The sequence below is a fragment of the Coregonus lavaretus genome, assembly GCF_964263955.1.
Source record: "Coregonus lavaretus genome assembly, chromosome: 3".
NCBI classification, from domain to species: Eukaryota; Metazoa; Chordata; class Actinopteri; order Salmoniformes; family Salmonidae; genus Coregonus; species Coregonus lavaretus.
In genome coordinates, this window is record NC_139990.1 from 33,108,646 (window position 1) to 33,180,734 (window position 72,089).

General features: G+C 42.1%; 3 protein-coding genes and 1 pseudogene across 5 annotated transcripts in view; 2 read left to right on the forward strand and 2 right to left on the reverse strand.

Annotated features, from left to right (window-relative positions):
- Nucleotides 1-9,274: 9,274 nt before the first annotated feature.
- On the reverse strand, nucleotides 9,275-11,594 carry LOC311115640 (ictacalcin-like). Of its 2 annotated transcripts, none has more exons than XM_084157325.1 (3): nucleotides 11,490-11,594; nucleotides 10,114-10,256; nucleotides 9,275-9,652 (listed from the first exon to the last, which is right to left on the reverse strand). In XM_084157325.1, the coding sequence occupies exons 2-3, from the start codon at nucleotides 10,249-10,251 to the stop codon at nucleotides 9,512-9,514; spliced, it is 279 nt and encodes a 92-aa protein (XP_084013451.1). In that variant the 5' UTR covers nucleotides 10,252-10,256; nucleotides 11,490-11,594; the 3' UTR covers nucleotides 9,275-9,511. The 2 variants fall into 2 exon arrangements, with proteins under 2 accessions (XP_084013451.1, XP_084013450.1); XM_084157324.1 differs by lacking the exon at nucleotides 11,490-11,594 and adding an exon at nucleotides 10,828-11,014.
- Nucleotides 11,595-26,529: 14,935 nt separating this feature from the next.
- LOC311110025 (protein S100-A1-like) lies at nucleotides 26,530-29,008 on the reverse strand. Its single transcript, XM_084152962.1, has 3 exons — nucleotides 28,451-29,008; nucleotides 27,260-27,425; nucleotides 26,530-26,787 (listed from the first exon to the last, which is right to left on the reverse strand). The coding sequence occupies exons 1-3, from the start codon at nucleotides 28,516-28,518 to the stop codon at nucleotides 26,629-26,631; spliced, it is 393 nt and encodes a 130-aa protein (XP_084009088.1). The 5' UTR covers nucleotides 28,519-29,008; the 3' UTR covers nucleotides 26,530-26,628.
- Nucleotides 29,009-60,334: 31,326 nt separating this feature from the next.
- LOC311125431 (protein S100-A1-like) lies at nucleotides 60,335-61,914 on the forward strand (the record flags this gene model as incomplete). The annotated part of the gene is made up of 2 exons (XM_084158403.1): nucleotides 60,335-60,478; nucleotides 61,822-61,914. The coding sequence occupies 2 exons, from the start codon at nucleotides 60,335-60,337 to the stop codon at nucleotides 61,912-61,914; spliced, it is 237 nt and encodes a 78-aa protein (XP_084014529.1).
- A 2,344-nt stretch (nucleotides 61,915-64,258) lies between these two features.
- Nucleotides 64,259-72,089, forward strand: part of LOC311125411 (tripartite motif-containing protein 46-like) — a 23,915-nt pseudogene continuing 16,084 nt past the window's right edge. Inside the window, exons 1-3 of the transcript in view lie at nucleotides 64,259-64,390; nucleotides 71,182-71,446; nucleotides 71,675-71,828. The product of the transcript in view is annotated as a tripartite motif-containing protein 46-like (transcript). The remainder of the gene's footprint in view (nucleotides 64,391-71,181; nucleotides 71,447-71,674; nucleotides 71,829-72,089) is intronic.

A 72,089-nucleotide genomic window follows, 5' to 3' on the forward strand; every position in this document is an offset into this window, starting at 1 on the left:
TGAATTAAATTGTTTTCTTTCCTTATCAATCTACGCACAATACCCATAATGACAAAGCAAAAACAGGTTTTTAGACATTTTTGCACATTTATTAAAAATAAAAAAAAGGAAATATCACATTTACAGAAGTATTCAGACCCTTTACTCAGTACTTTGTTGAAGCACCTTTGGCAGCGATTACAGCCTCGAGTCTTCTTGGGTGTGAAGCTACAAGCTTGGCACACCTGTATTTGGGGAGTTTCTCCCATTCTTCTCTGCAGATCCTCTCAAGCTCTGTCAGGTTGGATGGGGAGCATCGCTGCACAGAGATGTTCGATCAGGTTCAAGTCCGGGCTCTGGCTGGGTCACTCATAGACATTCAGAGACTTGTCCCGAAGCCACTCCTGCGTTGTCTTGGCTTTGTGCTTAGGGTCGTTGTCCTGTTGGAAGGTGAACCTTCGCCCCAGTCTGAGGTCCTGAGCGCTCTGGAGCAGGTTTTCATCAAGGATCTCTCTGTACTTTGCTCTGTTCATCTTTCCCTAGATCCTGACTAGTCTCCCAGTCCCTGCCGCTGAAAAACAATACATTTACATTTTAGTCATTTAGCAGACGCTCTTATCCAGAGCGACTTACAGTTAGTGCATACATTTTTTTATTTTTTTTTCATACATGGGAATCGAACCCACAACCCTGGCGTTGCAAACGCCATGCTCTACCAACTGAGCTACATCCCTGCCGGCCATTCCCTCCCATACCCTGGACGATGCTGGGCCAATTGTGCGCCGCCCCATGGGTCTCCCGGTCGCGGCCGGCTACGACAGAGCCTGGATTCGAACCAGGATCTCTAGTGGCACAGCTAGCACTGCGATGCAGTGCCTTAGACCACTGCACCACTCGGGAGACCAAAACATCCCCACAGCATGATGCTGCCACCACCATGCTTCACCGTAGGGATGGTGCAAGGTTTCCTCCAGACGTGACGCTTGGCATTCAAATCAAATCAAATCAAATCAAATCAAAATGTATTGGTCACATGCGCCGAATACAACAGGTGCAGACATTACAGTGAAATGCTTACTTACAGCCCTTAACCAACAGTGCATTTATTTTTAACAAAAAAAAGTAAAAATAAAACAACAACAAAAAAAGTGTTGAGAAAAAAAGAGCAGAAGTAAAATAAAATAACAGTAGGGAGGCTATATATACAGGGGGGTACCGGTGCAGAGTCAATGTGCGGGGGCCGGCTAGTTGAGATAGTTGAGGTAAAATTCAGGCCAAAGAGTTCAATCTTGTTTTCATCAGACCAGAGAATCTTTTTTCTCATGGTCTGAGAGTCCTTTATGTGCCTTTTGGCAAACTCCAAGTGAGCTGTCATGTGTCTTTTACTGAGGAGTGGCTTCCATCTGGCCACTCTACCATAAAGGCCTGATTGGTGGAGTGCTGCAGAGATGGTTGTCCTTCTGGAAGGTTCTCTCATCTCCACAGAGGAACTCTAGAGCTCTGTCAGAGTGACCATCGGGTTCCTGGTCACCTCCCTGACCAAGGCCCTTCTCCCCCGATTGCTCAGTTTGGCCGGGCGGGCAGCTCTAGGAAGAGTCTTGGTGGTTCCAAACTTCTTCCATTTAAGAATGATGGAGGCTACTGTGTTCTTGGGGACCTTCAATGTTGCAGAAATGTTTTGGTAGCCTTCCCCAGATCTGTGCCTCGACACAAGGCTGTCTCGGAGCTCTACGGACAATTCCTTCGACCTCATGGCTTGGTTTTTGCTCTGACATGCACTGTCAACTGTGGAACTTTATATAGACACGTGTGTGCCTTTCCAAATCATGTCCAATCAATTGAATTTACCACAGGTGGACTCCAATCAAGTTGTAAAAACATCTCAAGGATGATCAATGGAAACAGGATGTACCTGAGCTCAATTTCGAGTCTCATAGCAAAGGGTCTGAATAATTATGTAAATAAGGTTTTTATTTTTAATTTTTTTAATAAATGTGCAAACATTTCTACAAACCTGTTTTTGCTTTGTCATTATGGGGTATTGTATGTAGATTGATGAGGAAAAACATTAATGTAATCCATTTTAGAATAAGTCTGAAACATAACAAAATGTGGAAAAAGTCAAGGGGTCTGAATACTTTCCGAAAGCGCTGTATATGTTAATTCCCAGGGTGTGAGGTCACCTCTCTAGGTTGAAATATAATGTTGCAATTTCATTCAAAGTTACTCTAATCAAGTGATTAGTCTAAAAAATGTGTTGTTTTGACAGAGAATTCTGAACTAAATCATTCAAAGTAAAGGTAGGCTATCCAGTCGTGAGTGAAGATACCATTGGGCAGATAAAGCGCAGGACCGTTAAAGTGAATCTGTCACACTGATATCAAAGCAAACTTTAATTTAGAATTTACACTCTTGAATGCCCTTTAAGCCAATCCGAATCGAGTATTCAACAATACGGTGGATTCAATAAAACATCACAATCATATTAGGCCACTTTGCGTCATAGATTACAGTTTATCAGTAATTAACCTGCATTTTAATGTTAAATGTCTTTAGGCTACTATTATATACAGTGGGGGAAAAAAGTATTTAGTCAGCCACCAATTGTGCAAGTTCTCCCACTTAAAAAGATGAGAGAGGCCTGTAATTTTCATCATAGGTACACGTCAACTATGACAGACAAATTGAGAATTTTTTTTCCAGAAAATCACATTGTTGGATTTTTTATGAATTTATTTGCAAATTATGGTGGAAAATAAGTATTTGGTCACCTACAAACAAGCAAGATTTCTGGCTCTCACAGACCTGTAACTTCTTCTTTAAGAGGCTCCTCTGTCCTCCACTCGTTACCTGTATTAATGGCACCTGTTTGAACTTGTTATCAGTATAAAAGACACCTGTCCACAACCTCAAACAGTCACACTCCAAACTCCACTATGGCCAAAACCAAAGAGCTGTCAAAGGACACCAGAAACAAAAGTGTAGACCTGCACCAGGCTGGGAAGACTGAATCTGCAATAGGTAAGCAGCTTGGTTTGAAGAAATCAACTGTGGGAGCAATTATTAGGAAATGGAAGACATACAAGACCACTGATAATCTCCCTCGATCTGGGGCTCCACGCAAGACCTCACCCCGTGGGGTCAAAATGATTACAAGAACGGTGAGCAAAAATCCCAGAACCACACGGGGGGACCTAGTGAATGACCTGCAGAGAGCTTGGACCAAAGTAACAAAGCCTACCATCAGTAACACACTACGCCGCCAGGGACTCAAATCCTGCAGTGCCAGACGTGTCCCCTTGCTTAAGCCAGTACATGTCCAGGCCCGTCTGAAGATTGCTAGAGTGCATTTGGATGATCCAGAAGAGGATTGGGAGAATGTCATATGGTCAGATGAAACCAAAATATAACTTTTTGGTAAAAACTAAACTCGTCGTGTTTGGAGGACAAAGAATGCTGAGTTGCATCCAAAGAACACCATACCTGAAGCATGGGGGTGGAAACATCATGCTTTGGGGCTGTTTTTCTGCAAAGGGACCAGGACGACTGATCCGTGTAAAGGAAAGAATGAATGGGGCCATGTATTGTGAGATTTTGAGTGAAAACCTCCTTCCATCAGCAAGGGCATTGAAGATGAAACGTGGCTGGGTCTTTCAGCATGACAATGATCCCAAACACCCCGTCCGGGCAACAAAGGAGTGGCTTCGTAAGAAGCATTTCAAGGTCCTGGAGTGGCCTAGCCAGTCTCCAGATCTCAACCCCATAGAAAATCTTTGGAGGGAGTTGAAAGTCTGTGTTGCCCAGCGACAGCCCCAAAACATCACTGCTCTAGAGGAGATCTGCATGGAGGAATGGGCCAAAATACCAGCAACAGTGTGTGAAAACCTTGTGAAGACTTACAGAAAACGTTTGACCTGTGTCATTGCCAACAAAGGGTATATAACAAAGTATTGAGTAACTTTTGTTATTGACCAAATACTTATTTTCCACCATAATTTGCAAATAAATTCATTAAAAATCCTACAATGTGATTTTCTGGAGAAAAAAAATCTCATTTTGTCTGTCATAGTTGACGTGTACCTATGATGGAAATTACAGGCCTCTCTCATATTTTTAAGTGGGAGAACTTGCACAATTGGTGGCTGACTAAATATTTTTATTCCCCACTGTATATATATATATATATATATAAGGTTTATTTTGAATTGTACACATTTGCAGCTAAAAGCAGAATTGCAGCATACATAGGCAAAGTAAGGCATAGGGCTGTTGTAGCATCTGTCATTCCGAGGAGGGGAAGGTTCAGTTTGTTGCTGGATCGGGTAGATCTGTCACTGACTGCCTCTCTTCTGAGGCAGCCATTTGCTGTAATCCTGGGATTTTGCAAGCTTCTGGGCAATGAATCTGCAGAGGTGGTTGCAGCAAGACTCCAAGCCCAGGTCAATGCATGCAGAGTTGTAGGAGGTGTAGGTGGGGCCCATGATGATTTTGGTTGCACGTCGTTGGATCTTCTCAAGTTGGTTGTGTTGGTGGGCTGTGAGACCTGGGTGTCATACTGGAGTGGTGTACTCGAGCAATGGATGAACAAAGCAGGTGTAGACTGTCAGAAGGTCTTCAGGGGAGGTTGAAGTGGCGAAGATGGTTCATCATGAAGAGCCTTTGATTCCCTTTGGTGTTAATGTCGGAGATGTGTGTGTCCCATTTTAGGTTGGCTTGGAATGTCACACCAAGCGCTTTAGCGCTGAACACCACACCAAGTGTGTGGTCGGAGATGGATAATGGTGGAGGTGGGTCAGCATTGTGGCTGAAACAGATATACAGTTGAAGTCGGAAGTTTACATACACTTAGGTTGGAGTCATTAAAACTTGTTTCTAAACCACTCCACAAATGTATTGTTGGCAAGTCGGTTAGGACGTCTACTTTGTGCATGACACAAGTAACTTTTCCAACAATTATTTACACACAGATTATTTCACTTATAATTCACTGTATCACAATTACAGTGGGTCAGAAGTTTACATACAATAAGTTGACTGTGCCTTTAAACAGCTTGTAAAATTCCAGAAAATGATGTCATGGCTTTAGAACAGGGGTGTCATTGTAAAGTATAAAAATGCGCTGCAATTTTTCAATAAAATAAACTGCTGTTCCAATTGCGTCCACTGGATGGCGCAATAGCAATTGTGTTAAGCAAGCAAACTGTTTATACCGGGGCAGAGCAAGTAGGTCAAGCACGTGCAGCCAATGAGCTACTTTGTTTTGCCCGCGATATTTATTACGGCTTCTACTTTTAACATTATGTGCTTTGGCACCCTCATTGCCCCAATATGTCTCTGTCAAAAAAGAGAAAAGTGGACACAGAGTGCAGAGTGTTCCAAGAAAAATGGTCATCCTATTTATTCACGGAATTGAATGGGAAAGCTGTATGTTTGGTGTGTTCAGAGCATGTTGCAGTGCTGAAAGAATATAACCTTCGTCGCCACTATGTGAGTCTTCATGCCGACAAATATGACAACTTTCAAGGACAGCGGAGATGAGAGAAGGTGAATGAACTGTTGGCAGGTCTGAAGAAACAGCAGTCTGTGTTTACTCACAGCCGAGACATCAGTGACGCTGCAGTGAAAGCTAGCTACCTCATTGCTAATGAAATCGCAGTGGCTTCAAAACCATTTAGTGAGGGTGAATTTGTAAAAACATGCATGATGAAGGCAGCGGAGATTGTGTGCCCTGAAAAGCGGCAGGCTTTTGCAAATATCAGCCTGACAAGAAACACAGTTGCAGACAGGATTTCCGATCTTTCAGTGGATTTGGACAGCCAGTTGAAGCAAAAAGTAAAGTCATTTATTGCGTTTTCGGTTGCAATTGATGAAAGCACGGACATTACAGATGTTGCACAACTGGCCATTTTCATCCGCGGAGTTGATGACACATTGACCGTCACTGAGGAGTTCGTGGAGTTGGTGCCGATGACAGATACAACGACAGCAGCTGATATTTTTACCGCACTCGTCGGCGCGCTGGACAGGGTCGGAGTGGACTGGTCCTGCGCTGTCAGCCTGGCTACAGATGGTGCGCCCTCAATGATCGGGAAAAAAGCAGGCGTTGTGACAAAGTTCAGAGAGAAAGTGCAATCTGCAAATGGAGGACGTGATTTTTTGACTTTTCACTGTATTTTGCACCAGGAGGCTTTGTGTTGCAAGTCATTAAAGATGGATAACGTCATGAAGGTGGTCATCCAAACTGTTAATTTCATCCGATCCAGAAGCCTGAATCACCGTCAGTTTGACAGCCTTCTCAGAGAGAAAGACCACATCTATGGCCTGCCATACCACACTGAGGTAAGATGGTTAAGCCGAGGTGCTGTGCTGAGGCGTTTCTTTGATTTACGAGAAGAAATTGAACAGTTCATGGAAGAAAAGGGCAAACCAGTGTTAGAATTTCATTCCGCAGAATGGATGCAGGACCTTGCATTTATGGTGGATGTTACAGAGCACCTGAATAACTTGAACAAACAGCTGCAAGGGCGCAACAAAGTTGTCACGCAGTATTATGACAGCATACGTTCTTTCAAGTTGAAGCTGTCATTGTGGGAGACGCAACTTGCCGGTGGTGATGCAGCTCACTTCCCCTGTCTGAAAAATGTGTGCGCGACCCAACATGTGGCAGACATGAAGCGGTTCAAAGATAAAATAACGTGGCTGTTACGGGAGTTTGAGCAACGCTTTCAGATTTATGTTTATATGTTTTTATGTTGATGTGCTATTGTTTTTAATTGATTTTATTTTATTTGTATATTTAACCTATTCTTGACTCTGTGGTTCTTGCACTTGTTTGGGGAACAGGATTTCATTATTTTTATCTACAGTTCTGCCTGAGAAATGACACCCTGATATAGTTCTGTGATCTGTGAAACAGTTCTGTTAATCACTGAGGCATTGTGTGTTTGTGTGTTCTTTGTCCTCAGAACTTTCAAATAACTTGAGGTGTTTTATGATTAATAGTGATGTTGTGCTTTTGGACACTGTCCTCAGGCTCCAGCTTTATGTTTATATGTTTTTATGTTGATGTGCTATTGTTTTTAATTGATTTTATTTTATTTGTATATTTAACCTATTCTTGACTCTGTGGTTCTTGCACTTGTTTGGGGAACAGGATTTCATTATTTTTATCTACATTTCTGCCTGAGAAATGACACCCTGATATAGTTATGTGATCTGTGAAACAGTTCTGTTAATCACTGAGGCATTGTGTGTTTGTGTGTTCTTTTTCTTTAGAATTTTCAAATAAACTTGACGTGTTTTATGATTAATAGTGATGTTGTGCTTGTACTATTTTGGACACACTGTCCTCAGGCTCCAGCTTTATGTTGTATGTTGATCGTATTAAAACAAAGAAAACAATCTGAAGTTGTTGTTTTTAAGTTATATATACCATGATTTTTCCGGTCCGGCCCACTTGGGAATAGATTTTCCTCCATGTGGCCCCTGAGCTAAAATGAGTTTGACAACCCTGCTTTAGAAGCTTCTGATAGGCTAATTGACATAATTTGAGTCAATTGGAGGTGTACCTGTGGATGTATTTCATGGCCTACCTTCAAACTACTCAGTGCCTCTTTGCTTGACATCATGGGAAAATCAAAATAAATCAGAAATCAGGTCTTCCTTGTTGAATCAGTCTATTTTCAAGCTCCTTACTCAGCTTAGTCTTGATCTGCTGGAGACTTTGTATGTATCCTCTTGAATACTGGATGCAGGTTGTCATTGTTGAGCGAATTCGTATATACTGTACACTCTAGTACCGGGTCAGACCCCCCTTTGCCTCCAGAACAGACGGAATTTTCAGGGGCATGGAAACATTGCTCAATTGGTATCAAGGGACCTAACATGTGCAAGGAAAACATTCCCCACACCATTACAGCACCGCCACCAACCTGTACCGTTGACACTAGCCAGGATGGGGCAATGGACTCATGCTGCTTACGCCAAATCCTGACTCTGCCATCAGCATGACGCAACAGGAACAGGGATTCGTCGGACCAGGCGATGTTTTTGTTGGTGATCGCGTGCCCACTGGAGCAGCTTCTTCTTGTTTTTAGCTGATAGGAGTGGAACCCGGTGTGGTTGTCTGCTGCAAAAGCCAATCAGTAAAAAGGACAGACGAGTTCCGAGATGCCGTTCTGCCCTCCACTGTGGTACTGCGCCATTGTTTGCCTGTTTGCCATTCTCCTTCGACCTCTCATCAACAAGTTTTCGTCCACAGGACTGCCGCTGACTGGATATTTTTTGTTTGTAGCACTATTCTCGGTAAACCATAGAACCTGTCGTGCATGAAAAGCCCAGGAGGCCGGTCGTTTCTGAGATACTGGAACCGGCGTGCCTGGTACCGACGATCATACCACGCTCAAAGTCGCTTAGGTCACTCGTTTTGCCCATTCTAACATTAAATCGAACAGTAACTGAATGCCTCAATGCCTGTCTGCCTGCTTTATATAGCAAGCCACGGCCACGTGAATCACTTACTGTAAGAGCGAACCATTTTCGTGAACGGGTGGTGTACCTAATAAACTGGCTTGCTACTAAACTGGCTTGCTTCTAAACGAGGCCCATAAAAAAATAACATATTCGAATTTGACAGACTATTTTATTGCTTTGAAAGTCATGCCACTGCAGTAGGCCTATTGTCTTTTTTTTGCAGTTAATTCTATATGTTTGGAGAGATGTTGATGAGAGTCCAAGTATACTGAACCCGTCCTCCATTGAGGTGATTGTCTTTTTGCATCGGTCTGAACAGAGCCATTTACCAGTGATATTCATGAAATAATAGTACGGCCTCTTGTGCCTTATTGCTTATTACAATATCCATTCTCCAATATGTGTTGAATTAAGTTGCCAATTAGAACCATGCCGACCTACACCCCACTCTTCTCAGTGAAGACAGAGAAAGAGAGGTTTCAGGACACATACCCTGATTCTGGAGGGTTCTAACAAGTTATACATGTGCTATACCAAACCCTTTGGTGGTGATTAAACAGATCCACTGATCTCTTGTTTAGCTTAATAGTTATACCACTCACCAGAGGCAGATGTCTCATTTCATATGTACCCAATTGCATGTAGGCCTAAGCCACTGCATATGCATAGAATGAACCCAACTATTTCCCGTTGTGTGAAATGGATGCACATTTTCATACAAGAAAGGCTTTAAACATAGCCTTAGTAAGAAAAACCTCCGTAAGAAACGTGTGATATAAAGAAGTGACAGCAGCACAAAAAAATGACAGCACATCAGACCAGGCAGAACATACTCATCTAATGTCTTTATCGATGGACATTGCATTAGAAGGACAACTTCCCAGATTCAACCTGACTATTATCTATTACTGTAATATAACTATTCTAAACTGCTTCACTGTGTTTGCATGTCATTGTCCTCCAAATGTATCTCCCCCATGTTTAATCTCTGTTTAGTTGAGAGAAAATTGAAGTCTCCTCCTGCAGTTTTATATGATGGCCGCTAGGTGGCGTACATGCTCTACTTCTTTATGAAAAACTCATTGCACATCACTGTGAGGCAGGACACGAGGGTGACATACTCCTTGAAGTCAACAGTGTTGTCTTTGTTAGAGTCCAGGTCCTTGAAGATTCTGTCAACTGCTGACTTGTCACTGGCTTTCTGAAAACAGACAGAATGCAGAAGAAAGAAGGGGGAGCTTAACAAGAAAACTGTCTTGATTGCTCTATCTGTTTATTTTGATCATGGAGACACATTGCTGTATTGCTGGCCAAAGGTGATATAAATCTTAGTGAATTTCAATATTACGGGATGCCATTGCTGGAGTTAGCAAGCATTGTTTATTTGAGCTGTATTCAGAAACGGACCCCATCTTTCCGGCTTTCCTATTTTGCCCGACCCAACGGATCATGGAAGAGAGAGCACTGACCCAGTCTCTAGTGCATGGGTGTCAAACTCACTACCTGGAGGGCCCTCACCTGGATGTCTCAGTCTTAATTTAAGGAAATAACAAAAATCAGCAGACACACGGCCCTCCAGGAATTCAGTTTGACACCCCTGCTGTAGTGCAACAAGAAATCTGATCCTATATCATTAGGAATTGAATGCTCAGTCTCACTCACCCCCAGCATCTCCCCTAGTTCAGCCTGGAGCAGCTCTTTCAGCTCGGCCTTGCTGAGGGTCAACTTGTCCCCCTCCTTCCCAGAGTACTTGTGGAAGGAAGCGATGAGGAGAGACATGGCCTGCTGGATCCCAGACATGGTGACTATAGTTGAAGGGGAAAACAGAGAGGGACACAGAACCTAGTGAAGCATTAAATTAAAAATGTTTCTGGACATTATTGTTCTTGCTCACTGTAGGTAAGGATATTATTTGTGCATTCTTTCACTCTCAAAGTATGAAAACTCAATTCGGTGGGGCATTAAACCATTTCAATGATTTCACTGAAAGCATATGGTTGTTGCTTTGCATCATACTGTAGCTTCGTCATCATAGCTTTTGTCTCTTGTGTGTTTCTCTGTATTTTCCATGGAAAGGGATCAAAATAAACCCTGGTTTCCTCAGAGTCCATGGTAGCACCCTATTCCCTACATAGTTCACTACTTTTAACCAGAGCCCTACATAGTGAATAGGGTGCCATTTGGGAGGCAACCATTGTCTCTACCACAGGTTCTATTGTGAAAAACACAGGCACTGTTATGGAAACGCCCTGCTCTCCTGGTAATTCACATGGCTCCAGATAAGGAAACAGGTAAAGATCTGGGCAAATCCCATCTGTGGATTGCTCTTCTACTTAATAACACCCCATCATATTTTTTCATGTGCTGCGTGTTTACCCCAAGAGTCACTTCTTCAATCTTCTTGTCTTCCTCTGAGTGTGTGTGTGTGTGTGTGTGTGTGTGTGTGTGTGTGTGTGTGTGTGTGTGTGTGTGTGTGTGTGTGTGTGTGTGTGTGTGTGCGCGTGTGTGTGCGTGCGCGTGCGCGTGTGCGCGTGCGCGTGTGTGTCTGCTATTTAGGATGTGGCTGAGGGAGAAAAGGGTAGAGCCAAGGGAATGTTAGCCAGATGAGACAGCGAGAGAATGAAATAATTAAAGAAGGGAGAGTAAGGAAAAGGAATGAGAATAGGAGAACCACAAACTGTTGTGACATCACAACTACTGAGTAGTGCACACAGTGATAAGTTAAACCTAACCTGTCCTTTGCAATGCAAAACACATTGGTACAGAATGACTGGTTTGCAAGCCTCAGTTACAGAATAAATTAATCGTAATAAAAACAACCACATTAGGAACCAAAGAAGGACATTTTGTTTTAAAGTGCAAAACTCTGAAACAGAAGTCAAGTGAGTGAAGGGTTAAATAAAAAATCTCGAGAAAAATATAAGTGCACAAATCAAAATATACTAAACAGGGATTACATTTAAAACCACTTCAGTAACATTGAAGTTTAAACATTATGGAGCACAGTTAAGAAAACCAAGATTAAAGTTCCTACTCACCGAGATGTTGGAAGAATTGTAGGGAATGAGAAAGCAAAGGAAAAAGTGAGTGTATGGAGAGAGTGAGAGCGTGAGAGAGAGTGAGAGCGTGAGAGAGAGTGAGAGCGTGAGAGAGAGTGAGAGAGTGGTGGAGGTAGGGATGTAAGGGATGTTTTATACAGCGCCACACCCTCCATCCCTCCCTCCCTCTTGTTCCTTACATTCTATTCCCCCTCTCTCTTTCTCTCTCTCTGGTACATTAACTATTTTACTCTTCAACTATTCTCTTCAATCATTTATCATTAAATGTTACCTGATGGTGTTAATAGTCTGAATATTTACACCACATTGCATGATAGTGGTTGTTTAGCTTGGTGCACCTGACAGGGTCTAAATCCTTGCATTATATCCAACCATACATTCCCCTGACTTTAGATGCAATGCAATACATTTAGAATTCACTGCCCTTCTCACAATATATAAAACAAAGCATTTAGATCAAGTTTACCTTGAGCTTATGACCAGTATTCTTTAGTTGTATTGTACGTTTACAGAGAATGGATTTGCTTAAGAAATAATTTGATTGCAAAGTATTAAAGCCCATAATGTATTATTGGCTTCCAAATAGGCCTACTGTTTTAACTGGTTTATAATGCATTAGATGACGCTAACATTGAATCTGCCAACTTATATGTCTTAAAGCACTGCATTATTGACAATACGTTATTGATACTGTGAATTGGTGGTTTGGTTCACATACAGTGTAATGTCCTACAGACTTGTATTACATTGTACTTATGGATAAGATAAATACACTGATAAATATACTGTTGTTTACATGTAATATGAGTGCCATCCAAAAAGTAAAGGTAGCACATTGCAAAGTAGACTTTATGAGAAAACATTTCACTTATTTAAGTGTAGTATGGCAGCAGCTCTTGAACTTAATTTCACCACAGGTCTCCATCCCAAATGGCACCCTATTCCCTACATAGGGAGTAGGGTGCATTTTGGGACACAGTCTATGACTGGATATGTGTTTGACAGAGAGAAATTAACATAGCTTCACTGCCCTGCTTGTTTGTGTGAGTCATGCAGTATCATTTATATAATGACAACATGTCCCAATAGCCTGCGGTTTCCTTGGTCACGATTAACTTCAGTCACAAGTTAGATTCTTAGATGCATTTATAGGAATTGCTTCACAACTTGACCAAACATCTTTTACAAAGCTTTTAACTGGGAGGCATGGGCTGTATTGACTGGAGGATAATAGTGTATGTATCAATAATGTGATTGATTGTCATTTGTATCAAATGTAAGGGTGTAAACATAAACTCTGTAAAGCATAGACTTCTTTAGTGCCATTTTCCTCACATTTGAGTGTGTGTTTGTGTGTGCCTTATTACAATTATGTGATGAGGTAAACTGTAATATACCTTGAGTTACCATAATACTACTGTGTTTACAGAGCAGAAAACAGTATTTACTCGCCAACACATATTACGTCATTTTTGTATTGTAGCTCTTTGTGCGACCTTTCGTTAATCTCTGGTGTTAATTACACAAAGATATGCCACACACACACACACACACACACACACACACACACACACACACACACACACACAGTCAGTAAGTCCTAGGCAGTGTCCCTGTCCCGTGCTCTTTCTTTGTTGCTTTGAGCAATTTATCATCAACGTCATCTTGTGATACTCTTCTCAAGCTTGCAAGAAGAATAGACACCCTGACCCAAACACTATAAAAGATTCTAACAGTTTATTGAGTTCAGCATTTCGAGTCAGAAGTCTTCATCAGGCTTGGCTCTTTTACTGTAAATTTTGACTTGGAGACAGAGAAAGACGGTGCATGCTTTATGTACCATTCCATTACTCCCTGCCTTTATACCTAAAAATCTGCATCTAGATTACTGTGTGAAGGGCTGGTTCTCCTTAAAATCTGTTCTGAATGTGTGTTTCTATGACTCAGTCAGGAAGCTTAATGTGCATGTCTACTAGTTCCAGTCAAGCTCTGCAAATGGAGTTCCTCCTGACTCACTGGATAAACCTGGGATTGTTATGGTAGTGAGTGGGTCCACTCTTCCTCCACAGCGAATTATTTCCACATTTCTGAGGTTGGGATTGTGACTCACTGACATGGCCATGAGCAGATGAGCTAGGAGCCTGACTGAACATAATGATAAACATCTGGAGACCAGGGCCTTCTCCACCATAGCAACCAATGCAGTATTGGTGGTTGTGTGTGAGTGTGTGTGGTCTATGGTTTAGTCAAGTATGCATGCATTATGTGCACTTATTATGTGCATTTCTGCATTTGTCTGTACGTGTATATGTTTGAGTTTTGTGTTTGGCCTGGTCCTTGCTTGCCTTCTCCATTTGTTAGAAGCGCATCATTGTTGTTGAGCTGAATGACCACATTCCTCTCTCCCTGTCTGCTCTTTGGAATTTGTCCTTAATTTAACCTTAATTCAACATGTCTTCAAGTTAGCATTAGCCTCCAATACAATAGGATCACATTTAATGATCAGAATTTCAACTATGTTTAGTATCTATAAGATAACCATTGAATATCCCCTTGGCCTTAGGATGTCGCAATATGCAGGTGTATGCTATATCTCATCATGGTGACACAAATATATGATAATTGTCTGTGAAGATGATTGTGTTCTCATATGATGCGTTGGTAATATAGAGTTGAAGTCGGAGGTTTACATACACTTAGGTTGGAGTCATTAAAACTTCTTTTTCAACCGCTCCACAAATGTCTTGTTAACAAACTATAGTTTTGGCAAGGCGGTTAGGACATGCATGACACAAGTAATTTTTCCAACAATTGTTTACAGACAGATTATTTCACTTATAATTAACTGTATCACAATCCAGTGGGTCAGAAGTTTACACACTAAGTTGACTGTGCCTTTAAACAGCTTGGAAAATTATAGAAAATGATGTCATGGCTTTATAAGCTTCTGATAGGCTAAGTGACATAATTTGAGTCAATGGAGGTGTACCTGTGGATGTATTTCAAGGCCTACCTTCAAACTCAGTGCCTCTTTGCTTGACATCATGGGAAAATCCAAAGAAATCAGCCAAGACCTCAGGAAAAAAATGTGGGACCTCCACAAGTCTGGTTCATCCTTGGGAGCAATTTCCAAACGCCTGAAGGTACCACGTTCATCTGTACAAACAATAGTACGCAAGTATAAACACCATGGGACCACGCAGCCGTCATACCGCTCAGGAAGGAGACGCGTTCTGTCTCCTAGAGATTAATGTACATTGGTGCGAAAAGTGCAAATAAATCCCAGAACAACAGCAAAGGACCTTGTGAAGATGCTGGAGGAAACAGGTACAAAAGTATCTATATCCACATTAAAACGAGTCCTATATCGACATAACCTGAAAGGCTGCTCAGCAAGGAAGAAGCCACTGCTCCAAAACCGCCATTAAAAAACCAGACTACGGTTTGCAACTGCACATGGGGACAAAGATGTCCTCTGGTCTGATGAAACAAAAATAGAACTGTTTGGCCATAATGACCATTATTATGTTTGGAGGAAAAAGGGGGTTGCTTGCAAGCCGAAGAACACCATCCCAACCGTGAAGCACGGGGGTGGCAGCATCATGCTGTGGGGGTGCTTTGCTGCAGGAGGGACTGGTGCACTTCACAAAATAGATGGCATCATGAGGAAGGAAAATGATGTGGATATATTGAAGCAACATCTCAAGACATCAGTCAGGAAGTTAAAGCTTGGTCGCAAATGGGTCTTCCAAATGGACAATGACCCCAAGCATACTTCCAAAATTGTGGCAAAATGGCTTAAGGACAACAAAGTCAAGGTATTGGAGGAATGGGCCAAAAGTCACCCAACTTATTGTGGGAAGCTTGTGGAAGGCTACCTGAAACGTTTGACCCAAGTTAAAGAATTTAAAGGCAATGCTACCAAATACTAATTGAGTGTATGTAAACTTCTGACCCACAGGGAATGTGATGAAAGAAATAAAAGCTGAAAGAAATAATTCTCTCTACTATTATTCTGACATTTCACATTCTTAAAATATAGTGGTGATCTTAACTGACCTAAGACAGGGAATGTTTACTAGGATTAAATGTCAGGAATTGATAAAAACTGAGTTTAAATGTATTTGGCTAAGGTGTATGTAAACTTCCGACTTCAACTGTACACTACTGTTCAAAAGTTTGGGGTCACTTAGAAATGTCCTTGTTTTCCATGAAAACATACATGAAATGAGTTTGAATAGGAAATATAGCTAAATGAATAGGAAATGTAGTCATTGACAAGGTTACAAATAATGATTTTTTATTGAAATAATAATTGTGTCCTTCAAACTTTGCTTTCGCCAAAGAATCCTCAATTTGCAGCAATTACAGCCTTGCAGACCTTTGACATTCTAATTGTCAATTTGTTGAGGTAATCTGAAGAGATTTCATCAAGCCAATCCCACAAGTTGGATTGGCTTGATGGGCACTTCTTACTTACCATACGGTCAAGCTGTCAGTGTAGCTGTAGGTGGGTGTGGTGGTGGAATCAGGCGCAGGACGCACAAAGTAAGTCAAAAGACTTTAGTGGTTTAGCAATAAACACAGCACGAAAATAAATGCCCTGAGGCGAGAAACTCCGCACGCACTGTATAGACACAAGCAATACGCACGACAGTGAAAACAATAACATACAACACTAGACAAACACAACGAGAACTTATAGGACACTAATTACACTAAACGATAACAGGTGTAACAACAATCAGACAAAAGCAAACGAACATAGAAACATGCAACGGTGGCAGCTAGTATTCCGGAGACGACGAACGCCGAAGCCTGCCCGAGCAAGGAAGAGAGGCAGCCTCGGCCGAAACCGTGACAGTACCCCCCCCTTGACGCGCGGCTCCAGACGTGCGCCGACTCCGGCCTCGGGGACGACCAGGAGGACGCGGAGCAGGGTGCGTCGGGTGCCCACGATGGAATTCCGTCAGGAGAGACGGGTCCAAAATGTCTCTCCTCGGCACCCAGCACCGTTCCTCCGGGCCGTACCCCTCCCACTCCACTAGATATTGGAGACCCCCCATCCGACGTCTCGAATCCAAGATGGACCGCACGGAGTACGCCGGTGCCCCCTCGATGTCCAATGGGGGCGGAGGAGTCTCCCTGATCTCACTTTCTTGGAGTGGGCCAGCTACCACCGGCCTGAGAAGAGACACATGGAACGAGGGGTTAATACTTTTATACTCAACAGGTAGTTGTAATTTGTAACACACCTCGTTCAACCTTCTCAGGACTTTAAATGGCCCTACAAACCGCCGACCCAGTTTCCGACAGGGCAGGCGGAGGGGCAGGTTTCTGGTAGAGAGCCAGACTCGATCACCAGGTGCGTACACCGGTCCCTCACTGCGGTGGAGATCGGCGCTCGCCTTATGACGACGGAGGGCCCGCTGCAGGTGGACGTGTGCAGCGTTCCATGTCTCCTCCGAGCGCTGCACCCACTCATCCACCGCAGGAGCCTCGATCTGGCTCTGCTGCCAAGGTGCCAGAACCGGCTGGTAACCTAACACACATTGGAAAGGGGTTAGGTTAGTGGAGGAATGGCGTAGGGAATTCTGGGCCATTTCGGCCCAGGGAACGTACCTTGCCCACTCCTCCGGCCGGTCCTGGCAGTATGTTCTAAGAAACCTACCCACATCCTGGTTCACACGTTCCACCTGCCCATTACTCTCCGGGTGGTAACCCGAGGTGAGGCTCACCGAGACCCCCAACCGCTCCATAAAAGCTCTCCAGACTCTGGAGGTAAATTGGGGACCTCGATCAGACACAATATCCTCGGGTACCCCGTAGTGCCGGAACACATGGGTGAATAGTGCTTCGGCGGTTTGCAGGGCAGTAGGAAGGCCCGGCATAGGGAGCAAACGACAGGCCTTAGAAAACCGGTCCACAACAACCAGTATAGTGGTATTCCCCTGTGAAGGAGGAAGGTCAGTGAGGAAATCCACCGAGAGGTGAGACCATGGTCGTTGTGGAACGGGCAGGGGTAGTAACTTACCCCTAGGCAGATGTCTAGGCGCCTTACACTGGGCGCACACCGAGCAGGAGGAAACATAAACCCTCACATCCCTCGCCAACGTGGGCCACCAGTACTTGGCACTAAGACAGTGCACTGTCCGGCCGATACCAGGGTGTCCAGAGGAGGGTGACGTGTGAGCCCAATAGATCAATCGATCCCGAACCTCGAGCGGAACGTACTTCCGACCCTCCGGGCATTGAGGTGGACTAGGGTCGGTGCGTAACGCCCGCTCGAGTTCAGCATCGACCTCCCACACTACCGGTGCCACCAGACAAGACTCCGGCAGTATGGGAGTGGGCTCCACGGACCTCTCCTCCGTGTCATACCGCCGAGAAAGTGCGTCTGCCTTACCGTTCTGTGACCCAGGGATGTACGTGATCTTAAATGTGAACCGGGTCAAAAACATATTCCACCTCGCCTGGCGAGGGTTCAGCCTCCTCGCTGCCCGGATGTACTCCAGGTTACGGTGGTCCGTCAAAATGAGGAAAGGGTGTTGAGCCCCCTCAAGCCAGTGCCTCCACACCTTTAGGGCCTGTACCACGGCTAACAGCTCCCTGTCCCCTACGTCATAGTTTCGCTCCGCCGGACTGAGCTTCTTGGAATAAAAAGCACAGGGGCGGAGTTTAGGTGGCGCGCCGGACCGTTGCGAAAGCACGGCTCCTACACCGGCCTCTGACGCGTCCACCTCTACCTGAAATGGCAAAGAGGGATCCGGATGCGCCAGCACCGGGGCCGAGGTAAACAGGTCCTTCAGCCTCCCAAACGCCCTGTCCGCCTCGGCTGACCACTGCAGACGCACCGGACCCCCCTTCAAAAGAGATGTTATGGGAGCTGCCACCTGTCCAAAACCCCGGATAAACCTCCGGTAGTAATTCGCAAACCCCAAAAACTGCTGCACCTCCTTCACAGTGGTTGGCGTTTGCCAATTACGCACGGCTGACACCCGGTCTACCTCCATCTTCACCCCTGACGCAGACAACTGATAACCCAAAAAGGAGACCGACTCCTGGAAGAACAGACACTTCTCTGCCTTGACATACAGGTCGTGCTCCAACAGCCTCCGCAACACTCGGCGCACCAGGGCCACATGCTCGACTCGGGTAGGCGAGTACACGAGAATGTCATCTATGTACACGACCACCCCCTGCCCCTGCATGTCCCTGAAGATCTCATCCACGAATGATTGGAAAACTGAAGGAGCGTTCATCAACCCGTATGGCATGACAAGATACTCGTAATGGCCCGAGGTGGTACTAAAGGCTGTCTTCCATTCATCGCCCCCCCTAATGCGCACCAAGTTGTACGCGCTCCTGAGATCTAATTTAGTGAAGAAACGCGCCCCGTGCAATGACTCCGTCATGGTCGCAATCAGCGGGAGTGGATAACTGTACTTCACCGTGATCTGATTGAGACCACGGTAGTCAATGCACGGGCGTAACCCCCCATCCTTTTTCTTCACAAAAAAGAAACTTGAGGACGCAGGGGAAGTGGAGGGCTGTATGTATCCTTGTCTCAGAGATTCGTCTATGTAAGTCTCCATAGCTCTCTTCTCCTCCTGAGACAGAGGATACACATGGCTCCGTGGGAGCGCAACTCCTGCCTGGAGGTCTATCGCACAATCTCCCTGCCTATGGGGAGGCAACTGCGTCACCCTCGACTTACTGAACACAATAGCCAAATCCCCATACTCAGGGGGAACGTGCAATGCGGGCACCTGGTTTGGACTCTCCACCGAGGTAGCCCCTACGGAAACGCCTAAACATCGACCCACACACTGGGCAGACCACTCCATCAGAGCCCTCTCCTGCCACGAAATAGATGGGTTATGGGTACTCAACCAGGGCATGCCCAGCACCACCGGATACGCAGGCGAGTCGATCAGAAATAGCTGGATCATCTCCTGATGACCCCCCTGCGCACACATCCTAAGTGGCGCCGTGACCTCCCTGATCAAGCCCGCACCCAACGGACGGCTATCTAGGGCATGAACGGGGAAGGGAACGTCAACAGGGAGAAGGGGAATCCCTAAGGCTAAACAAAATTTCTTATCAACAAAATTCCCAGCCGCGCCTGAATCTACCAGCGCCTTATGCTGGGAATGAGGTGCTACCTGTGGAAAACGCACAGGTATACAGAAGTGTGCAACAGAGAGCTCTGGGTGAGTGGGGCGCCTACTCACCTGGAAGGACTCCCCAGTGCGGGACCTGTCGTCTTCTCCCCTAGGAGGCCATCCCCAGCACCTAGCCGCGGTGTGTCCTCCCCGACCACAGTTGGTGCAGGAGATGGACCCCCTCGTCATCCGACCCCTCCTCTCTCTAGCGCCAGCGCCCCCGAGCTCCATGGGACACGGCTCGGAGGCGCTGGAGGGTGAAATGGACGGACCCCCCTCGGGACGTCCGCGGGTAGCTAGCAGGGTATCCAGCCTGATGGACATGTCGACCAACTGGTCGAACGAGAGGCTGGTGTCCCTACAGGCCAGCTCCCTACGGACGTCCTCACGTAGACTACATCGGTAGTGATCGATGAGGGCCCGCTCATTCCACCCTGCATCCGCCGCTAGAGCACGGAATTCTAAGGCGAACTCCTGGGCACTCCTCTTCCCCTGCCGGAGGCAGAACAGACGCTCCCCCGCCGCTTTCCCCTCCGGGGGATGGTCAAACACCGCCCTGAAGCGGCGGGAGAACTCGTCGTAGGTGATGGTGGTAGCGTCTATTCTCCTACACTCTGCGTTGGCCCATTCCAACGCCTTACCGGAAAGGCAGGAGATCAGGGCGGACACGCTCTCGTGTCCCGAGGGCGCCGGGTGCACGGTGGCCAGGTAAAGCTCCACCTGGAGAAGGAATCCCTGACACCCGGCAGCGGTCCCATCGTAGGCCCTCGGGAGCGAGAGTCGAACTCCTCTGGGTTCCGGAGCGGGAATGGGCTGACTTGCCGATGGTGCGGGCAGGGAGGATGGTGGTGGAGGTGTCCCTCGGGTCTCCCAGCCTCGGATGGTGGTGATCACCTCCTGCAGTGCGGACCCCATCCGCAGGATCTGGTCATTCTGCTCGCGGACCCTGTCCTCCAGCGTCGCCTGTGCTGCTGCGGCTCCTGCTGATTCCATTCTTGAGGTGTGTTATTCTGTCAGTGTAGCTGTAGGTGGGTGTGGTGGTGGAATCAGGCGCAGGACGCACAAAGTAAGTCAAAAGACTTTAGTAGTTTAGCAATAAACACAGCACGAAAATAAATGCCCTGAGGCGAGAAACTCCGCACGCAGGCGAAATCAAACGGGCGCACTAAACACGTGCGACAAAATACTCCAAAAATACAAATGGAGAGCAGCTCAACCGAGCAAACTGTATAGACACAAGCAATACGCACGACAGTGAAAACAATAACACACAACACTAGACAAACACAACGAGAACTTATAGGACACTAATTACACTAAACGATAACAGGTGTAACAACAATCAGACAAAAGCAAACGAACATAGAAACATGCAACGGTGGCAGCTAGTATTCCGGAGACGACGAACGCCGAAGCCTGCCCGAGCAAGGAAGAGAGGCAGCCTCGGCCGAAACCGTGACACAAGCTGCTCCCACAACAGCTCAATAGGGTTGAGATCTGGTGACCATGCTGGCCACGCCATTATAGACAGAATACCAGCTGACTGCTTCTTCCCTAAATAGTTATTGCATAGTTTGGAGCTGTGCTTTGGGTCATTGTCATGTTGTAGGAGGATATTGGCTCCAATTAAGCGCCGTCCACAGGGTATGGCATGGCGTTGCAAAATGGAGTGATAGCCTTCCTTCTTCAAGATCCCTTTTACCCTGTACAAATCTCCCACTTTACCACCACCAAATCACCCCCAGAACATCACATTGCCTCCACTATGCTTGACAGATGGCATCAAGCACTCCTCCAGCATCTTTTCATTTGGTCTGCGTCTCACAAATGTTCTTCTTTGTGATCCGAATACCTCAAACTTCGATTAATCTGTCCATAACACTTTTTTCGAATCTTCCTCTGTCCAGTGTCTGTGTTCTTTTGCCCATCTTAATATTTTCTTTTTATTGGCCAGTCTGAGATATGGCTTTTTCTTTGCAACTCTGCCTAGAAGGTCAGCATCCCGGAGTTGCCTCTTCACTGTTGACGTTGAGACTGGTGTTTTGCGGGTACTATTTAATGAAGCTGCCAGTTGAGGACCTGTGAGGTGTCTGTTTCTCAAACTAGACACTCTAATGTATTTGTCCTCTTGCTCAGTTGTGCACCGGGGCCTCCGACCTCCTCTTTCTATTCTGGTTAAAGCCAGTTTGCGCTGTTCTGTGAAGGGAGTAGTACACAGCGTTGTACGAGATCTTCAGTTTCTTGGCAATTTCTCGCAAGGAATAGTCTTCATTTCTCAGAACAAGAATAGACTGACGAGTTTCAGAAGAAAGTTATTTGTTTCTGGCCATTTTGAGCCTGTAATCGAACCCACAATTGCTGATGCTCCAGATACTCAACTAGTCTCAAGAAGACCAGTTTTATTGCTTCTTTAATCAGCACAAGAGATTTCAGCTGTTACAAAAGGGTTTTCTAATGATCAATTAGGCTTTTAAAATGATAAACTTGGATTAGCAAACACAACATGCAATTGAAACACAGGACTGATGGTTGCTGAAAATGGGCCTCTGTACGCCTACGTAGATATTTCATAAATAATCAGCCGTTTCCAGCTACAATAGCCATTTACAACATGAACAATGTCTACACTTTATTTCTGATCAATTTGATGTTATTTTAATGGACAGAAAAATTGCTTTTCTTTAAAAAAACAAGGACATTTCTAAGTGACCCCAAACGTTTGAACGGTAGTGTATATGCGTGTGGATGTGTGTCTGCTATTTAACTATTGCTCCTATATGTCAACACTGTAGTAAAGGGTTGTGTCTCTGTGTGTGTGTATGTGTGTGTGTGTGTGTGTGTGTGTGTTTGTGTGTGTGTGTGTGTGTGTGTGTGTGTGTGTGTGTGTGTGTGTGTGTGTGTGTGTGTGTGTGTGTGTGTGTGTGTGTGTGTGTGTGTCTGTCTGTGTGTGTGTCTGTGTGTGTGTCTGTGTGTGTGCGTGCGTGCATGCTGTGGAACTCCTCTCAGATTTTTTCTTCCCTCTCTACTGCCCTTTGACTCCGGTTTCACATACACAAACAACCACTTCTGCTTTCATTAACCTCCACTGTGTGCTCTTTAAAAAATATATTTTCTCTCCTTCAAAGATAATAATGTTTAAATTGAGAGAGAAGGAGTTGGGGAGTGTGCTGATAACAGTATAGCTTCCTACACTGTCCCTGTCCCCATACCGGGCTCAAACTAGTGGTCGGAACTAGTGGTCCTCTGCTCGCAAACACACGTGACCTTCCTCCTTGACAACGTACCAACCAATTGAGGTGTAAAAAAAGGATCCAATTACATACAGTACCAATGAAAAGTTTAGACACACCTACTCATTCAAGGCTTTTTCTTTATTTTTACAATTTTTTACATTGTAGAATAATAGTGAAGACATCAAAACTTTGCTGGTGACACTGTCTGTGATATATTTAGAATTCAAGGCACACTTAACCAGCATGGCTACCACAGCATTCTGCAGCGATACGCCATCCCATCTGGTTTCGGCTTAGTGGGACTATCATTTGTTTTTCAACAGGACAATGACCCAACACACCTCCAGGTTGTGTAAGGGCTATTTTCCCAAGAAGGAGAGTGATGGAGTGCTGCATCAGATGACCTGGCCTCCACAATTCCCCGACCTCAAACCAATTGAGGTGGTTTGGGATGAGTCGGACGGCAGAGTGAAGGAAAAGCAGCCAACAAGTGCTCAGCATATGTGGGAACTCCTTCAAGACTGTTGGAAAAGCATTCCAGGTGAAGCTGCTTGAGAGAATGCCAAGAGTGTGCAAAGCTGTCATCAAGGCAAAGGGTGGCTATTTGAAGAATCTCGAAATATAAAATATATTTTGATTTGTTTAACACTTTTTTGGTTACTACATGATTCCATATGTGTTATTTCATAGTTTTGATGTCTTCACCATTATTCTATATAGAATAATATATTCTAAATAGTAAAAATAAAGAAAAACACTTGAATGAGTGGGTAGCTCCATTGGCAACATTTCCAGCTAGCTGTGAAGGGATCTTATGGCATGTTCTTATCTCTTACATATGTGAGGGTTGACACAATAAGTAGATTTGGGTTGTATTCATTAGGGCAATTTGTATCAAAAGGTTTTGTAACAGAAAACATAAACTAGACACAAGTTTAGGTAGTGCCTCCCTATTTCTTCCGTTTGGTGCCTAATGAATACGACCATGAGGTGCCATAGCTTGACTTGTTGACCATTTTTGTCAAGCTCAGAGTTCATCAGTAGAATTTTTGTACTCTCCTGATGTCTAGTGGTCAAAGTTGGAACTGTGGACTAATCACAGTGATCCCATAATGCAGAAGATAAGAGGAACTTTGTCGAGAGCCAGCCAAACCTTGTATTTGTTTTTAAATAATTAGATGGACATACTTTGAGACAGGCATTGTAAATGGAACTACATTTGTTATTTTTGTTAAACTATCCAAATTAGGGATTTTATCTAAATAACTGAAATTAAAATTCTCTGACCATTCTTCTTCTGAGACTGAGTTGACCTGTAGACTCTTAAACCAATGATCAATGACTTCCACCCCAGAGAGCAGAACTGGATGAAAATATGTATTTTTTCAACCAGTTTTGCTCACTGGGAATGTATTTAGTGTTGTCTCTATGCCCATTCAAAGCTCTTCTCTGTCCTGGCACCCCAATGGTGGAACAAGCTTCCCTCTGACACTAGGACAGCAGAGTCCCTGCCCATCTTAAATAATCCCACAGCACCCCTCCCCCTCACAAAAAAAAAGAACACCCTTGCCTTTCGTGAACTAACACTCGCACTTCACTTTTTTTCCTACTAGCACTGGCTACTTTATTGAGGAAAAATGTACTTACTATGATTTAGATATGTGGTTGTCCCAACTAGCTATCTTAAAGGTCCAATGCAGCCGTTTTTTAAGACATTTATTTTAAATCTCAATATCAATTAAAATGGTCAAAAAGAAACAAAAATAGCTTCTAGGCATAGAGCAATTTCTCAAGCAAGAATTTTCACAATTTCACAGTATTATTCCAACCTCGTAATGTGGAAATATAAATTAAATACAGGATAATCACATTTTTGACGGCAGTGGGCCTTTAAGATGAATGCACTAAATATAATGTAAAAATTAAGAATATATAAATGACTGTGGATTTTTGTTGTCTCATTTAACACAGTACAGTATTCTGTAAAATGCACATCGCACAAAGTGAGTAGAAATTATGTTATGAGATGATAGAGAGGGAAGTGTCCATTCCAAAACCCTTCTATGTGTCATTACCTAACAACACCCCTGTTGGCCTTGTAACTAAGTTGGCCGCAGAGTAGGCCCTGCCCAAGAACATTCACACACAGAGAGAGAGAGAGAGAGAGAGAGAGAGAGAGAGAGAGAGAGAGAGAGAGAGAGAGAGAGAGAGAGAGAGAGAGAGAGAGAGAGAGAGAGAGAGAGAGAGAGAGAGAGAGAGAGAGAGAGAGAGAGAGAGAGTTACCCAACATGCACCAGACCATGACACGCTGAGTGTTGGAGTGTGCCCCTGGCTATCCGTAAATTTAAAAAAACAAGAAAATCGTGCCGCCTGGTTTGCTTAATATAAGGAATTTGAAATTATTCATACTTTTACTTTAGATACTAAAGTATATTTTTGAAATTACATTTACTTTTGATATTAAGTATATTTAAAATCTAATACTTTTTGACTTTTACTCAAGTAATATTTTACTGGGAGTCATTTTCTGTTAAGGTATCAATTGGGTACTTTTTCCACCACTGCTTGTGGTAAAACAATGATATGACAATACAGTATGTGTCCTATTTATTCAACCACCCTACAGTTATTTTTGATTGCCTCTGTTACATACAATCAAATCAAGAATTGTAAAACTGTACTGTGTTTCGCAGTCAAAATGTTGCACAATTTTTAACCATAAAGATAAGATGTAGATAGATGTCTGACCAAAGATCATGAGGACAGAGGGTGTGTACAGTACTGTAGAACATTGTGAGCATTTTTATCAGCCTCACAAGAGAGTTCCCTCTGCCCTCTAAGAAAAATCCAGGTAGGCATTATATTTTATATTTTTTGTAATTTAGCAGACACTCTTATCCAGAGTGACTTACAGGAGCAATTAGGGTTAAGTGCCTTGCTCAAGGGCACATCGACAGATTTTTCACCTAGTCGGCTCGGGGATTAGAACCAGCGCCCTTTCAGTTACTGGCACAACGCTCTTAACCACTAAGCTATCATCATCTGTATAAGACTGAAATCACAGGTAAAGGTGTGAAATGACATGGTATATGCTTCTTGACATTAGCTGGGATAAATCTTCTTCTGAGGGCAGCTGTCTCAGAATAGGATTCATTCCAACAGATGTCAACGTACCTTTTTTTTTCTTACTTTTTCTCCTCTAATCACGGACTAATTTAGGCCTGGGACATCAGGTAGGTGCATTTAATGATCAGGTATGACAGAAAACCAGCACGCTTCCGGACATCGTAGGGTAAGATTTGAATATCCCTGGTATATGGGGTCTTCAAGACTGTCATGCATTTCTCTTGTGAGCATGTAGACAAAGCTATCAGCACACATCTACAATACTTTTACTCTGATAGAACTCCAATAGATTGGTTATAACACATATAAAACCATATAAATACATTATAAAGTCTCTCTCTCTCCCCCGCTCTTACACACACATGCCCGCACGCATACACACACACACGTGCTAAGCAAGTAGTGTGAAGTACTTTACACATAAAGGACTTCACGCTGCTTGCTTAGCACACACACACACACACAAACACACACACAAAATAATGACAACACCTCCTTGGTCTTTGTGTTTAATGGACAGTGTGACAATTACAAAAGTGAAAATTAGAACCCTTCTCTACTCTGCACCCCTTCCCCCTCTCCTCTTTTCATCCCTCACTTCCCCATCTTCTTCTTGTGCATCTGGTAGCACTGCTCACAGGCGATGGACAGGCCCACAACTAGAGAAACAAACTCCTCAAAGTCCACCTCTCCATCACCGTTAGAGTCCAGATCCTTCATTATCTTGTCTACTGTGGTTGGGTCCTTCTGAGACTGAAAGGGAAACACGAGGAAGACAGGGACATTTTAATAATACTAAATATTAATACTGTAATTTCACTAACATTAATACGGGACAACAGTGAAAGTCGCTACTCTTTATTGGGCAGGTACATGACAAGTAGGGCCAAGTTGTTTTGCTGACCACTTAACCAGGGAAAACTCTGGGCCCTAGTCAAACCTTATGACTAGGGCCCTGAGTTTTTCATGGTTACGTCACGTGATGAGGAAAAACTCCTGTTCCTAATCATAAAGCGTGCATGTTTTCTGTATCAAACAAACATGGAGTTCTACTACAGCTAGTAGTATATAGTAATAGAGATAATATACTGTGCGTCCCAAATGGCACCCTATTCCCTATATAGTGCACTACTTTTGAGCAGGGCCCATAGGGTAGTGCACTATATAGGGAATAGGGTACCATTTGGGACGCACCCTTCGTAGAGATAGTAGTAGAGATGGCCACCTTGAGGAAGCCAGAGAGCTCGTTCTCCATCAGGTCCTTGAGCTCGCGGCGGCTCAAAGTGTTGCCACTGCCCTCCTTAGCAGCGTACTTGTGGAACACGGTGATCATGGACTCCATGGCACATTCCAGTTCTGAAGGCATGGCTGCAGGTCTGAGTGAGGTCACACTGAGAGAGAGTGCGAGAGAGTGAGAGAGAGGGGCAGGGAAAGTGAGCCAGAGAGAGAGAGGGACAGAGAGAGAGATATTTCATAAAAGAGAGGTAGTAAAAAAAGGATGTGGTATGAGAGAAGAGAGAAAATGACTGAATGTGGGAAAAATGTAGTCCAAAACTGAGTAGAAGGAAAGACAAACTAGACTAGAGAAAGAGAGGCCGCACCAACACTGAGGAAACGTGTGTGTACATGTCGACAGTCAGCTCTAAACCCATTCTTTCAAAGTGAGCCACACCCTGGTGTAGTCTCTCTGGACTCCACTGAGTTAATATTAGACAATACTACATGATGATTATTATCATTAGGGGCTAAAAGGAAATGGGTAGAATGAGTCAGAGCAGCAGATGGGGATTTTTACTGGAAATTGAACGAAAAACATTTTTTCAGTCAGTTTCCTTAATGTTAATTAATATAAAAAACTCAGATGATATTTTAGACAAAACAATTATAACACACACAATTATAATGGTATAATTGTTAAGCAAACATGACAGGTTCTATATGTTGACCATGCTCTTTTGCCCAGTGTGATTATTTTAGTTATACATTTACATTTTAGTCATTTAGCAGACACTCTTATCCAGAGCGACTTACAGGAGCAATTAGGGTTAAGTGCCTTGCTCAAGGGCACATCGAACAGATTTATCACCTAGTCAGCTCGGGGATTAGAACCAGCGACCTTTCGGTTACTGGCACAATGCTCTTAACCACTAAGCTACCTGCCCCCCAAATGATGAAGTTTTAAAATCCTTAATCAATGCAGATCACCTAAAAAGTTAAGTCTGGACTGTAAAAAGTGACTGTTATGTTCACTTTTATATTTACAGATGAAAAGTATGACACCCACTCCATAGAAAACTGCACCAAGAATAAAGTCTGCAGACTAGTTTCTGAGTTGAAGGAGGAGATCAGATAGGATTAACAAAACTATTTAGCTTGAATCGACTTTTTACATTCGTATTAGAGGCTGAATTCTTACCGTTCACGAGTGTGGAGTTGGCAATTGAGAAGAGGTTGAATTGTGCAGAGTTGAGAAATATTGCGCATGAGAATTTATAGACAGGCAACGCCCTGTATGCGCTGCCTTGAGTGAAGTAAGTAATGATACCGTGGATATTGAGCAAGACAGTAAGACTATGATAGTAAGTTACCTTGGTAAACCTACCAAACACAGTCAAGCTAATATTTTGCGCTGTGTAATAACAACTATTAAAATGACTAACTAACTATTTTTTAAAATAAATGATTGATAGCCCTACATTTAATTAATCTCCCACTTATACACAAAACAAACGAGGTGGGCTAAACAATGAAAATTGAAAGTGAGGTAAAGACAAATACACTTAGCCTAGTGTAAATTATTAATTATAATCGATTGCAATGACAAACAACTTGTTTGAGCAAGCACTATCATTACAGTTGATCAGAGTGTAAATAATTAGCCCAGCAGTTGTAGCCAGCATTTATGATGGTGACCATCCCTGATACTACATGTAGTGAGGCTTTTACCTGTGTACGGTGTTGCCAACTACATTTCAGGGGAAGGTAGGTCGATTTGTTGCTTAAAAGTTGCCAAATGACTTTGTGATGTCATGGCGTAATAACGTAAAACTGCGTCATTACGTAGAATACACAATAACGTTACTCAAATTGACTGGCCATCTCCGCAACAAATATTACTTGTAATTTGTTAGTTTAGATTTGTTTGTTTATTATCACATTTTTATTTGTAAAAGTAATATAAACACAACACATTTTATATGAAAATTTATTTTTATTTTAAAACACAACACATCGAAATATTGAAGAATTACACATTAGACATTATTGAACAATTACATTTTATTTATTTTCTTATTAACTAGTAAACCTACACATTCTGAACAATTATAGTTTTAAGCAGTGTATTGGTAGTTAGTTAACATGCTACCTAACTGATCAACAATTATAGGTACAAGCTAATAACAAGGTATATATGCTATCTTATTGAACAAACAACTCAAATAATGATGTGTGCGCTAGGCATCTCTCTCCAGCTCTCTCCAGGTTGTTGTGCTGCTTGGCTGGCCTGCTGCTGCCTGTGCACGAGCTGAGCGCCTGCTGCTGACGTCACTCACAATGCACTTTTGCAGCCAGGCACGTGTGTTGTGACTGAGTATGTGACAGAGAAAATCGTTTTTGTGTCATTTAGAGGGAAAATGCGTGCATTGTATCGTTTGAGTCACTTTTCAAAAGTTGATAAAAGTTCCAAATAATTTTTTTTAAGTAGCTACATTTGTTGCTAGGTGCTGTTTGAAAAAAAAGTTGCCAGGGTGGTCTGAAAAGTTCCTAAATCTAGCAACAAATTGCTAAATTGGCATCACTTCCTGTGTGATTTGTATCACTCTGGGAGTGGTCATGATGACGTGAGAAGTCAGACCAATATATGCGTCCCAATTGGCACCCTATTCTCTATATTGTGCATTACTTTTCACATGTTTAAAAGTAGTTCACTATATGGAATAGCTTATAGCATTTGGGTGATTTTTTAATAAAGCAGCTCCAACCTGCTGCTCCAATAAGTAAGCTACAGTAAATCCAGTTTTGCTCTCAGCAATAAGATATAATAATAATTTACTTATTCAGATATCCTCAGCACATCCAATCATTTTATTTTGCTGCAGATATAATTTATGGAAATGTATGGAAACCTCTCATGAAAATAATTTAAAATAGATTCTTAAGCCTCGTTTTCTGTACATTTCGATACATTTCGATTGAGAAAGCAGTGGTGTATATCTGTCTGCACCACATATCAAGACTGCACGGTTAAATAGCAAGAAAATAAAAATATGTCTCTACAACCACCATGTAAAGTGGTTCTAATGGAAGGGGTGCAGCAGCTTTATTGTGCAACATGGAAGCTTTTGGAGGGTCATGTTTTTATGCCCTCTAGTGGAATAGCCTTGTAATGGCAGAGTACTTAACTAATCAAATCAAATTGTATTCGTCACATGCATCATAAACAACAGGTTCTCACTATAAGTGAAATATTTAAAATAAAGTTTTACATGTAGTTGTTTGGTACTGTAGCGATAAGGGGAAGATTATGAAATGGCAGAGTTCTCTTCGTCTCTCCCATTTCATTCCTTTATTTTTTCTTTGGTCTGCTTCTCTGCCCTAACCCTTTGTGTGTGTGCATGCTTGCGTTTGTGTGTGTGTGTGTGTGTGTGTGGGCATACATTGTGAAGAGGGATGACATAATTTGCTGACCAAAAAGACATGGGCATCCAGGGAGGGTCACCTAGCGACAACACCCAGCTTTATAAAAAAAAAAACTATTTTCGGCCTACACCCTTTTCCCTCTCAATCGTCTATACTCTTTCCCATTCTTTATTTCTCTACGCATCATCAGCGTATAACTCACATATGACATTCAATGGCTCTTTGAGCCTCATTGTGCTCCTCTACCCATGGCTTAACCTTAGAAAGAGATTATTTGTGCTGCTTGTCATGCTTGAGGGTTCTCTATTTGTATAACTCCTATGATAGTAAACTGAACTGCACAACCAAACAAGTTCTTTAATATCTTGAACTTTAATATCTACAGGGTCAGTGAGAGAGAGAAACAGCCAAACCAAACTGCCCACACCCAATATTTGATGTGCTAAAACCTGAAGAAGGCACTACGTTACCGAAACGTTGGTCGTTAGGTTTACCCAATTGTTGGGAGCATACACAGAATATGCAACTTTCTTTCTTTCTTTTTATACTATGAAAACCTTCTGCAGATGTCATAATTTTCCTATTGTTTTGTGCCTTGCAGAAATGTTTAACTTGCTGTGTAATGGCGTATTAGCAGGGTTATCATAAATCACACTAGTCCTTCATCTCTTCAGATTACTTAAATCATAATCATCAAATCAAATGTTATTTGTCACATGTGCCGAATACAACTGTTATAGACTTTACCGTGAAATGCTTGCTTACGAACTCTTCCCAACAATGCAGAGTTTAGAAATAAAAATTGTAGCACGAAGAATAAAATAAAATACACAAGAATGGACTTATATATAGGGAGTACCAGTACAAGATCAATGTGCAAGGTATTTAAGGTAGATATGTACAAGAAGGCAGGGTAAAGTGACTAGACATCAGGATAGATAACAATAAGAGTAAAATAAAGAACAGAGCAGCAACAGCAAATGATGAGTGTAAACGTGTGTGTGTGTGTGTTGTAATGTGTATATATGTGTGTTTGGGTTGTGTCAGTCTGCGTGGTCAAAAGTTTTGAGAATGACACAAATACTAATTTTCACAAAGTCTGCTGCCTCAGTTTTGATGATGGCAATTTGCATATACTCCAGAATGTCATGAAGAGAGATCAGATGAATTGCAATTAATTGCAAAGTCCCTCTTTGCCATGAAAATGAACTTAATCCCCAAAAAACATGTATACTGCATTTCAGCCCTGCCACAAAAGGACCAGCTGCCATCATGTCAGTGATTCTCTCATTAACACAGATGAGAGTGTTGACGAGGACAAGGCTGGAGATCACTCTGTCATGCTGATTGAGTTAGAATAACAGACAGGAAGCTTTAAAAGGAGGGTGGTGCTTGAAATCATTGTTCTTCCTCTGTTAACCATGGTTACCTGCAAGGAAACATGTGCCGTCATCATTGCTTTGCACAAAAAGGGCTTCACAGGCAAGGATATTGCTGCTAGTAAGATTGCACCTAAATCAACCATTTATCGGATCATCAAGAACTTCAAGGAGAGAGGTTCAATTGTTGTGAAGAAGGCGTCAGGGCGCCCAAGAAAGTCCAGCAAGCGCCAGGACCGTCTCCTAAAGTTGATTCAGCTGCGGGATCGGGGCACCACCAGTGCAGAGCTTGCTCAGGAATGGCAGCAGGCAGGTGTGAGTGCATCTGCACACACAGTGAGGCGAAGACTTTTGGAGGATGGCCTGGTGTCAAGAAGGGCAGCAAAGAAGCCACTTCTCTCCAGGAAAAACATCAGGGACAGACTGATATTCTGCAAAAGGTACAGGTATTGGACTGCTGAGGACTGGGGTAAAGTCATTTTCTCTGATGAATCCCCTTTCCGATTGTTTGGGGCATCCGGAAAACACCTTGTCCGGAGAAGACAAGGTGAGCGCTACCATCAGTCCTGTGTCATGCCAACAGTAAAGCATCCTGAGACCATTCATGTGTGGGGTTGCTTCTCAGCCAAGGGAGTGGGCTCACTCACAGTTTTGCCTAAGAACACAGCCATGAATAAAGAATGGTACCAACACATCCTCCAAGAGCAACTTCTCCCAACCATCCAAGAACAGTTTGGTGATGACCAATGCCTTTTCCAGCATGATGGAGCACCTTGCCATAAGGCAAAAGTGATAACTATGTGGCTTGGGGGAACAAAACATCGACATTTTGGGTCCATGGCCAGGAAACTCCCCAGACCTTAATCCCATTGAGAACTTGTGGTCGATCCTCAAGAGGCAGGTGGACAAACAAAAACCCACAAATTCTGACAAACTCCAAGCATTGATTATGCAAGAATGGGCTGCCATCAGTCAGGATGTGGCCCAGAAGTTAATTGACAGCATGCCAGGGCGGATTGCAGAGGTCTGCAAATATTGACTCTTTGCATAAACTTAATGTAATTGTCAATAAAATCCTTTGACACTTATGGAATGCTTGTAATTATACTTCAGTATACCATAGTAACATCTGACAAAAATATCTAAAAACACTGAAGCAGCAAACTTTGTGAAGACCAATACTAGTGTCATTCTCAAAACTTTTGACTACGACTGTATATACAGTTCAGTAGAATTGTAGAATTCCATTCATTCCTATGGAGGACTGGTCCTTCTGTGGAGTACCAATATTCAGAGCCTCTAATTGGCCACCACATAACAACAGCAATCTAGTGTTTATATACAGTGCATTCGGAAAGTATTCAGACCCCTTGACTTTTTCCACATTTTGTTATATTACAGCCTTATTCTCAAATGGATAAAAAAATTAAAAAATCCCTCATCAATCTACTCACAATACCCCATAATGACAAAGCGAAAACAGGTTTTTAGACAATGTTGTACATTTATTAAAAATAAACCAGAAATACCTTATTTACATAAGTATTCAGACCCTTTGCTATGAGACTCGAAATTGAGCTCAGGTGCATCCTGTTTCCATTGATCATATTTGAGATGTTTCTACAACTTGATTGGAGTCCACCTGTGGTAAATTCAATTGATTGGACATGATTTGGAAAGGCATACACCTGTCTATATAAGGTCCCATAGTTGACAGTGCATGTCAGAGCAAAAACCATGCCATGAGGTCGAAGGAATTGTCCGTAGAGCCCCGAGACAGGATTGTGTTGAGGCACAGGAAGGTACCAAAACATTTCTGCAGCATTGAAGGTCCCCAAGAACACAGTGGCCTCCATCATTCTTAAATGGAAGAAGTTTGGAACCGCCAAGACTCTTCTTAGAGCTGGCCGCCTGGCCAAACTGAGCAATCTGGGGAGAAGGGCCTTGGTCAGGGAGGTGACCAAGAACCCGATGGTCACTCTGAAACCAAGACTGAACTCTTTGGCCTGAATGCCAAGCGTCACATCTGGAGGAAACCTGGCACCATCCCTACAGGGATGCATGGTGGTGGCAGCATCATGTTGTGGGGATGCTTTTCAGCGGTAGGGACTGGGAGACTAGTCAGTGCTCCAGAGCGCTAAAGGACCTCAGACTGGGGCGAAGGTTCACTTTCCAACAGGACAACGACCCTAAGCACACAGCCAAGACAACGCAGGAGTGGCTTCGGGACAAGTCTCTGAATGTCCTTGAGTGGCCCAGCCAGAGCCCGGACTTGAACCCGATCGAACATCTCTGGAGAGACCTGAAAATAGCTGTGCAGCGACGCTCCCCATCCAACCTGACAGAGCTTGAGAGGATCTGCAGAGAAGAATGGGAGAAACTCCCCAAATACAGGTTTGCCAAGCTTGTAGCCAAGAAGATTCGAGGCTGTAATCGCTGCCAAAGGTGTTTCAACAAAGTACTGAGTAAAGCATCTGAATACTTATGTAAATGTGATAATTCCATGTTGTTGTTTTTTTTTTGCAAAAATTTCAAAAGACCTGTTTTTGCTTTGTCATTATGCGGTATTGTGTATACATTGATGAGGGGAAGAAAAACAATTTAATCAATTTTAGAATAAGGCTGTAATGTAACAAAATGTCGAAAAGGTCAAGGGGTCTGAATTCTTTCCGAATGCACTGTAGATCACTGGTTAGGCCGACTACAGTGTTCTTTTTTATTGTGTTTGTACAGCAGTAGCAATTGTTATGTATAATATCAGATTCATTTGATTGCAATACATTCTTTTTGAGGCTACTCCTTTCAGTAAGAGTTACGGTTTATTGCGCATGCTGCGACTACTGCAGTCCTTCTCACCCCCGCCCCTTTATATTCCAGTGTAGGCTATAGCAGAGACAGAAACCCCTGAATCGGCAGAATTTTCGAGGCTGATGCGATTCGGTAAAGGAAGCTTGGGAGACATCTGGGCGCTCGGGATTCACATTAGCGCATAATCTGTCAGCATTTGGAACGGTGTGTGTATTTTCATTTAATTTCGTTAAAAATTCAAATTTTCTCTTCCATTTGGATTCATTTTTCTATTGTTAACGGCTATAGCCTCACGTGCGTGCGTCCAGTTTCAATAATTTTATTGCGCAAAACTGCTGATCAGCCAGGAGTTATGAATTTCTATTTTGCAGTATTTGCCTTCATGGCACCGTGCATTTTTGTTATAGTAACGGTAGGGGTATCATGTATAATTCATCGAAGGAGGCAGAGTCGGCTTTGAAAACGCTCACTTCTACGATGGACGCTCAGGTTCGTATTAGTGTGAGTAATTATATACTGTTTGTGGTCGTGTCAGTGTGTGTTTGGTCTGTGTTAACATGTTTTGTTGTTTTCCCGTTGTAGTCTATTATAGCCTATGCCATTTTATAGGCTAATGATGATGCATACAGGCAGTAACAGATTGCCACCATTTTTGTTCAGGTGTCTGATTTGCCCGCATTTTCCACCTGTCGGACCACTCTTATTACATCATAATTTGGTCTATATCCTCACAACAACATTCAAGCACTCAAGTAAATAACTTGTCATGCCATTCCAACATTTAACACGGCTCAATGTAATACATTGATATCTTTTTTTTCTTCATATGGGCCTATCTATAGGCTATGTAGTAGAAAATATATAGCCTCCTCCTCCTCAACCTGCCCATCATCACCCTATTATTCTACCTTGAATGTAGTAATTAATTCGTTATGTTGGCCTAAATAGTATTAAACCTAGACCTAAAGGAAACAGATATGTATGTTTTAAATAACACAGTAGACAATACAAAATTGGAATCAGGTTGCTTGCTGTCTTGTGATGTTTGAGGACAGCATGTCGTACACAATGTCGTCTTGTGAATGTTTACGATTTCCCATTAGGCTACCAGTTAAATGTCCATTCAATTCACCTGCACTTCTTTATATCAAGCTGCGTCTACATATGTTGAAGCCTTCCAAATATATTGAACCACTTAGGTAGGCCTATTTTAGGCTTAACGAATTGTGGTGCACATTTCTGAGACAAAACAATAAGGTGCTAATGACTTGTGTACAAACACGTAAAGCCTATTGCTTTCCAACTGCAACATTAGACAAACTGGAAACAAACAGAGAAATCATGCAAATAAAATGCCACACACTTTGTGGAGCTCTGATAAGCAGGGACCAGGGATGTTCATTACCATGGAGATGGGATGTAGGCCAGGCACATGGAGGCCTTTTGCTGCAGAGGGGGAGATGAGGCCAAAAACAGAATGGCTATGGGTACGAATTCTCTGGATCCCTCTTCCCGAAGCTTCTGCACGTGCGAGATGCTCTACTTTACACGAAAGGAAAGATTCACCTATTTTTTATGTTCTATCGTTTTGGGGCATCTCTGAGCGATGTCTATCGATTCCCAGGGTCATTTCATGCTTTCATGTGTATCTGAGCTCTTGCCACCGTTCACATTTGGCAAAACGCATCATACCGGCTGTATTTCTGTATTTTGAAAGTTATATATCTTGAAAAGTTGATTGCTGACATGCAAAACATTTTGGGACTGTATCAACAGTTGATTAATGAAACCAATACCAAAATATAGTTTTTGAGTGGAATTGTCCTTTAAGCCTTGTGCACACCAACTGCTGTAAACTGTATGCGTTCTGGCTGAAGTCCATTCATTTCAATGGGAGGCAATCTGCACTGCTGCGACTAATCTGCTGGACTAGGTTGCGGTGCGTGCAGTGTGTCGCATGCGTTGGATTTTTCCAACTTGTGCTTTACTTAGCTATGTGGTATCAGAAACAAAAGTAGATAAACCACAGAAGAATGTGCTAATGTGTAGCGAGATTATTTTTGTTGTGATGCGGTGCATGGTTTGCGACAACTACGTACATTTACTGTACAGCAATGTAATGACACATCCTTTGTACATGCGGCATTACTCCGCTACTGCTTCCTCCTCGTCGATGATCAGGTGTTAACAGCTATTCTGGTGAATTTTAATAATGCGCTATCTATCAAATCATGTGAAATAATATGAGTAGTGTTTTATGCAAAATTCAGGTGGGGAGTTACATGCAGCATATACATTTAAGTCCTTTAGCAGACGCTCTTATCCAGAGTGACTTAGAGTTAGTGAGTGCATACATTTTTATACTGGAATCGAACCCACAACCCTGGTGTTGCAAATGCCAGGCTCTACCAACTGAGCTACATCCCTGCCGGCCATTCCCTCCCCTGCCACCAACCTCCTTTGGTGTAGAATGTCCAGCTTGTGCTACTGCAATATCCTTAGTTACAGAGAGAGAAGATTCCCATCTAGCACATTTGGTTCCTTGGAAGTTGAGGGAATGTACGTTTTTGGTTTCCCATTGGTTCTGTGAACGAAGCCATAACTTTCCTGACCGGTAAAACTGAACGTTTTTTAAACATTCTGAGAACTGAAGTGAAAATTTGGCATGTTCTGGGAACAAACATTTTTAGGTTGCAGGGAGGTTCTGAGAACGTTTTACTATGGTTACCTGAAAGTTTCCTGGGATGTTTTATTAACGTTCCGTGAACGGAAATGATAAATTATTTGAACATTATTAAATAACGTTCTGAGAACATTCTCTAAATGTTGTGAATGAAATTAGGTTGGAGGTTTTTGAATAACTTCCTTAAAACTGCTAGCTTAGATTAACTGTTTTGAACTCCAAGCACAGATAGGACACATGGAAATTATTTTGCTTAGTCACTAAACATGCAAACATACTTTTTTTTTATTGTGGCACAGTGTCAAACCTATGATCTTCTGCTCCCTATCCATGGATTAAGTCCACTGCGCCACCAGGATGGAGCTAGCATGCCATGTTTTTTAAAACTCATCAATCAATCAATGAAATTGATTTATACAGCCCTTTTTTCATCAGCAGATGTCACAAAGTGCTATACAGAAACCCAGCCTAAAACACCAAACAGCAAACAATGCAGATGTAGAAGCACGCTGGCTAGGAAAAACTCCCTAGAAAGGCAGAAACCTAGGAAGAAACCTAGAGAAGAACCAGGCTCTGAGGGGTGGCCTGATCACCGACAACGATGAGACAGTCTACAGGGAGGAGGTCAGAGACCTGGCAGTGTGGTGCCAGGACAACAACCTCTCCCTCAACTTGATCAAGACAAAAGAGCTGATCAAGGACTACAGAAAAAGGGGGCTGAGCACGCCCGCATTAACATCGACGGGGCTGTAGTGGAGTGGGTCAAGAGCTTCAAGTTCCTTGGCGTCCACACCACTAACAAACTATCATGGTCCAAACACACCAAGACCGTCGTGAAGAGGGCACGACAACGCCTATTCCCCCTCAGGAGACTGAAAAGATTTGGCATGGGTCCTCAGATCCTCAAAAAGTTATACAGCTGCACCATCGAGAGCATCCTGACTGGTTGCATCACCTCTTAGTATGGAAACTGCTCGGCTTCCGACCGCAATGGTGCTACAGAGGGTAGTGCATACGACCCAGTACATCACTGGGGCCAAGCTTCCTGCCATCCAGGACCTCTATACCAGATAGAGTCAGAGGAAGGCCCTAAAAATTGTCAAAGACTTCTGCCACCATAGTCAAAGACTGTTCTCTCTGCTACCGCACAGCAAGCGGTATCGGAGCACAAAGTCTAGGTCCAAAAGGCTCCTTAACAGCTTCTACCCCCAAGCCATTAGACTGCTAAACAGTTAATCAAATGGCTACCTGGACCATTTGCATTGACTCCTTTTTTTACGCTGCTGCTACTCGCTGTTTATTTTCTATACATAGTCACTTTACCCCTACCTACATGTACATATTACCTCAATTACCTCGACTAACCTGAACCCCTGCAAAATGACTCGGTGCAGGTATCCCCTGTATATAGCCTCGTTATTGTTATTTTATTGTGTTTTTTTCGTGCTTTATTTAATTGTATTTTAATTGTATTTTTTTGTGGAAATATTTTCTTACTTACTTTTTAAAAAATTCTGCATTGTTGGTTAATGGCTTGTAAGTAAGCATTTCATGGTAAAGTCTACCTGTTGTATTCGGCGCATGTGACAAATACAATTTGATTTGATTTGAAGTACTGAAATTCCCACAGAAGAACATTGTTTCTTAACGTTCTCTGAACCTTCTGAGAACATTACTTTAAATAGAACCATGAGGAAACCTGCAGGAAACTTTATGCTGAAGAACTGAAATTCCCATCTCAGAACATTATGTGCCAGCTGGGTATCCTGCACTATTTCCAGAACACTGTGGAAAGGTTGTATGCAAAATAACCATAGGACAACCACGCTCTCACCTAGGTCTAAGAAACATATGGTTCTCAGAACCTTATGTGCTAGCTAGGTTGTATCCTTTTCTTTATGTCATTAAAATTGCCCAGGGTTTGTATTTCTGCTGTACAGAGGCTACATCATCATGTCAATCAATTTGGTTGAGAAGAGGGTGAGTAAAGAGAAAAACGTGAAGGGAGGAGAGGGTGAGCAGCAGCTACGTAAAAAAACAGAGTTGCTGCGGATCCAACTTTTCATCAGCCATGGTCCCGAAGCCTCTGTACATGTGCAGGTCCCTCACTCCGTGCACAGTCACAATCTGCTCCACTTGTAGAGAACAGGCTACCGAATGGGGCTCGTCTAATAAAGTTACACTACCAGTCAAAAGTTTTAGAACATCTACTCATTCAAGGGTTTTTCTTTATTTTTACTATTTTCTTCATTGTAGAATAATAGTGAAGACATCAAAACTATGAAATAGCACATGGAATCATGTAGTAACCAAAAAAAGTGTTAAATAAATCAAAATATACTTTAGATTTTAGATTCTTCAAATAGCCACCCTTTGCCTTGATGACAGCTTTGCACACTCTTGGCATTCTCTCAACCAGCTTCATGAGGTAGTCACCTGGAATGCATTTCAATTAACAGGTGTGCCTTCTTAAATGTTAATTTGTGGAATTTATTTCCTTCTTAATGCGTTTGAGCCAATCAGTTGTGTTGTGACAAGGTAGTGGGGGTATACAGAAGATAGCCCTATTTGGTAAAAGACCAAGTCCATATTATGGCAAGAACAGCTCAAATAAGCAAAGAGAAACGACAGTCCATCATTACTTTAAGACATGAAGGTCAGTCATTCCGGAAAATTTCAAGAACTTTGAATGTTTCTTCAAGTGCAGTCGCAAAAACCATCAAACGCTATGATGAAATTGGCTCTCATGAAGACCGCCACAGTAATGGAAGACCCAGAGTTACCTCTGCTGCCAAGGATAAGTTCATTAGAGTTACCAGCCTCAGAAATAGCAGCCCAAATAAATGCTTCACGGAGTTCAAGTAACAGAAACATTTCAACATCAACTGTTCAGAGGGGACTGTGTGAATCAGGCCTTCATGGATGAATTTCTGCAAAGAAACCACTACTAAAGGACACCAATAATAAAAAGAGACTTGTTTGGGCCAAGAAACACGAGCAATGGACATTAGACCGGTGGAAATGTGTCCTTTGGTCTGGCGTCCAAATTTGAGATTTTTGGTTCCAACCGCCGTGTCTTTGTGAGATGCGGTGTGGGTGAACGGATGATCTCTGCATGTGTATTTCCACCATAAAGCTTGGAGGAGGAGGTGTTATGGTGTGGGGGTGCTTTGCTGGTGACACATTTATTTAGAATTCAAGGCACACTTAACCAGCATGGCTACCACAGCATATCATTTGTTTTTCAACAGGACAATGACCCAACACACCTCCAGGCTGTGTAAGGGCTATTCTACCAAGAAGGAGAGTGATGGAGTGCTGCATCAGATGACCTGGCCTCCACAATCCCCCGACCTCAACCCAATTGAGATGAGTCGGACGGCAGAGTGAAGGAAAAGCAGCCAACAAGTGCTCAGCATATGTGAGAACTCCTTCAAGACTATTGGAAAAGCATTCCAGGTGAAGCTGGTTGAGAGAATGCCAAGAGTGTGCAAAGCTGTCATCAAGGCAAAGGGTGGCTATTTGAAGAATCTCAAATATAAAATATATTTTGATTTGTTTAACACTTTTTTGGTTACTACATGATTCCATATGTGTTACTTCATAGTTTTGATGTCTTCACTATTATTCTACAATGTAGAAAATAGTAAAAATAAAGAAAAACCCTTGAGTAGGTGTTCTAAAACCTTTGACCGGTAGTGTAGATCAAAGCTGAATCAATAGCCGTGTTCGAGAGCAGCAAAACGACTGCAGGCGACTGATCTACAAATCACCTTGCATCATAAATAACTACTCATTATTATTTGTAGATCAGTCAGTCAGTCACAATTTGCCCATGATACATTGAGGTTTTGATCCTCTTGAACACGGCCAATGTCTGCAAGATCACATGATATATATATATATATTCTATATAACAGAACCAGATAAAATAGCATATTTTAACCTTACTATAAGAAAAAAACACCACCTAATTTCTTATGATATTTTAGGATGATGGTCGCATTTAGGATGATGATCGCATTTTTCTCTCATGTGGCCAAAACACTGCAGCGCGCAAGGTGCAACTAGGCATAATATGTGCTTTGATTGAAACTGAACACAGGTAGGCTATGCTACAGTTTGTTAACACCATCTTTTCAAAAATCTGGTCACTGCACATAATTCAACAGAACACTGTTGGCTACTTCGAAACTGTAGCAGCCTATAACCTATAAGAAGTTCTAAATGCATATCCCCATGAAACTGATTGATATGCAGATGCTGCATGGACGTTTCACCGGTAAAATTTGAAGAATTATAATTCACGATTGACAGTGGAAAATGTAAAGGGAGGTTCTCGACAAGTAGAGCAGAGAATGTGAGCAAAGTAGATGATCCCAGGGACCCACAGCCTGGATCCGCAGCAATGGCGTGCCATCATCATTGCTTTGCACATAAAGAGCTTCACAGGCAAGGATATTGCTGCTAGTAAGATTGCACCTAAATCAACCATTTATCGGATCATCAAGAACTTCAAGGAGAGAGGTTCAATTGTTATGAAGAAGGCTTCAGGGCGCCCAAGAAAGTCCAGCAAGCGCCAGGATCGTCTCCTAAAGTTGATTCAGCTGTGGGATCGGGGCACCACCAGTGCAGAGCTTGCTCAGGAATGGCAGCAGGCAGGTGTGAGTGCATCTCCTTTCCGATTGTTTGGGGCATCCGGAAAAAAGCTTGTCCGGAGAAGACAAGGTGAGCGCTACCATCAGTCCTGTGTCATGCCAACAGTAAAGCGACCATTCATGTGTGGGGTTGCTTCTCAGTCAAGGGAGTGGGCTCACTCACAGCCATGAATAAAGAATGGTACCAACACATCCTCCGAGAGCAACTTCTCCCAACCATCCAAGAACAGTTTGGTGACGAACAATGCCTTTTCCAGCATTATGGAGCACCTTGCCATAAGGCAAAAGTGATAACTAGGTGGCTCGGGGGAACAAAACATCAACATTTTGGGTCCATGGCCAGGAAACTCCCCAGACCTTAATCCCATTGAGAACTTGTGGTCAATCCTCAAGAGGCGGGTGGACAAATAAAAACCCACAAATTCTGACAAACTCCAAGCATTGATTATGCAAGAATGGGCTGCCATCAGTCAGGATGTGGCCCAGAAGGTAATTGACAGCATGCCAGGGCGGATTGCAGAGGTCTTGAAAAAGAAGGGTCAACACTGCAAATATTGACTCTTTGCATAAACTTAATGTACTTGTCAATAAAAGCCTTTGACGCTTATGGAATGCTTGTAATTATACTTCAGTATACCATAGTAATATCTGACAAAAATATCTAAAAACACTGAAGCAGCAAACTTTGTGAAGACCAATACTTGTGTCATTCTCAAAACTTTTGACCACGACTGTACACTAGTAACCTAGTTTTCAAAAAATAAAACAATGATTTAAATCACTTTTTACGCAGTAAGCTATATCAATAGGAATTAAAAGGGAGTATTTGGGAGCGTTCGAGGGGCGCCTTCCAAAGTGTGTTGCATTATGGGGTCAAACATTTTCCAATTTGCGACTGCATGAACTTTACAGAAACCATGTGATGAAAGGTCATGAAGTTTTGACTGCAGTTGACTGCAAATTTCTGCAGTTGCTCATCACCAACTGCATCCTGCAGCCCTCACCTGCATTGTGGGAGGCTCTATTTTCAACCAATCATTGGGGTGTTTTTGTTTTACCAGATGTAACTGAAACAGGAACCAACTTTGCTGCGATTCATGTATACATTAGATACAGTTGAAGTTGGAAGTTTACATACACTTAGATTGGAGTCATTAAAACTCATTTTTCAACCACTCCACAAATTTCTTGTTAACACACTATAGTTTTGGCAAGTCGGTTAGGACATCTACTTTGTGCATGACACAAGTAATTGTTCCAACAATTGTTTACAGACAGATTATTTACTTATAATTCACTGTATCACAATTCCAGTGGGTCAGAAGTTTACATACACTAAGTTGACTGTGCCTTTAAACAGCTTGGAAAATTCCAGAAAATGATGTCATGGCTTTAGAAGCTTCTGATAGGCCAATTGACATCATTTGAGTCAATTGGAGGTGTACCTGTGGATGTATTTCAAGGCCTACCTTCAATTTCAGTGCCTCTTTGCTTGACATCATGGGAAAATCAAAAGAAATCAGCCAAGACCTCAGAAAATAATTGTAGACCTCCACAGTCTGGTTCATCCTTGGGAGCAATTTCCAAACGCCTGAAGGTACCACGTTCATCTGTACAAACAATAGTACGTAAGTATAAACACCATGGGACCACGCAGCTGTCATACCGCTCAGGAAGGAGACGCGTTCTGTCTCCTAGAGATGAACGTACTTTGGTGCGAAAAGTGCAAATCAATCCCAGAACAACAGCAAAGGACCTTGTGAAGATGCTGGAGGAAACAGGTACAAAAGTATCTATATCCACAGTAAAACGAGTCCTATATCGACATAACCTGAAAGGCCGCTCAGCAAGGAAGAAGCCACTGCTCTAAAACCGCCATAAAAAAGCCAGACTACGGTTTGCAACTGCACATGGGGACAAAGATCGTACTTTTTGGAGAAATGTCCTCTGGTCTGATGAAACACAAATAGAACTGTTTGGCCATAATGACCATCGTTATGTTTGGAGGAAAAAGGGGGTTACTTGCAAGCCGAAGAACACCATCCCAAACGTGAAGCACGGGGGTGGCAGTCGGGTTGCTTTACTGCAGGAGGGACTGGTGCACTTCACAAAATAGATGGCATCATGAGGAAGGAAAATGATGTGGAAATATTGAAGCAACATCTCAAGACATCAGTCAGGAAGTTAAAGCTTGGTCGCAAATGGGTCTTCCAAATGAACAATGACCCCAAGCATACTTCCAAAGTTGTGGCAAAAATGCTTAAGGACAACAAAGTCAAGGTACTGGAGTGGCCATCACAAAGCCCTGACCTCAATCCTATAGAAAATGTGTGGGCAGAACTGAAAAAGCGTGTGTGAGCATGGAGGCCTACAAACCTGACTCAGTTACACCAGCTCTGTCAGGAGGAATGTGCCAAAATTCACCCAACTTATTGTGGGAAGCTTGTGGAAGGCTAGCCGAAACAACAATTGACCCAAGTTAAACAATTTAAAGGCAATGCTACCAAATACTAATTGAGTGTATGTAAACTTCTGACCCACTGGGAATGTGATGAAAGAAATAAAATCTGAAATAAATCATTCTCTCTACTACTATTCTGACATTTCACATTCTTAAAATAAAGTGGTGATTCTAACTGACCTAAGACAGGGAATCTTTACTAGGATTAAATGTCAGGAATTGTGAAAAATATGTATTTGGCTAAGGTGTATGTAAATTTCCGACTTCAACTGTATGTACAATTGAATGTGGTATTTGAGGCTCTCTCTCACCAAATGATAGCACAATGTACACACGTATACAGTATTTACAATTTGTGAGTGTGTGATATGGGGGTTGGAGACATGTTTATTTCAACATTGCAAAGAAAAACTTTTATAAACAATGGCAAAACTACCATGTTGCAGTGAGCCCTGCTGTTGGAAAACCACATCAGTGTACGACTTTTGGCTGTCGCAGATTAACCTCCCCCTACTTCACTCCTCGACTTTCGTCTACAGTCGGTTGCTTTCACCTTACCACTGAATGTGCCATTTAAAATAACTTGCATCTCACAAATCCTGAGCAGGGAGTTGAGGACCAATCAAATTAGATTCCATCACTCTAGCAAAGAGGAGCCATCATCCCTTCATTCTATGTTCATAACGGTTTCGTTCTTTACTACACTTTTATGACCTGTATAATGTGTCAGAAAAATATTTGGAATGTCCCAATGGTTCATGCATTCAAAACAAGAGTTGTAATGTCAGTTTTCTGTGTGATATCATCGGTCTGACTAAACTGTTATCAATGTCTATTCTATTCTGCATGTGGTAAGTTCTTACTTACATATGTACGTATGTATGTACAGATGTCGTATCTTAACTTGATCACTCTATTTTCGTGGAGAATTTTACTGCTGCATCAGGAAATTCAAATGAGTCCCTGAAAATTAGCAGTTCTCTTTCTCTCCATGTGGGGGCAGTCGAGTCATTGGCATTAGGGCTTGCTATCAAAATAATGTTCTCTCTCGCTCTCTGAAACACTAGGCCTAAGTCCTATAAATGCAACATTCAAATGTACAACAATTGATCTGAAAGCAGCCATACACATCAACAACCATTTTTTTATATAGCTTAATAAGCAAGATAAATATTGGTCTCCACTAGTGAATACTAAAGTCATAATGTTGTTCAGTTGTGGCCTGGGGTGGTCTAGGGGTTAGGGCCGCTGCCTTCATATAGGCCTACCGTGTCGAACGTGGGTTCGATTTCATCTCACGCTCTTCTGGCACAAATAACTCAATTCCCCCAATTTACTTTATTTATTTACACATTTCAAACAGTCCATTGATATTTTACTCCCTGACCATACCATACCAGACACTTTTGGATAACATAAATAGGGAACAAATATAATAATAACAATAGGCTACACTAACATTAGTTTCCATTCATACAAAGTGTCTGGTAAATTGCCGCAGTAGATTTGCTGTGGTAAACGAGGAAATACTTTATTTATACTGTACGGAATGCTTGTCAAATATACTGAACAAAAATATAAACGCAACATGAGTTACAGTTCATATGAGGAAATCAGTCATTTGAAATAAATAAATTAGGCCCTAATCTATGGATTTCACATGACTGGGAATACAAATATGCATTTGTTGGTCACAGATACGTAAAAGAAAATGGGCCTCACAATGGGCCTCAGGATCTCGTCACGATGTTTTTGTGCATTCAAATTGCCATCGATAAAATGCAATTGTGTTCGTTGTCTGTAGCTTATGCCTGCCCATACCATAACCCCACCGCCACCATGGGGCACTCTGTTCACAACGTTGACATCAGCAAACCACTCGCCCACACTCCGCCATACATGTGGTCTACGGTTGTGAGGCCAAATTCTCTAAAATGACATTGGAGGTGGCTTATGGTAGATAAATTAACTTTCAATATTCTGGCAGCAGCGCTGGTGGACATTCCTGCAGTCAGCATGCCAATTGCATGCTCCCTCAAAACTTGAGACATCTGTGGCTTTGTGTTGTGTGACAAAACTGGCTTTTATTGTCCCCGGCACAAGGCGCACCTGTGTAATGATCATGCTGTTTAATCAGCTACTTGATATGCCACACCTGTCAGGTGGATGGATTATCTTGGCAAAGGAGAAATGCTCACTAACAGGGATGTGAACAGTATCACCCTTAGATAAATCACCCCTAGTCTGTTCAAAAAGTACTAAGTTGTTCCAATAAAAATACCAACCAGAGGGCGAACAGTATCTTGAAAGACTTTGGTTGCAAGCAGGACTAACGTTAAGGTAACATATAAATCATATTTCAGGGAGCGGTAATGAGGTGACCAATAATGGTTGCAACTGAGATCAGCTGTGCAGGTGAATTTAGCGTTATTGATGATTTAATGAGACATCAAGTGGCGATAATCTAGTGCCATTGATGGTTGCAAAAGGCCTGTTGTTATTTTATTATATTCCAATAGCCTACACCCGTTAACCTATTCATTGTAACATAGTGAAAGGTGTGAAAACCCATAATAGGCTAGCTTACTGTTAGTGTTTCCCTGGCTGAGTTTATGAGCTGATATCGGCCATCAGTTGATTGACAGATGTAGGCCTACCGTAGAACGATAAACTTTCCTCCAATGTGGATGCTCGCCCACATTTTATACTTAGGCTACAGTGCCTTCAGAATGTATTCATACCCCTTGACATATTCCAAATGTTGTTGTGTTACAGCCTGAATTCAAAATGGATTGAATGAAAAAAAAATCTACACATAATACCCCATAATGACAAAGTCAAAACATGTTTTTAGAAATTCTATCAAATTGATTGAAAATGAAATACAGAAATATCTAATTTACATAAGTATTCACACCCCTGAGTCAATACATGTTAGAATCACCTTTGGCAGCAATTACAGCTGTGAGTCTTTCTGGGTAAGTCTCTAAGAGCTTTGCACACCTGGATTGTGCAATCCAGGTGTGCAAACTCTTTTTAAAGTTGTTGATCATTGCTAGACAGCCGTTTTCAGTTCAGAAACATTCAATGTAATCTTGGTAAGCAACTCCAGTGTATATTTGACCTTGTGTTTTAGGTTATTGTCCTGATGAAAGGTGAATTTGTCTCCCAGTGTCTTTTGGAAAGCAGACTGAACCAGGTTTTCCTGTAGGATTTTCCCTGTGCTTAGCTCTATTCCGTAAATTTTTATTTAAAAGAACTCCCTAGTCCTTTCCGATGTCAAGAATACCCATAACATGATGCAGCCACCACCATGCTTTAAAATATATAGAGTGGTACTCAGTGATGTGTTGTGTTGGATTTGCCCCAAACGTAATGTTTTACTTTAGGGCCTTATTGCAAACAGGATGCATGTTATGTACAGGATTCCTTCTTTTACATTTACATTTAGTCATTTAGCAGACACTCTTATCACTCAAATAGGTTAGTATTGTGGAGTATCTACAATGTTGTTGATCCATCCTCAGTTTTCTCCTATCACAGCCATTAAACTGTTTTAAAGACACGATTGGCCTCATGGTGAAATCCCTGAGCGGTTTCCTTCCTCTCCGGCAACTGAGTTAGGAAGGACGCTTGTATCTTCGTTATTATGTGACTTGTTAAGCCAATTTTCCTCCTGAAGTTATTTATTAGTTTTACTTCTTGTAAACATTTAAATAAATGCAATTAACTTGTGGGCTTAATGTAGGCTCAGGCTGGTCACTAGATTGCCCAGCACTCATAAGGCCCTGACTCAGAGCATGCTGCTTAGATCACTGCGCTACGGCAGTTCACAATGCCTAACTTTCATGAAAATACTTTCCCCCCCCATAAAAAACAGATGTTTTAGGCTTAGTTATAGTGAAACACGTCAATTCTGGTCTTCATTTTGACAGTTTGTTGCAAGAATGATATATTTTGGTCTTTTAGCAGTAAATCTAGCTCTTTTTGCCCATAGCGGTTCAACTCTACCATTGAAATCTTTATGTAGAGGCACCTTGAGAAGGTGCCCTTTACGTCATCTCAAGGGAGGGGTCCGGTATGAAATACACTCCCTTCTAGGTGTGCTTGGCTGGGTTTCCCAAAAGCATCATAGCACTAAGATCATATTTTGTCCATTTAATTTCAATGGAATTAAGATGATTTTAGTGCTAAGAAACCCTGGATGGTACCACCTCAAGATTTACTATAAAGCAGGTGACAGTGCTCCTTATTTGGCAATAGTCTTGGTAAGTGGAGTGCGACAATATATTTTGCATGATGCCTCTTTGTCTACACTACTGACGTTACACAATATTCAAAAGGCAGTAAGGCACATTTCCGCATATGACCAAATTCAAAGTTTTTGCTTACCATTTCATACACATCTATGTGCTTTTACGAAGAAAAAAATACATGTATGCTTTGAGGATTATACATTTATATTCGTAGCTACATCCATCGTAACAAGTAATCGATGACAATGGTGATCATGTCAACTTGTTGTATTTTTTCAGTAACAGTATGACTGATTGGTGGCGCAGTCTGCTAAGGCAGTTGGCTCCTAGTTGAATGATTATGAGTTCTAATCCTGTGCCCACACACTTCTAATTCTGAAAAGTTAAAGCATATCTGTGAGAGGGGTCACCCTGGTAGTAGTTGTAGGTTTTTATACAGTACCCAATAAGACCAATCTGTGAGTTAATTTGACCATTGGATAAAGAGCTGCATAAATACTGCAATGCGGGTTGGATTGAATTGAGCCCCTAATCTTCATTTTCAAGGTGATGATTGCACTTTTCTTTCCAACACAATACCGCAATAAATGACTTTGCTGATAGCTACTTTATTGAGGAAAAGTGTACTTACTATGCCTGTGATATAGTATGTGGTTGTCCCACCTAGCTATCTTAAGATGAATGCACTAACTGTAAGTCACTCTGGATAAGAGCATCTGCTAAATTACTAAAATGCCAAATGTAAATGTGAGGGAACTCAGCGCCTTACCACTGTGAGCTAACTGTCCAGAACTGTATTTGCTTGCGATGCACATCATTTTATTATCAAGTGGCTCGTTTCAGCTCGTTTCATCTTGTTCTTGATACCATGTCTTTTTTAGGTGTTTTGACTGATTTCATGTCAATGCTAATATAGCTACAATTAGCTAGGTAGTTAACCAACAACTGTAACAATATATTTGCTCATTGTGCAAATGGACAGTGGGGAAAAAAAGTATTTAGTCAGCCACCAATTGTGCAAGTTCTCCCACTTAAAAAGATGAGAGAGGCCTGTAATTTTCATCATAGGTACACGTCAACTATGACAGACAAATTGAGGAAAAAAAATCCAGAAACTCACATTGTAGGATTTTTAATGAATTTATTTGCAAATTATGGTGGAAAATAAGTATTTGGTCACCTACAAACAAGCAAGATTTCTGGCTCTCACAGACCTGTAACTTCTTCTTTAAGAGGCTCCTCTGTCCTCCACTCGTTACCTGTATTAATGGCACCTGTTTGAACTTGTTATCAGTATAAAAGACACCTGTCCACAACCTCAAACAGTCACACTCCAAACTCCACTATGGCCAAGACCAAAGAGCTGTCAAAGGACACCAGAAACAAATTTGTAGACCTGCACCAGGCTGGGAAGACTGAATCTGCAATAGGTAAGCAGCTTGGTTTGAAGAAATCAACTGTGGGAGCAATTATTAGGAAATGGAAGACATACAAGACCACTGATAATCTCCCTCGATCTGGGGCTCCACGCAAGATCTCACCCCGTGGGGTCAAAATGATCACAAGAACGGTGAGCAAAAATCCCAGAACCACACGGGGGGACCTAGTGAATGACCTGCAGAGAGCTGGGACCAAAGTAACAAAGCCTACCATCAGTAACACACTACGCCGCCAGGGACTCAAATCCTGCAGTGCCAGACGTGTCCCCCTGCTTACGCCAGGCCCGTCTGAAGTTTGCTAGAGTGCATTTGGATGATCCAGAAGAGGATTGGGAGAATGTCATATGGTCAGATGAAACCAAAATAGAACTTTTTGGTAAAAACTCAACTCGTCGTGTTTGGAGGACAAAGAATGCTGAGTTGCATCCAAAGAACACCATACCTACTGTGAAGCATGGGGGTGGAAACATCATGCTTTGGGGCTGTTTTTCTGCAAAGAGACCAGGACGACTGATCCGTGTAAAGGAAAGAATGAATGGGGCCATGTATCGTGAGATTTTGAGTGAAAACCTCCTTCCATCAGCAAGGGCATTGAAGATGAAACGTGGCTGGGTCTTTCAGCATGACAATGATCCCAAACACACCGCCCGGGCAACGAAGGAGTGGCTTCGTAAGAAGCATTTCAAGGTCCTGGAGTGGCCTAGCCAGTCTCCAGATCTCAACCCCATAGAAAATCTTTGGGGGGAGTTGAAAGTCCGTGTTGCCCAGCGACAGCCCCAAAACATCACTGCTCTAGAGGAGATCTGCATGGAGGAATGGGCCAAAATACCAGCAACAGTGTGTGAAAACCTTGTGAAGACTTACAGAAAACGTTTGACCTGTGTCATTGCCAACAAAGGGTATATAACAAAGTATTGAGAAACTTTTGTTATTGACCAAATACTTATTTTCCACCATAATTTGCAAATAAATTCATTAAAAATCCTACAATGTGATTTTCTGGAATTTCTTTTCTGATTTTGTCTGTCATAGTTGACGTGTACCTATGATGAAAATTACAGGCCTCTCTCATCTTTTTAAGTGGGAGAACATGCACAATGGGTGGCTGACTAAATACTTTTTTCCCCCACTGTATTTATGTTTTCAATAAACATTGGATGTTGTCAACAATCTAAACCAGCCCTGTCTGTTTTGCCCCATAGTTGCTAAAAAACCAACCTGTCTATGCTTTAGTGAGAAAGTGTTCGGATCAGGTACAACTACATTTACCCACCCCCAAAATGAATATTTATGAGCAATTCCCCCCACCCACAACTTCTCACCTGAATGCATTTTTTAAAAACATTTGAAGCGGTTGGGCAAAGGCTGTAATTGGGGTTGAGACTTACCCTTTAACCTTTGAGTTGTTTCTGTTTTAACCCTGTAACCACGCGGAATTAATGCGTCAAAAATAGACATTCATCCATGAGTTAAAGGGCAATGTCCAGATTCGAACACATGCCGACTGCCATATGTGTGCAGGGATCAGTGGCTATAATAATTTATTCTACCTATTGCTTTCCTTCAACATAAAATAAAACAATTGCTTTTCCCTAACGAAAAATACATATACCCCCTACAAATATGTCAATTTATTATAATACACATAAGAATTCACATGAGACGCGCTGTAGCCTGCACATAGCCTACATAAGATAGCCTACAATGTAGGTACGGTACTGCATTGTATACATCACCGCTTCCAGCTGCCCCCTGGCGGCGATTCAAAATATTTATTCAGATATTCAAATCCTCCTGCTGCAGGATTATTTTCCTCCTGTGACGAAAGGGGTCAAATTAAGATCTGACATCTGTACGTACGTACGTACATACTTACTTACTTAGTCCTCTTCATTCCTATGCAGAACATAAGGCATTCCAAATGTAAGCGACTTTCCTAGTAGCCTACTTATAATAGTTTCAACCCCCAGGATCACCATCAGTCACAGACACCAGAGCACAGCCCACACCTCTGGAAGCCTCCCTGGGCGCTCTCATCATGACATTCCACACGCACGCTGGTAGTGGAGATGCCAAGACCCTCATTAAGAAAGAGCTAACCAACCTCATCAAGGCTAAGCTGCCAAACATCGCTGGGGTGAGTCATTGCAACACCTCGGGCCAGTTTCCCGGACACCGATTAAGCCTATTGTCCTGGACTAAAAAGCACTTTCAATAATGAACATCCATTGAGCATGTTTTTTTAAAGTCCAGGACTAGCCTTAATATGTGCCTGGGAAACCGCCCCCTTATGAGATAGCAAATGCTATTCTAATGCTATTTTTTATTGCTAAAGATGCAGTCCGGGATCTTAAGCACTTACAAATTCGTAACATATTGTACAAATTGGAATTCGTAACATATCATATGAATTTTGCAGGGTGTAAAATATCATATAAAATGGATGACGTTGTACACAATTTAGCTACATTTTCGGGGACCTGTTTTGGCTCTTGAGCACTACTTTCAAAACTACTGGCTGAAATTATACAAAAGCTCTGGAGCATCACTTTAAATGTGTCATGATTTTAAGAAAAAAATACACTTGAAATAAAGTTTTATTGAACTTTGACTGATTCTATATTGCAGTCCTAGCCATTCAGTGTGAAAGACAATGAAATACAGAAATCCTAATGTATTGTGTCTTCCTTGTGATCCTATATTACATTGAAATAAGCAGAAGGGTGGTCCTGAAGTGGGGGACCTGATGACAATGCTGGACCAGGACACTGACGGCTCCGTGGACTTCAAGGAGTACATCACCCTGATTGGATCCCTTGCATGTGCAACTGTGCTCTAGCGGGAAAATGCCTGCTTCCATCTGCTTTGTACAGTGTATTACATTACACTAGTGCACCCCAGTAAATAATTGCAAATGTATCATTTGATTCAATGCAATTCCCCCCTCCTGCAAATCAAATATGTATTTATTCAGATTTTTGGTCTCTGGATAGGCTACCAACATTCTCATCTCCGGAGCATTTAAGAAACTCCAATATTTCCCTTTGGATCATGGCACTTGCTTTCATAACCGTTACTTAATAATAATAATAATAATAATAATAATAATAATAATAATAATATCCCATTAAGTCAGCAAGTTGTGCGATATGCCTGCTCGCTGATGCGTGTGTTGGTGACTTGGTGGTGCATGGTTTGATAGGCCTACCTTGAACCCATGTTATCCATATCTATTAAAAACAGCCTACAACAGAAATTGAATTAGGCCTACTATTGTAATGCATGATTGCAATGCAATTCCCCCCTCCTGCAAATCAAAATGTGTCTCGATATACCAGTAATATTCTCAACTCCAGAGCATTAAAAAAACTCTCATAGGCCTTTTCCTGTGGGATCATGGCGCATGCTTTCTCTTTAAAATGTAATGTTTTAATAGGCCCACCAAGAACCCATGTTATCTATATCTATTATAAAACAGTAGGCCTGTAGGCTAGGGCTGGTCCTGCATGTCCGATGTGCAGGATGCACATCCAAAAATGGGAGTGAGAATGTCATTTTCACTTCTCCAGTGTGGGCTAACTAATCTACCAGCTCACGTTTGTTGCCTATGTTTTAGGCATAGTGCTTGTTTGACTCATTGTGTACCGTACTTTGTTTTATTTGACAGCATTATTTTAAAGGATTTGAGGGTTAGTTTAAGAGTTGGGGAAAACAGGGCAACGAGTCATTAGATCTGCCGTTGAAGATGTTATGCACAGGGAATAGGCTGCTATAAGCCCATAGCACTGTTGATAGTATACCTTAGATACTGTGGATTGCTGCATGTTGCATACATGATGTGTATAAACCCTGGATGACTGATAGGGGGCGCTGTATTGAAGCTACCGCACAGCCATCTTGGCACCTCTCCATTGAAAAAAAGATGTTGGAAGCTATAGAAATGCATTTATTAATGTCTACATTCGTTTTTGACATGTTTATTATATTACAGACACCATAATGCATACTTTAAATTATATTATGTGAGCTAAACATAAAAATGTTGAGTACTAATGTTACTGTCCCCACTACAACAACAATAACAAAAATACTTAAATAGCCGCGGGAAGTAGGGGTGCTGAGGGTGCTGCAGCCACACCTGATAAATCACAATGTTAAAAGTATTAATAAAAAATATATATATGTTTCTTTAAGAAAATAAAAAATCCCACCAAATTAGTGCACTAGGCCTTTATTCCTCCTGTATGAGAGGAGCAGAGCAAAAATCTCCTTATCAGCAGAGCGGGGAGAATTGCCCCCATTCTTTCACCATTCATTGTTCCCATAGGGGGATTTTAGAAATCCCTGCAAGCTCCTGCACGTCATCTCTAGTTGACACCTTTACTGTCAGCTAGTTAGCTACTAGCTACCGTGTTAGAGCTGGGCTGAGACAAAACCGTTCACACACTCCAGCTCTTCAGAACTTCATGCAATGACTGAATCAGACCAAAGCATAGTATTCCAGGTTGAAACAGCTTACCTAGTTGAGAGGTGATAAGACTCAGGCACACCCCTTGGTTCTGAAATAGAGAAGGTTTGCAATTTGGCATCAATAACATGACAGTAATTCTACCTCAAAAACAAACGTGTGAATACCAATGAATTTATACCCCACCATAACAAGTAGGACTAAATAAGGTTACATAACCTTGTCTAGTAGCTATACTAATAATTTGCTGTCCAGAGGGTAACAGCAAACAGATCAATGTCTTCCCGCAGTAAAGTAAGCACACTGTTGGCTCAAGAGATGCTAATCAGTCCATCTCTGAAAACTCTCAAAAAGCCAGACCAAAATAATACAGCTAGCTAGGGTAGCTACAAGTCAAGTAAAGTAGTAGGTTACTGGAAGTAGGCTACCCACCCCTCACCCACAGACACAAACAAACATGATCAAGAATGCCTAGCTTCATCATCGAAGTTAGCTAGCTAGTTAACTAGCAAGCTAGACTGTTGGTTTATATAAGCCAAAGAAAGGTAAAGTCGTTTTTATGAATTTCTCATGCATTTAAATGGCAAGACAAATAGATGCCTAATGTAGCCAGTATAATGTTGCTAACTAGCTAGCTAACCATGAGCTAGCTAGCATAGCTAGATACCATGTAGTGTAAATGTAAAACTTGCCCAAGACAGTTCACAGAATTGTCAATTTTAAAAAATGTAGCCCATTTATTCATTACTAAATTTAGCTAACATTAGATAGTTAATCTAGAGATTCTTACCTTTTCCTCAATTCGGCAGTCTCGTCCAGATCATCATGGCCCTGGTGAGTGACGTAAAGCTTGAGACACAAATTTGTAGTTATGTATGATAGTCACATTAGCAGCTAAATAGCATTTCATTGTTGGGGGTAAATACAGGCAAATGTATTGATAAAAGTCGACTTGTCCGAGAGAGATTTACACAGTTATCAAAACGTCAAGCCAGGGTAAGCTTACATGAAACACAGCCCTTATTTGAAGTGTTTCTAAAATCCCCTATGGGAAAAATGTATGGTGGAAAAATGATTGGAACCGTTTCCATGCTTGACCGTTAGGTTTTATGGGTATTATGACTCATACTGTGGTACTTTATGGCCAACACATAGCATCAGCAATCCAGGGTTTATATACAACATTGGTTGCATATTAAGGGTGTGTTCGTAAATTCACTCTGGAGTGGCAGAATGCGCTCGGGGTGCACTCTGGGCGTTCGTAAATTCAGAGTGTTGTCAGATTGTCCATTTGTAAATTCAGAGCTTATCTGAGCGTTCTGACCTCACAACGGCAGTCAAGCACCTAAGCTAACTGGCTAAAGTTGGCTAGCTTGCTAGCTAGCTACTTCCAGACACAAATGAGAGAACACCTCAGTCTGACCATTTTGCTCGTCCTAGCAGAGCTGGTTAAGATGTTTTAATGTTATCTAGAGCATTGGTGATGATAACTGTGCTGCTGGCAACAATATTTTGCCAACATCGGTCATATTCAAGGGGTGTTGCACGTTCATAAATGCATCAGTTATTCAGCGCTCTCGCACACTCAGACGAGAGTGCTCTGAAATTGGAGTAAATAACCAGAGTGAATTTACGAACGCACCCTAATATTACTATTGTGACGCATAATTGCTATGGTAATTTGGAATGTTCAGTCAATGAGCATTATGGGTAACGTAGTCATTCTACAGAATCTAAATTGCCCTAGAAGTGCTTACATCATTTTACATTCTGACAGCACGGTATCCCAGGGGGAAAAAACGGGGGAAAAAAACAAAAATACAAAACACAGGAGGACATGCTTCTTTTAAGCCTAAAATGAAGGAAATCAGTGTTAAATCAACTGCAATTTAGAGGCTTAAGGTAATATAATATACCGGTAGATGCCACATGAATAAATGCCTGTTTAATTTTAATTTGTTTGTCTGGGTGTTTTCTTAGTGAATAAGGTTTTTGTGAATAGGTTTTGTGGAATGAGGAATTTATAAGGAATAAACGTTTTTGTGAATAACATATGTCATATGTACTAGTAGGCTAATTAATATGTAATAATGACATAATGCTGTGACACCATTTCCTTGTACTATAGGGGTAGTTGAGATCAAATTGTTTTCACATGGATGCGCTGGTTATGCTAGTAGATTAATGAAACTGTTTCTTATAAAAGTATAGCCTCGCTAGATGTGTGGCTTTCTGATAATCAGTCAAAATCAGCAAAAGCGTGGTAGGCTATCTGCCCTGTCCCATTATGGCGTCTGTGAGCGCTCAGGCAGCGCCATTGAGACACAACGCTGCGAACTCTCTAGGCCTACATCTCTATGGGTTAACATTAACGAATGTATAACATATGAATTACTATGTATAACTTTGTAAGACTATAATGTATAATCACCCAGTTTTGCGTTCGTCTGACTCTGGGTAAGTAGATAAATGACCTTAACAAATATAGTAGACGACGGTATGAAGTTTGGCAGAAACTGCTTCTCCAATAGAAATCCCACTTCTGATACCAGTGTACCGAACGGTGGGGCAGGGAAGAGAAAGGCAAACACCCTCACGCTAATAGGGTTAACTCACTCGATCGGAATTGTAACATAGCTCATATAGTGAGGATCGCTTCAAAATGTTTTATCTTTGCTGTTAATAAATTGGCAAAAGACCCAACGACGTTTGTAAAGCGTGTTTTTTGGCACGCGTTTATGAACATTTGCAATCCCACTTGATAGTGGCAAACATGGATGTTCGCCAGTCTTCTTTTTTTTCTTTGTACAGCAGCCATTTCTTATGTAGCCTAAAATATCAATGTAATTGAGGCCACTTTAACAGGGTTTATTAGGCTACACATGCTCCGACTATGTAGTCCGTTTCACCCCCGCCCAATTATATTACAGTGTAACCAGCCAGCAACAGTAGAGACAGAAACCCCTGAATCGTGGCAGATTTGCCAAAACTGATGCGATTCGGGAAAGGAAGGGTGGGAGACGTCTGGGCGGAGAGTATCCCACCAAGCGCATAATCTGGCAGCACTTGGAACGGTGCATTTTCATCATCGGATGATCGTTAGGCCTAAATTTAATTTCGTTACAAATTTATTTTTTCTCTTCCATTTGGCTTCATTTTCTATTGGGTTGCATGCCTATAATGTAGGCTATAGCCTTACTTGCGTGCGTCCAGTTCCAATCTTACTGCGCAAAACAGATGTCATATTAGGGCAAGGACTACTCCAGCTAAATAAACGGATCATCCAGGAGTTATGAATATCTATTTTGCAATATTTGCATTCATGGCACCTGTTGTTATTGTTATGATAACAGTAGGGGTATCATGTGTAATTCATCGAAGGAGACACAGTCGGATTGAACGCTCGCTTCAATGATGGACGCTCTGGTTCGTGAGTAGCCTGTGTCTGTGGTCGTGTCAGTCTGTGTTTTGTCTGTGTTTACATGTTTTGTTGTTTTCCCGTTGTAGTTATAGCCTATGACATTTTATAGGCTACCGATGATGCATGCAGACAAATCTCCCCCTTACCCCTCCTTGTGGCGGGGCAGAACCCCCCCCCCCCCCCCCCCCCCCCCTTTCAGTTTCTATCCTCTCCGGGAGCATCGCTCCGATTACCATGGAAGAAACCTTCCTATCATGGCGGCTAGATTCCAGGTGAAGGTAAGAAATGCGCTATTCTGTAAAACAAGCTGGTGAGAGACAGATATCGCATTGCACAGCAATTTGCGCTGTAATAGGCTATTTTGGACAAATGGCTTGTCGACATCAGTGTATTTTAATCTGGTTGTTTTTAAGGTAATTTACTGGCAGCCATTTACCTGTACTGTTAAAGCAAAGTTTAGGCCTATTTGGAATTTATGGAAGGCTAACATACTGTACCTTTTTTTTCCCACAGTAATTTACAGGTAGCTGGCTGACAGTAAGTTAGGGGAGACTGGGGATGCTTGTAACACAGGTTAGTTGTAACACTCTCAAAATCTCCAATCATGAACAAACTACAATCAGGATTCGCTGTGCACATGCTCAGTTTAATCATCAGCCCTAATGTGAAGAAGCAAGACCCAGTGATAGATTTTATTGACACAAATCTGATTTTGAGGTAAGAAAGTCCGTTTTTTTACCAATAATTTTTTGCTGATGGTATCACCTGCTTTGTAGTTCGATTCACCAAACTTATATCAGGTTAAAACCAGTGTGTAGCTATTTCTTATGTAAGTTAGCAATGCTAGAGTTTTAACATGTAGCTAAAATTGAAGCTAGCTAAAGACTGCAAGTCAGGGTTAGTTGTAACAAGCTAAGGAGGTCTGGGTGCAGTCTTGGGAATATAAATTATGGGCCCACCAAGCCTGTACCCCAAGACTACCATACCACTGTCACAACTATGACTCTGATTGAGTGGACATGTCCAACATTCACTCACACACACACACACAGAGACACTCACACACCACCGCTCTGTCTTTCTCAAACTCGCACGCACACACACACACACACACACACACACACACACACAGTTTTTAGTTGAAAAGGGCCAGTTAATGGAACGTACAAATAATACATGTTTTATGATTTGTATTATTATTTTATTATTTCTGCCACACAAAATGTTAAACATGGCAATGTTGTCCTCATGTTCTCAATAAAGGCTTTCAATATTTCGTTGCATGCCATTTTCAAACTGTTACATTTAACCCCAAGCCCTTATACCACTGTCCTGGGGAGTTGGGGTAAATTGTAACATTTCACTCCTTGTATTTGAGACAAAGTCACACTTTGTCTGTTTGATTTAGAGAGATAATACCTACACCAATTTGTAGCAGACAGATGTAAGTTGTTCGTATCACATTTTGAATATAGTAGCTCAAACAATCTCTGACAAATTGACAAAAATGCAAATAGTGTTATAACCATCCCTTGTCTACCATACCTAAAAATAACAGGATTTTTTTTTTTACAGTGTGGATAGTCCTTGTTTAATCGGCCGATTAGACTGAAGCGTAAAATATTACATTGATCAATAGGGTAGAATGCAGGGATTTATAAAATAAATCATTTAAAAATACTTTTGAAAACAGTTCATTATTCTTCATGCATGTGTCATTTGGAACACTCATCTACATAGGGTACAGTTGTGTGACTGTTAATGATTATTTCCTAAAGGTGTACTGTTCATAATTATTTAGTTCTTTACTAGGCCTACACTACTTTTTCAGAAAAATGTTTGAAATATCTCCAACATTAATTTACATGCATTCAAAACACGAGTTGAAATGTCAGTTACCTGTGTAAAATCATCGGTCTGAGTAAACTGTTCAATTTAGCATGTATATTCTGCATGTGGTAAGCGCTTACTTACCTACTTACTTTATTCCTCTGCAGAACATAAAGCATTCCAAATGTAAGCTGCTTTCCTAGTAGCCTACTTATAATAATTTACACCCCCAGGATCACCATCAGTCTCAGACAACATGGCACAGCCCACACCCCTGGAAGCCTCCCTGGGAGCCCTCATCATGGCATTCCACAAGCACTCTGGCAGTGGAGATGCTAAGACCCTCAGCAAGAAAGAGCTAACCAACCTCATCAAGGCGGAACTGCCCTACATCACTGGGGTGAGTCAATGCAACAACTCGGGACAGTTTCCCAGACCCCCATTAAGCTTATAGTCCTGGACTAAAAAGCACTTTCAATTAAGATTGTCCATTGAGCATGCTTTTTTAAAATATGTAATCTGCAGTGAGGAAACAGCGCCATTGTCCGCAATGTGGTATAAAAAAAGAAAGAAATGCAGTACATATTCTGTTGTTCTATCGTGGCAACCTGGTCTCAGAGCATTTCGTATTATTCTGTATGTAAATCCGAGAAGCACCATTTAGTATGATATGCTACATTTGGTATGGTTACATATGACAGATTGTTACTTAAGGCAAAAATGAAAGGAGGGTGGTTTGGTGGGCGTATAAAGGTTGCGAGTTTGAGTCTCATCACGGACAACTTTAGAATTGTAGCTAATTAGCAACATCTCAACTACTTACTATTTTTTAGCTACTTTGCAACTACTTAGCATGTTAGCTAACCCTTCCCCTAACACTAACCCTTTAAACTAACCCTTCACCTAATCCTAACATTAACCCTTTTAGCTAACCCTTCCCCTCACCCTAACCTTAACCCTATAACCTAACTCCTAAACTTAACCCTAACCCTAACCTTAACCTCTAACCTTAACCCCTAGCCTAGCTAACGTTAGTGAGCTAGCTAAAGGTAGCCACCTAGCCACTTAGCTAGAATTCGTAACATATTGTAAATTGTGTATATTCGTAACATATTGTATGTTTTGCAAATTCGTAACATATAATACGGATTGTAATTCGTAACATATCATACGAAATGAGTGATGACATCCACAAATTAATACATACCATACGAAATTTTACATATCGTACTAAATGGAGGGTCTCGGATTTACATACGAAATAATACGAAATGCTCTGACCAGGTTGATCGCGCATGCAATGATATTCGTGGGGAAAAAACAGTGTTGTTTGCAGTAACTTTTTTGTTGGACGTGGCAGTTTCACCATGAAGGATTTCAGCTTTGAAGTCCAGGACTAGGCTTAATCTGTGTTTGGTAACCTGGTCACTCATGAGACAGCAAATGCTATTCTAATGCTATTTTTTATTGTAAAGTGTTGTGATTTTAATAAAGAATGCACTTGAAATAAAGTTTAATTGAGATTGACTGATTCTATATTGCATGGAGTCTCATTCATTTAGTACTAATGACAGCAAAGTAAAGAAATCCTTATGTATTGTGTCTTCCTTGTGTTCTAATCCCCTGCTTATGTTCTCTTGACATGAGTGAAGTGTCAGCCATTCAGTGTGAATGACAACAAAATACAGAAATCCTAATGTAATGTGTCTTCCTTGTAATCCTATATCCCATTAATATGAGCAGAAGGGTGGTCCTGACGTGGGTGAGCTGATGACAATGCTAGACCATGACGGTGATGGCGCTGTGGACTTCAAGGAGTACATCACCCTGATTTAATCCCTTGCCTGCATGTCCAACTGCTTCCTGGAAGGGAAAATGTGATTGCATGTCATGTAAAGACCTGCCTGCTTCTATCTGCGTTCTACAGTGTATTGCATTAGGCCTACATGTCACATTAATATAGTCTCATATCTCATTGAGTAAATTGGATACATGCCTTCCTCCCTGTGTCCACAAGCATGCCCATATGCACACATAGACACAAGGGTTGCATAACTCTGCAACAATTATAAGACTGATGCTCAAATACATGCACCCCCATGGATTATCTTGTCAGAAAGTAGCTCAGTTGGTAGTGCATGGTGCTTGCAACGCCAGGGTAGTGGGATTGATTCCTGGTATCATCGGTACGTAAAATGTATGCATGACTGTAAATCGCTTTGGAAAAAAGCGTCTGCTAAATTAGATATATTATTATATTAAGAGCTAAAGAATGCTGCTAAACAGAGCATGTGAGATAGTAAACAGGGTGTGTAGGCTATGTGTAGGCCAATGTATTTACTGTGTTTACAGTAATTATATCTGTCTGTATGGAATTATTGATATGTTTTGTCATTGCTGCTAATAAATGGTCAAAAGACCCAACCAAAGATCCACTTTTGTAAAGCGATTTGTTTTGCATGCGTTTATGAACATTTGCAATCCCATCTGTGCTATAGAAACTAGTGTTCTTTTTTTTTGTTTCTAGGCGGCAGGTAGCTTAGTGGTTAAGAGCGTTGTGCCAGTAACCGAAAGGTCGCTGGTTCAAATCCCCGAGCCGACTAGGTGAAAAATCGGTCGATGTGCCCTTGAGCAAGGCACTAAACCCTAATTGCTCTGGATAAGAGCGTCTGCTAAATGACTGTAATGAATAAAGCAGTAGCAATTTTTTATGTAAAGTAGGCCTATTAATTAATTGTCATATTTTTGGGGGGTGGTCACTTTTTGGTAACATGGTTTGTTACCCATGCTCCGACTATTGTAGTCCTTTTCACCCGCCCCTTTATATTACAGTGCCTAGCAGACAGAAACCCCAGAATCGTGGCAGAATTTCCGACGCTGATGCGATTCAATAAAGGAAGGTTGAGAGATGTATGGGCGGGGAGTAGCCTACCAAGCGCATAATCTGGCAGCATTTGGAATAGTGTGTGTATTTTCATTATCGTTTACATTTATTTCGTTATAAATAAAATGTCTCTCTTCCATTTGGCTTCATTTTTCTATTGTTAACGTTTTTTAATGGGTTGTAGGCTCACGCGCGTGCGCCAAATTCCAATAATCTTATTTCGCAAATAGTGAACCAGGAGTTATGAATATCTATTTTGCAATTTTCGTCTTTATGGCACCTGTTGTTATTGTTATGATAACGGTAGGGGTATCATGTGTAATTCATCGAAGGAGGCACAGTCGGATTGAACGCTCACTTCTTCAATGATGGACGCTCTGGTTCGTATTAGTGTGAGTAGCCTGTGTATTGTTGTGTCAGTGTTTTGTTTGTGTTTACATGTTTTGTTGTTATAGCCTATGACATTTTATAGGCTAATGATGCAGACAGTAGCCTAATGCCTAGGCTACCAGAATCAGATTGCCACCATTTTATTTTCAGGTGTCTGATTCTCCCCAATTTGCACCTGTCGGACCAGTTTTATTAGTCTACATAATAATTTCCAACATTTAATACGGCTCAATGTCACACATTAATATGTAATTTTTTTAAATGTGATATAGGCCTATCTATAGCATACGATAAAAAAAATTAATATATAATAATAATAATCTTCAACCTAGACCAAAAAGAAACAGATAGGGCTATTTATGTTTAAATAACACTGTATCCTTTACCATACTTTTCCATTCAATTCACCCGCAAATATGTGGATGCCTACCAAATGTATTGAACCACGTATAGGCCTATTATGGGCGTTACCCATTTTGGTGCACATTTTCTTTAGAACTAGGCTATAAGGTGCTCTATAATGACTTGGGGATTTTTTTGTGGACAACAAAAATGCGTTAAAAGATGTAGACCCTATGCCTATTCGAATGCAACACTAGACAGGCTGGAAACAAATAAAGAAGCTGTGCAAATAAAATGCCACACGTTTTGTGCGAGCTTGTAGGATGCTCAGGTACAGCAGATGCTTGTTACCATGGAGACGGGATGCAGGCACGCGGTGCGCTCTTGTGCTGCATAGGGGGAGATTTAAAAAAACCTAGGGTACAGAAGATTGCACAGCGCAATAAGCTATTGTAGTTTTCAACAAAGAGAACAATGAGAGACTGAAAATCACTATTTTTAAGCACTATGTCAACAGGAATTTAAAGGTAGTCTTTAAAATAATTAGCATCTCACAAATCTCCCATGTTACACCTCCTTGTAGTTGGGAAGAAATTCCCCCCTCCCTCTTTCAGTTTCTAGTATCCCATCAGGTAGCATCGCTCCGATTACCGTGGAAGAAACCTTCCTATCATGGCGCCTAGATTCCAGCTGAAGGTAAGAAATGCGCTGTAGCACAACGCGTGTTCTGGAAAACAAGCCGGTGACAGACAGACATCGCATTGCGAAGCAATTTGGGCTGTAATATGGAATGTAGGTCCTATTTGGACAAATAATTTGTGGGCGTCAGTGGATTGTACCCAGCGTAGCATAGCCTTGCTAGCATATTGCTAGTTTACTCGGCCGCTGTTTTGAATAGAACAAGAAAGGACTGGACGGAGTTGACATTGGTGAATGACATAGAGACAGCGTGACTCGAACCATATCGTGCTGGTAAATTATAAATGATCTTTCTTTGACCTTCAGATCTGCATGTTTTATGAAGTGATGTGATGTGTGTGTGAATGGCTTCGCTTCATATACATTTATATTAGCATGTTTTATGATGTGATGTGATGTGTGTGTGAATGGCTTGGCATCATATACATTTATATTTTTTTAAAATATCACTTTGGTGCAATTTTCACAAGTATGTGATACATTTTCATAACTCTGAGCACAAAAATCTAAACAGATCATCAAAATAGCTCATGTTTCAAAACTAATAAAAAAAAATGTTTATACCAAGTACAACAAACGAATTCACAAAGTCACTTGTTCACTGCAACAAATCACTCTTTCAATTTGGATGCATATTCAATTGAAGTATCAGCTTTTCAAAATGCAATATTCACTTTAAGCCTACTTTTGATATGATATTCTTATCATGTGTTAACACTACAATTAATTATCACTTAATCAAACTGCTCAAAACTGTTACCTACCGAACTAAACTGATGTAGTGCCTAGTTAACATATATACATTTTAAATTCTAGTCATTTAGCAGACGCTCTTATCCAGAGTGTCTTACAGTTAGTGAGTGCATACATTTTCATACTGGCCCCCGTGGGAAACTAACCCACAACCCTGGCGTTGCAAGCGCCATGCTCTACCAACTGAGCTACACGGGGCCCCGTGTATAGTTTGATAACTGTATATTTCTATATTTTTACCTCATAAATGTATCAATTAGACACCAATTTATGTTGGAAGGTAAAACGAAATCATACTGTATATGGATGTGACTGTAAATACGACACAATCATTCTCCATAAGCCAGTGTGCTTCAAAGTGGAAAGAGTCACTCTTATGTGCTACCATTTGTAATTATAGTGTAGTGTACAATGCACTGCTAAACTACATGGGTTGTATATAACAATATATTCCACTCATTATCTGAATTTCAATGATACACTGTAAGCTGATTAATTTTGTCGAGCAGAGAGATAGGAGATATTGTATAGAAACACATAGAAAAGGTGAACTTGTACAATGTTGCAAGGGCCAGAAATGACATACAACACCATGCTACAATATGTGACAATAAAACTTCTTATTTTGTATTTATTTTAACTGCTTTACATTACCCCATATTTCTGATGATTTGTCCTACGTTTGTACTGTATAAGGATAATGAAACCGTAAGACTGACATATTTCCCAACATACTCACAACCTGCCATTGGATACAAATGATATAAAAATGGCGTATGTCAAGTTATAATCAAATCAAATTTTATTTGTCACATGCGGCAAATACAACAGGTGTAGACCTTACCGTCAATGTAAATAGTCCGGGTGGCCATTTGATTAATTGTTCAGCAGTCTTATGGCTTGGGGGTAGAAGCTGTTAAGGAGCCTTTGGTCCTAGACATAGTGCTCCGGTACCACTTGCCGTGCTGTAGCAGAGAGAACAGTCTATGACTTGGGTGACTGGAGTCTTTGAAAAATGTTTGGACCTTCCTCTGACACCGCCTAGTATATAGGTCCTGGATGTCAGGAAGCTTGGCCCCAGTGATGTACTGGGCCGTACGCACTACCCTCTGTAACGCCTTACGGTCAGATGCCGAGCAGTTGCCATACCAGGCGATGATGCAACCTGTCAGGATGCTCTCGATGGTGCAGCTGTATAACTTTTTGAGGATCTGGAGACCCATGCCAAATCTTTTTAGTCTCATGAGGGGGAAAAGGTGTTGTCGTGCCCTCTTCACAACTGTCTTGGTTTGTTTGGACCATGATAGTTCGTTGGTGATGTGGACACCAGGAACTTGAAACTCTCGACCCGCTCCACTTCAGCCCTGTCAATGTTAATGGGGGCCTGTTCGGCGTTCCTTTTCCTATAGTCCACGATCAGCTCCTTTGTCTTGCTCACATTGGGGGAGAGGTTGTTGTCCTGGCACCACACTGACAGGTCTCTGACCTCCTCCCTATAGGCTGTCTCATCGTTGTCGGTGATCAGGCCTACCACTGTTGTGTCGTCAGCAAACTTAATGATGGTGTTGGAGTCGTGCTTGGCCACGCAGTCGTGGGTGAACAGGGAGTACAGGAGGGGACTAAGCACGCACCCCTGAGGGGCCCCAGTGTTGAGGAACAGCGTGGCAGATGTGTTGTTTCCTACCCTTACCACCTGAGGGCAGCTCGTCAGGAAGTCCAGGATCCAGTTGCAGAGGGAGGTGTTTAGTCCCAGGGTCCTTAGCTTAGTGATGAGCTTTGTGGGCACTATGGTGTTGAACGCTGAGCTGTAGTCAATGAACCGCATTCTCACATAGGTGTTCCTTTTGTCCAGGTGGGAAAGGGCCGTGTGGAGTGCGATTGAGATTGCGTCATCTGTGGATCTGTTGGGGCGGTATGCGAATTGGAGTGGGTCTAGTGATTCCGGCATGATGGTGTTGATGTGAGCCATGACCAGCCTTTCAAAGCACTTCATGGCTACCAACGTGAGGGCTACGGGGCGGTAATCATTTAGGCAGGTTACCTTTGCTTTCTATAGTCAAATACTGTATGGAAATTTATATTTACCATCTACTATTCTTTCTATTCAGCACTTCAAAAAGAACAGTTTCGAAATGTGTATCTTGTATTATTTGGCTATTGGATTAAATGGTAGTTAAAATGACTAAATGGTGAGCCTATCATTATCTGAGGTATTGGAGACTAAATAAAATGTGCTCATGGTATTTCACGGAAAACTTGGATTTTGCATGAATGACTCAGTGGTGAAAGATATGTGAAACCCCAATGAATGCACAATCAAAAGTTATTTAAAAAAGATAGGGGCCATTACAAGTGTTATCAGTTTAGAGTTTTGTACTTAGATTTTTTTTTAAATACCACTTACAGTGCATTTGGAAAGTATTCAGACCCATTGACTTTTTCCACATTTTGTTACGTTACAGCCTTTTTCTATAATAAATTAAAATAAATCTACACACAATACCCCATAATGACAAAGTGAAAACAGGTTTTTAGAATTTTTTGCAAATGTATTAAAAATAAAAAACAGAAATACCTTATTTACTTAAGTATTCAGACCCTTTGCTATGAGACTCGAAATTGAGCTCAGGTGCATCCTGTTTCCATTGATCATCCTTGAGATGTTTCTACAACTTTATTGGAGTCCACCTGTGTTAAATTCAATTGATTGGACATGATTTGGAAAGGCACACACATGTCTATATAAGGTCTCACAGTTGACAGTGCATGTCAGAGCAAAAACCAAGCCATGAGGTCGAAGGAATTGGCCGTAGAGCTCCGAGACAGGATTGTGTCGAGGCAAAGATCTGGGGAATGGTACCAAAAAATGTCTGCAGCATTGAAGGTCCCCAAGAACACAGTGGCCTCCATCATTCTTAAATGGAAGAAGTTTGGAACCACCAAGACTCTTCCTAGAGCTGGCCCTCCGGCCAAACTGAGCAATTGGGGGAGAAGGGCCTTGGTCAGGGAGGTGACCAAGAACCCGATGGTCACTCTGACAGAGCTCCAGAGTTCCTCTGTGGAGATGGGAGAACCTTCCAGAAGGACAACCATCTCTGCAGCACTCCACCAATCAGGCCTTTATGGTAGAGAGGCCAGACGGAAGCCACTCCTCAGTAAAAGGCACATGACAGCCCACTTGGAGTTTGCCAAAAGGCACCTAAAGGACTGAGAAACAAGATTCTCTGCTCTGATGAAACCAAGATTGAAATCTTTGGCCTGAATGCCAAGCGTCACGTCTGGAGGAAACCTGGTACCATCTTGCTGGTACCATCTTGCTGTGGGGATGTTTTTCAGCGGCAGGGACTGAGGGACTAGTCAGGATCGAGGGAAAGATGAACGAAGTAAAGTACAAAGAGATTCTTGATGAAAACCTGCTCCAGAGCACTAAGGACCTCAGACTGGGGCGAAGGTTCACCTTCCAACAGGACAACAACTCTAAGCACACAGCCAAGAAAATGCAGGAGTGGCTTCGGGACAAGTCTCTGAATGTCCTTGAGTGGCCCAGCCAGAGCCCGGACTTGAACCCGATTTAACATCTCTGGAGAGACCTGAAAATAGCTGTGCAGCGACGCTCCCCATCCAACCTGACAGAGCTTGAGAGGATCTGCAGAGAAGAATGGGTGTGCAAATACAGGTGTGCAAAGCTTTTAGCGTCATACCCAAAAATACTTGAGTCTGTAATCGCTGCCAAAGGTGCTTTTAACAAAGTACTGAGTAAAGGGACTGAATACTTATGTAAATGTGATATTTCCGGTTTTTATTAGTAATACATATGTCAAAATGTCTAAAAACCTGTTTTGCTTTGTCATTATGGGGTATTGTGTGTAGATTGATGAGGGGAAAAAACAATTTAATCCATTTTAGAATGAGGCTGTGCCGTAACAAAATGTGGAAGAAATCAAGGTGTCTGAATCCTTTCTTAGTGCACTGTATATCTGAAAAATGTGCCAAAGTGATTGAAAAAAACTGTCATGTTGGAAAAGTATCAAGTGATTTAGGCTGTGCTATAGTGTTGCTTAAAGCTTATAATCAAATACAAATCATGTAATTTAAGTGGATGTGACTGGTTTAGAAAATTCAAAGGAAGGTTGTCATCCTCCTCTCCCCTTGCATCAGAGCAATCAATAGAATGGATATTGGTTAGTTTAATGTACTGATTAACTTGTGTGTCAGTGTGTGTGTGAGTGTGTCACTGTGAGTGTCAGTGTGTGAGTGTGTGTGTGTGTGTGTGTGTGTGTGTGTGTGTGTGTGTGTGTGTGTGTGTGTGTGTGTGTGTGTGTGAGTGAGTGAGTGAGTGAGTGAGTGAGTGAGTGAGTGAGTGAGTGAGTGAGTGAGTGAGTGAGTGAGTGAGTGTGTGTGTGAGAGTCAGTTTCTGGAGCCTCAGCTTTAGGAGCTGAGTTTTGGATAGCCTATTTATTGGCTAGAATCTACATTTCCATTACTTATTTCATAGAACCCTTTCCTGGAATGATGTCATTGTGCCACTGAAATATCCCTTAGTGAAAGACTGCTGGAGTAGAGCACTGTTTCCCCCCCACCCTTATTTTTATACAACGTCTTCGACTATGACCAGAGCTGCTATCAGTATTGATGCATCCTGCAACCGTTAGGCTACTGATTTTACTACAGTTTAAAGGGTGATTTAATTAATTAATTCATTCATTCATTCATTTCCTTCACTCAGAGTAGGAATGCTGATCTAGGATCAGGTTCCCCCCTGTCCATGTAATCTTACTCATTATGATTTGTTTTAGCCAGAATTGAATCTCTCAGACCTCTGTCAAGGGCAACCACAGATTAGAAGCAACACACCTAGTCTTGGACCTATCAGTGTCCACTGTCCAGATCTAAGGGACACACTATCTTCAGCATTACAGGTGCATTCATCCTTCCAATCTAGGTCTGTGTTCATAAAGCTTCAGTGTGCTGATCTAGGATCAGGTCCCCCTGTCCATGTAGATCTTATTTATTATGATCTAAAATGCAGAACTGATCCTAGATTATCACTCCTGCAGGACGCTTTATGAATACGGGCCCAGGTATGGTGTGTGTGACAATAGGCAGCACCAGTCTATACAGCAGTGGTCATGTGTAGAATGAAGTCATCGGGACCAGGCGTCACACACAAACACACACAAACACACGCACACACACACACACACACACACACACACACACACACACACACACACACACACACACACACACACACACACACACACACACACACACACACACACACACACACAGTCCTGCAGGATACTTCTGGTCCCCACAAGAATAGTTAAACACGTCCACACACACTCCGGACCAGGCGTGTGCAGGAATTAAATAATTTACGTCTGGTCCTCCTTCCTTATTGATATTTAATGAGTCTCCCACTGCTCTGACAGCCATTGAGGACAGCTATTTATAAAACAACTGTTAAACTGTCACGTGGTAACACTTAGCTAGAGAAATCTCTTCCCTCTCTCACACTATGTCTGCATCCCAAATGGCACTCTATTCCCTATATAGTGCACTATTTTTGACCAGGGCCTGTAGCATCTTGAATGCTGCAGTTAATGGTAGTTGGTGGTACAACTGTTTTATATGTGTTTTATTTCAATACCTCTTCTTCATGTTATTCCTCTATTTTGGTCCCGTGCTGTGTACTTACTTCGTTCTCTTTTCAAACACTATAAATTCATCCTTCTACCCCCTCTAGGTGGGTTTGTTTTAATTCAATTAATTAATTCCCTTGAATATCAAAGTGATTCGCCATTTACATTATATTACATTTGAGTCATTTACCAGATGCTCTTATCCAGAGCGACTTACAGTAGTGAGTGCACACATTCTCATCGTTTTTTGTACTGGTCCCCCATGGGAATCAAACCCACAACCCTGGCGTCACAAGCGCCATGCTCTACCACCGAGCCACACAGGACCCCCTCAGGTCTGTCTATCTACCTGCGTGATTCATTGACTCTCCACCTCTCCCTCCTCCCCAGTCTAACGTAAAGAGCATGGAGTGCGAGCTGCATTGCCCAGTGTGTAAGGAGATCGTCAAGCAGCCCGTGGTCCTGCCATGTCAGCACAGCGTCTGCCTGATGTGTGCCTCCGAGGTCCTGGTTAAAAATGGCTACCCTCCTCCGGAGCTGCCACCCGAGCCCAACTCTCCTGCCTCCACCCCCAACACCCGCTCTCCCCGCCAGCCACGCAGGCCCATGCCCTGCAAGGCTGACCATCGACCCATCGACCGCGTGCTACGTTCAGGTAATGTGTGTGTGTGTGAGTGTGTGTTTGCACGTGAGAGAGAGAGTGTGTGTATGTATCTTTAGATTCAATGTCAAGTGACAATCAATAGGACTAGTCTGGGGATGCGATGGGAATACACACATCCTTCTCTGATTCTCTCTTTCTCTCTATTTCCTCCACTCTTTACCTATCCCTCTCTCCTCATCCCACTGACTGACTTCTCCCCCTCTGCCACCCTGTGTCCAGGATTTGGGACGTATCCGTCGCCGGGGCGACGGCGTAAGGAACCACCCCCTGCGATGTTGTTTCCATGCCCGCCCTGTGGGAGGGAGGTAGAGCTGGGAGAGAAGGGCCTAACTGACTGCCTGCGTAACCTCACCTTGGAGCGCATTGTAGAAAGGTAACACACACACTTATACACACTTACATTTATACACGCACGCACACATGCACGTATGCACAGGCATGCACAGACACGTAGTGGAGGTGAGTCGGCTCATGGACTTGTGAGCTCTTACGGAAAAACCACATGAATTTTATGTGATCCCATGTGATCTTATGTGAAGTTAAGGTAATATCATGTAAAGAAACATGTGATAACATGAAACTACACATGTGAAAACACGTGATCACATGTGAATTGTTCGACATGAAATCATGT

Coding starts and splice junctions, on each gene's coding strand:
- LOC311115640 (XM_084157325.1), bottom strand. CDS start 10,251: ATGTCTGGGATCCAGCAGGCCATGTCTCTCCTCATCGCTTCCTTCCAC. Junction 9,653..10,113: donor AACTAGGGGAGATGCTGGGG/GTGAGTGAGACT, acceptor GTCTGTTTTCAG/AAAGCCAGTGACAAGTCAGC.
- LOC311110025 (XM_084152962.1), bottom strand. CDS start 28,518: ATGCGCAATATTTCTCAACTCTGCACAATTCAACCTCTTCTCAATTGC. Junction 27,426..28,450: donor CAACTCCACACTCGTGAACG/GTAAGAATTCAG, acceptor ACTCTCTCTCAG/TGTGACCTCACTCAGACCTG. Junction 26,788..27,259: donor AGCTCTCTGGCTTCCTCAAG/GTGGCCATCTCT, acceptor TTTCCCTTTCAG/TCTCAGAAGGACCCAACCAC.